Source organism: Amblyomma americanum, chromosome 10, assembly GCF_052857255.1.
Source record: "Amblyomma americanum isolate KBUSLIRL-KWMA chromosome 10, ASM5285725v1, whole genome shotgun sequence".
Taxonomy (NCBI): Eukaryota; Metazoa; Arthropoda; class Arachnida; order Ixodida; family Ixodidae; genus Amblyomma; species Amblyomma americanum.
In genome coordinates this window covers 6,667,268-6,738,680 of record NC_135506.1, presented here as the reverse complement: position 1 = coordinate 6,738,680, position 71,413 = coordinate 6,667,268, and the positions used below count along the sequence as shown (strand labels likewise).

Sequence of the window (71,413 nt, the reverse complement as noted above, 5' to 3'; positions counted from 1 at the left end):
AGACCGCAGCGTTCATTGGGTGACCAACCTCTCGTGACCAACCATTAACTGTCAGCTGCCACGGTGGCAGGGTGCAGGGCGCGCTGGCTATCCAGTGTGCGGAACGCACACAACGTTGCAGACGCCAAGCCGCGCCTAGCTGCCCGATACACCACAGCTTTCGCTCTCTAACCCATTAAGCATTTCACCCTAAAGAAGCCAAGCACCAGGCCAGGGGAAGCTTGTACCCATTGTATCACCGGTGGGCACCCGACAGCATTGGGGATCGAACCCCGCACCTTCCGCATGCGAGGCGGATGCTCAAACTGCTAGGCTACCATGCGGTATCGCGGCAGTGAAGCTATAAGCCATCGGCGTTCATTGTGATCGTTGACGTAGTAGTAGTAGTAGTGGTTTATTAAAATAATAATAAAAAGGAAGGATAATATTTTTGCTAGCCCCGGCATCTGCCATCGATACTCAAGCACCTTAGCTGGGGCAGCGGAAATAAAGAATAGCAGACAGAATGGAGAAATGAAATGAAAGAGGTGAGGGGACATGAAGAGAGTATAGAGGGAGAGGTAATATATACAAACTATTTACGCAATAAGAAATGTGTACAGGTTGAGCGTGTGATTGGTTCATGAACATTGGCGTTGGCATTGACAACGTTCTATAGACTGCGATGATTTTGAGGAAAGGGAGGGAGCATAACTGGCTGGGACAGTGGACGCCGCAATCGCGCTTTGAGGTACGTGGCGGTGGTGAGAGAGAGAGAGAGATGTGGGCTGCGTGCATTAGCGCTGACAACGTTGTGGCAGACACGCGGCACTTCAGCAATAGACCGCAGCGTTCATTGGGTGACCAACCTCTCGTGACCAACCATTAACTGTCAGCTGCCACGGTGGCAGGGTGCAGGGCGCGCTGGCTATCCAGTGTGCGGAACGCACACAACGTTGCAGACGCCAAGCCGCGCCTAGCTGGCCGATACACCACAGCTTTCGCTCTCTAACCAGGTTCAACTGTACTTAAACCGCAGCTAATTTTTTTCTGCTTCACTTAAGTAGGACAACATCTGTGCGCTTTGCAAGAAAAGAAATGCGAGGATTTTCATTCGCCAAGTCAGAACACATATGGATGAGCTGCAAGAGCGGCAATGACATAGTTAATCAGTGCACATGCGCGCGTTTTATAACATGGCATCAAAGCACAAGGGCGGCGTTATATTGGCTGCAAGAGCTGCAGAGTTTACGCCGTTTTTCGCGACGTGTTGGATACTCGCTGGGTTTGTAGTGTGTTCTTGCAAGATTTCTGCCAATATCCCTGAATAGATAAGTGTACAACAGTCGTATCTTGTGTTCAGCTTAAGTTAATGATAAGGCAGTGAGCTATGGAAAGGAAAATGATAGGTGGAGCGTTGAGAGACCGGAAGCGGTCAGAGTGGGTGAGGGAAAAAACTCAAATTAACGACATCCTAGTCGAAATCAAGAGGAAAAAATGGACTTGGGCAGGACATGTAATGCGAAGGCAAGATAACCGCTGGTCTTCAAGGTTAAAGGAGTGGATTCCGAGAGGAGGGAAGAGTATAGCCAGGGGGCGGCAGAAAGTTAGGGGGCCGGATGAGATTAAGAAGTTTGGCCGCAGTCGGAAAAAGACATGGAAACTGGAGAGACATCGGAGAGGTATTTGCCCTGCAGTGGGTGTAGTCAGGCTGATGATGATGATGACAATATGTCTCGGTTTTTTTTCTAGGGCGGTAATGCCTAGCCAAATCGTTGCGTTAGCCTTTTCCCGAAATTGTGCCCATTAGAAAACCGATGGGCACCCGGCGACACTTGTGATCGAACCTCGCACCGTGAGACGGATGCGAGGACGGACGGACGAAGTCAGGAGCGTCCCCTTTCAATGGGGTGGCGGCAATTTATAATTTCTTAAGCAATCTGTCAAACTTAACAGTGTCTATAAATTCGCCATTTTTCTCTCAATGCAATTTCTAATACTGAACTTGTCACATTGCACCACCGCCCTGCTTTTGAGTCACCAATCTTCCGATTACTTTTTGCTGACTTCTAGACAAGCGTAGCAGGTGTCGGCTGAAAGTTAGGTGGGCGGATGAGAGTAAGAAGTTTACGGGGATACGGTGGCCGTGGCTGGCACTGAACAGGTTTACAAGGGTAGAAACTTGGGCGAGTCGGCAATGGTGATCCATGGTATGTGAGTGTAGCGCAAAACGGGACAAGGGACAAAGAAAGACGCACACACCACAGGCGCTAACATCCGACTGACAGAAACCTAGGCGACCAAGGCGAACGTGATCCGTGAGGGGAAATAGACGCATGCGCTAGGAAAAAAAATAATGAAAACAAAGTGAACGAGGAACTACAGGCATGCACGACTCAGCGATTCTTTAAGGCCGCAGGTCTCTTTTGGACAGGGAGATAGACGGCTTGCTTACACATTATCTTCCAAGGCAGCGATACGAGCTGCTTCAATAGCACCACGTGTTAACTGATCCCGGTGTCTGTCAACGATCTAGCACTTGTCCAGAAATGGCAAACAACCACACTCCTTACAGTGCAAAACCAGATTACTGCCAGTAAAAGTTCTCAAGTTATTTTTGTGTTCGCGAAGTCTCTCATTCAAGCAACGACCAGACTGACAAACATACCGCTTACCACTTGAGAGTGGGAAGTCATAAACAATGCCTTCTGTACATTTCACGAATTTTTTCCAGTGGTTAATGGTGCACTGCAGCTTTTGGGGACGTTTATCGGCGGGCAAAGTTTTTTTGTATAGAGCACTTAGTTTTTCAGGGGCAGAAAAAACCACACAAACATTAACTTTTGTCCCAATTTTCTTGAGATTGTGGGACAGGCAATGAATGTAAGGAATAACGGAAATTTTGTTTCTCTTTCTTTCTTTCCTTCTTTCTTTCTTTCTTACTGAAAGCACGGACGGTAGTCGACCTTCCTGGATCTTCTCCAGTATGCCTTCAGCGACAGAAACACAAATATCAGCTCGGTAGCCTGCTTCATAGAACGTTGCGAGTTGTTCGTGAAAGCTCTCGTTGATGAGGTGGCGGCATGACTTTTCCAGAGCATTCTTCAAGCATAAAGTAATAGTTCCCCTTTTAACGAGTTTAGAATGGGCAGGTGTGTAGGGGAGTAGAGGATTGTTAGCGCGAGGTGAAGAGATCCAACACACGTGGTTGTCCAGGAATTTAAAACGAATATCAAGAAAGCGAATCTCGTTGTCAGTTGGCATTTCGTGGAAGCGGTGAAAAACGCTCTTGTTCATTAGCTAAAATACCGGATGCAACCTGTTCTAAACACGATGGCGTACAATCAACCAGAAAAGGGAAATCGCCAACAAAACGAAAGATTCTCACCACATGTAGGCCGGTAAGCCTCTCTTGGAGGCTCCTGTCAAGATGTGCCAGATACAGGTCACAAAGTACAGGGGCCAGACAAGACCCAATACATTTTCCCTCTTTCTGAATGTGAGCAGCGCCTTGCCAGTTTATGAAAGTAGAGCGGAGATAAAAGTGTAGCAATTATAAAAAACCGCTGACGGACAAACCGGATTCATTTGGAAATGACGTCGACACAGCGCCGAAATGACGGATGGAATCTTGGACTGTATACGGTGAGCAGGTCATGATGGGCCAAGGAGTAATAAAGATCTTTCACATCGATTAAGAAACCAAGAAGGCTCTTGTCAGAAAACGATTTCACAGCACTTAACACTTCCCCTGAACTACGTACTAGAAGTGGGTCATTTATCGTCAACATATTTAGTTTTTTTCTTTTAGAAACACAGCAATTGACTTCTGCCATGCGTCCTGTTCTGAAATGATTACCCTCAAAGATACTCCAGCCTTATGCGTTTTTGCGCTGAAAAACACTTCTAGGAAAAGACGCTTACTATGTTCGATGCTACTGGCTACTCTTTCGAGAGTTAGCTTGAGATAAAGTTTTTTTAGCTTGAGCCTTAAGTTTTGGAAGTGAAACATTTCTTCCACATTTAAACACTTCTGTTACGGCATGATTAACGATAACCCTATCGTTAACTCTATAGTTAACGATACGCAACAGCACACGCGCATAGGAAACAGCGTGCAGCTAAATACCACCCCCGATCTCACGATCACCAAAAACATCGCACAATGTCCGTGGACTAACACGCAGACCTCCCTAGGTGGCGACCACTACATCGTTCAAACAACCTTCGCACTGAAGTCAATCACCGCCTCTGTAAAACGAAAACTAGGAATCACAGACTGGGATAAATTCCGGAATCTCCGGAAGGAATCCCCTGCTGAGATAGAACACCTTTCAAACTGGGTAAATACGCTCGCAATGGACGTCGGAAGTGTCACATCCCAAGTCCCCAGCAATCGGGAAACGGGAATCGTGGACAGCAGACTTCTCCACATGTGGGAAGCACACTCCAGTATGCAAAAAAATGGCCCAAAAGCAAACACAACAGGCCTCTCAAACTAAGGATAGCGGCCTTAGTATAAAAAAGATTGAAACACATGCAGCACACCTAACCCGTCAACAATGGGGCCAGATTTGCAACCGCATGGAAGGAAATCTAGGACTGAAAGACACGTGGAAACTTCTACGTTGCCTCTTGGAACCAGAAAACACTAAATATTTCCAACAATGTAACGTACGTAACCCGCACCGTCCACAAATTAGATGTGGACGACAGCACCCTGAATAAAAACTTAATATACAGGTATATATAAATTACAGCTAGGACCCCACTCCCCCAATACCCAGGCACTCCGATATCCGAGCTCGACGAAGACATATCGACGTGGGAAGTGAGAGCAGCCATGCACAAACTGCGCATCACGTCGGCGCCGGGTGGAGATAAAATCACAAACAAAACAATATAGAACCTGCACGAAAATTCGATCCAAGCCGTAACCAAACTGTTCAACAAACACTGGAGGGAGGGCAGCCTCCCCCCGGAATAGACCCGTGCTAAGGTCACCTTTATTCCAAAGCCAGCAAAACCACTTCAACTGGCGAACCTCCGTCCCATTTCACTCACCTCATGCCTAGGAAAACTCTTCGAACACGTTATGCTCGGCCGTCTCCAAACCCATATTCCCGAACAGCACCTCTTCCCCCATTCGATGCTGGGATTAAGAAGCAACCTGTCCACGCAGAACGTGATGCTTCAAATCTCGAAAGAAATTCTACACCAGAGACACGGCAGGCGCACGAAAGCACTGCTAGCCCTAAACCTCACGAACGCGTTTGACAACGTCCAGCACGAAGCCATACTAAACGCCCTTTCTTACTTAGGTGAGGAACTAGAACACACGCTTACATAACCGCCTTTCTAACAGGACGGCAGAGATCAGGTTTTGGTCCGCGGAATCCTCACCCTTCCCCCTTAGGAAGCAGGGGCACACCCCAAGGCCCAGTTTTATCTCCAATACTCCTCAACATCGCCCTCATACCCATGGCCCGAAAATTGGAGCGCACCCACATCTATGTCCCATTTCTTCTACGCAGATGGCAACGCCCCGTGGACGACCATTGGAAATGTCGGCGAAATGGAGGAAACCCTCCAAGCGGGAGCGGACCCGGTAGCCGAGTGCGCGGCCTGTATAGGTCTCACATGCTCGCCGACCAAATCCGAAATGCTGCTGCTCCGCCCGACCGCGGACCGTCACAAAAAGGGAAACCCCTCTATACAAGTGAAGGTCGACGGCCGCCCAGTACCGGAGGTACAGAAGCTCCGCATTCTGGGAGTCTTCACCCGAAGCAACGACCTCAGTACAGAGACGATCACACATCAAACCATCAGGCTAATCGAGAGAATAGCAAACAAGCATCGAGGCATGCGAGAACACGACCTCAGGAGGTTAGTGCAAGCATTCGTGATTAGCAGAATGGTATACTCACTCCCCTATCCTCACCTCACAAAGGCAGGAGCGGAAAGAGTAAACGCGCTATTAAGACAGGCCTACAAATCGGCCCTAAATCTCCCACAATGGACATCAAACAACAGACTCCTTCGCATGGGGGTCCACAAAACTCTACAAGAACTGACTGAAGTCCACCGCGCAGCACAGTTGGACAGACTATCCTCCACAAACACGGGCAGACACATTCTAGCCGCATTAAAGATTCAACCAACGGATCCCCTCCGGACAACACCCACAACGTTGCTAAACAAATCAAGGAAAAGCTAATCGTCCACCCACTACCCAAGAACGTACACCCAACCCGCAATCGGGAAAGTCGCGAAGCACGTGCCAAAGCCCTGTATAAAAAAACACGCGGACAACGAAGACGCAATCTACGTAGACGCGGCAGAATATCCATGCAACCCAGCCTACGACCTAAGCGTGGTGTCACACGACCTCAAACACAAGGCTTCGGGCTCGATAAGGCCATCCACCTCCCTCGAAGTGGAAGAGGCGGTCATAGCACTGGACATAGCATCTTCCACTACCACACTCATATTGAGCAACCCTAAACCCGCAGTCAGAAATTTTTCAAAGGGATAGATCCGTTCTGCCACCTACAAAATCCTCCAATCAAGCCCCAACGACCCCAGACCAATTCAACTATATAGCTTGGGTGCCAGCCCACGCAGGCATCCCCGGAAACGAGGAGGCACACTCTATTGCTCGAGCGTACGTCAACCGAGCAGGCCAAACAGTCGAGAGGGATTGCGCGAGGGGCAGACTAATCACCTACAATGAAATCACGCTACACTATAGAGAGGAAAGGCTCACATATCCGCCGCCACACCACACCCTCACGAAAGAACATCAGACTATATGGAGGCAAATCGAGACCATAACGTTTTCTTCACCGGCCTATCTGGAACTAATACACCCGGGTGAATACAAGGCCGAATGCTCTATTTGTGGGGCTCCGCGAGAGCAAACTTCGAACACATACTAATCATATGCCGAGAACTCTAGCCACCATCTCGCTGGAACCTCACAGACCTAGAAGGTCGGGAGATCGCAGTATTCTAGCTCAGAGCCGGCCTCTCAGAAGAGGTTGGTGGAATGGGCGGAGAAGGTCGCCAGAAGTCATATACTGGTGGCCGCGAACCGGGATTAAGAGCCAAGCCAACAAAACCTCCCCTAACGCCTTCTCTTACTTGGTTCGTCAATAACATTTTTACCTACCTACCTACCTACTTACCTACCTCCGGATCAGTAGTAGAGCGCCCTAACCACTGAGCCACCGAGGCGGGTAACGGCAGCTCCCATAATACAAAATACTGCAACGGCATAGCGGGCAGCGATAGCGAGAAAGGACTGGGGAGAGCTTACAAACCATAGTATACAAAATACAAAAGCTGAACGAGTTTGCGCCGCTCGCGCGCGAAATTCCGGGCACTGTCTGAAGTATAACCGCGTGCGAGCGAGCACTGCCGTATTTACACAGCATAACAATACACTGCATATACAAAGCTGTGTGGACGTAGCGCCCTGTCGCTAGGGGCCCTAACTGTCGCTAAATAATTGCGCGCGCAGCACGGTGCACAAGCGGCCGAGGTGGGGCGCCCGGCCGCATGCCGTCCGAAGTTGCACACGAAGTAGCACGGCACACGGAGCGTTGGCGACACGCGCGCTTAAAGCAAGCGGGAAGTCAAGCTCGCCTACTCGATGAATGCACAGAGGCTTACCGTTGTTGTCACGGGTGCGCTCACAACTGCGCGGCCACAGGAGCGCCTTGAGACTGTCCGGGATGATGACTAACGCGCTTTCTCGCAACGCGGCTATGCGAAAGCGACACAGTGCAGAAGCACATGCTCCGACCATGGCTCCGACAACCAACATGGCGCAGGCGCACAAGGCTGGTAACGGACGAAACTTCCATCGCAAATTTGGCGCGAAAGCTCAGGCACGTGACTTGAAACTGCCGCGCATGCTAGCAACGTGAACTGTTTTGGAGCCGCGGGGCCACAGTGGGAAGTGACGACGCGCCTAACCGCGCCTCAGTCGCAGTAGCAACGCTGCGCATGCGCAGAGAAGGTAAGATTAAGTGATTAAAAACCTCTCCCTGATACACGTAAACGTACGAAAAAAAAAGTTCCCGGTTTGCCGCTTTAAATCTCCGGGTACACATGGCTTCGAACGGCGGGGTTAGCGAGTGAGTGCAGCAAATGCGGCGGAAAAGCCACGTAGACCACATCTTCTGGGACTGTCCTATGCCGATCGCCCACCAATATCGCTTCAGAGGCTCGCGCACGCGGGCCCGACCGAGGGGGACCTTGCTGCTCAGCTCCGACCTTGAAACACCCGAGTACAGGTCGTGACAAGAGCCCCAGAGGTCGCCGCCAGTCTCCACCGACGGCCACCTAGCAATTTGTATTGGAAAACGTTTACTGCCGGCACTGAACCGTAGTGGGCACTAGATGGCTAGATGGCACTATACGGCTGAACACTTGATACATTTCTGTAAAGGGCTTGTGGGGTTGGTTACGAACCCGCGTCGAAGTGTTAATTGAGTGGCACTTCGCCCACATATCGCGCGCGTTCGGGCCAGAGCAGGCCGAGGGCATAGCCAGCGTTCGCCGCGCGCCTGTGCTCTCGCTGCGAAGGAAGGAAGGCACAGTTATTTGAGAGCACAAGTGTTTATTACACAGGAAGCTGCATTACACAACACTGCACTAATCCCCAGACCTCAGTACAACCCATAGCCCAGCCACAGCACCCGAAAGCGGGCCCGCGGAGCCGCGCGCGCAAAGCAAAGCCTACATACGCACGAGGCGGCACAGCCAAGGGCGATCGCATGCCGCACGGCCAACCAATGGGTTAGATCGCGCGCGACACAACACGAGGGAGGATGGCGGAGCACATTTTGACGACGCAGGTCGCGCGTCGGTGGCTCATCACGCGTCGTCACCGGCAATGGCCGGCGATGACGGAGAATCAGCCAAATCAGGCCCTCCGGGACCCGGAGCGCGTGAGCGCAGCACAGGCGGGCGACGGGACTCCGGAGGCTTGGGCCTGGACTCAAGCGTACATACTAGGTGCGTAAGGTTACACCACCCGCGCTCTTGGTCCCCCGGCAAAGGCCGGGGACCCCGGGAGGCGAAATCTACGCACCTTACTGCTGCACGAGTCGGTGGCGGACTCCCCGTTCAATTCCCGCTCGGGGCCTCTCGCCGAAACAACGCCCCCCAACTGTCACTCGGAGTGCCCCAATGGGGACGCCAGGTCGAAGCGGGAAGAACGGAAGGGAGGGTGATTTACAGCGGTTCACGAAAGAGCTTCCCTTGGAAAGGAGGACAAGCAGCACGGCCGCCTGCATTCCGCTCGCGGACACCCCACAGGGGGTCTCTAACGAGCAAACGGCAGCAGCGGGCGCGCACTCCGACCGCTCAAGAGGCCCAATCCCCACAGGCTTCACCCTACGGTGGAAAGCAGCGGGGCTGATTTATCCAAGGTTTGGTTTGGTTTATGGGATTTAACGTCCCAAAGCGACTCAGGCTATGAGAGACGCCGTAGTGAAAGGCTCCGGAAATTTCGACCACCTGGGGTTCTTTAACGTGCACTGACGTCGCACAGTACACGGGCCTCTAGAATTTCGCCCCCATTGAAATTCGACCGCCGCGGCCGGAATCGAACCCGCGTCTTCCGGGCCAGCAGCCGAGCGCCATAATCACTGAGCCACCGCGGCGGCTGATTTATCCAAGGCATTGGGGTTTAAGCACAGTGAAGGGAAAGTAGATTTTAAGCGGGTAGAAGTAACGAAGCGAAGGTTATCTGATTGGTGGCTAAAATCAAGGCAAGAGTAGAATTTCACAAGTCATGGCTAGGTGACTTGAACCCCCGCCCGATTTAAAGGGTTCAGCCTTATCCATCCATCCCTCGAGCCCATGGCTCTCGGCGACCTTGTGAGCCCACTCAGTGTACTGGACTTGCGTCAACGGGTCTGAGCTGGCAAATACAGCCTCCCACCGCTCTTTAGCTCGTCGAGACTAGCACTGGTGTATCCAACGTAATACAATCCGACTTTCAAAAAATGCCGCTTAGCAAGATCAACTAATCTATTTGTTACCCAAGCCAATACTAAATGTTTGCCAATCCAATCCCAGTGTGTTGCTTGAAAAAAAAAATGAATACAACAGTACCCTGCATGCATTGCCAACGAGGGCAGAACAAGTAAGAAATCTGGGATGCACCTAAAATACTGCCGCAGGAAGCATTTGAAACAATTTATGCGCTCTAACATCTTGATGCAAGTGGCATATTTCGTCAAACAACGATGCTGCAATTATAATGGCGGCCAAACGTTACTGCTTGTCCATATTCTTTTCTTGCGTCAACATCAACTCAACTGCCTCAATTATTTTGGTTGTAGTTAGCTTCTTGCAGTGATTTTAGGAAGTTAACCAAGACATTCTAATCTACTTACCTTAGCTCGTTCCTCTTCCTTGCTGCCTTTTAGCAGGCGCCGCGTACGTGAATGTATGCACAGCATCCGACGCCAACCGCTGGCTGCTACTCGCGAAACAAAGGTCCTCTATAAGAAGCATGTTGTCTTGGTAGCAGTCCGACGTGAAATGTTCTTAGCACACAGGCGTTCACGAATTCGGGAACCAGTTAAGGCGCCGGATAGAACGAATCCATTAGTCGCGTACCTCTTTGCCGTTCGGAAATTTGTGGTAAATCACTGTCTTGTGGGATGCACGAATCACTCGACGAAAAACAACAGCGCAGCAGCTACCATCCATTGCTCCGAGCACCTCAATGCAGTAAGTGCGAGCTGAAACTACAAGGTGAAACCACGATGCTGCTCGCAAGCCGACCACTGTCCTTCTGCGCTTTGGCAAGCTGTTCCGAATAGCGCCGCCGTCGCCCAGCCCCACTTCGGGCTGTGTCAAGCATGAACACAAAGCTTAAGTTTGCAGACGAACCCACATCAATTTCTCGTAACTGTGCTGACATGCCACGCCGAGCACGGCCGCTGCATTGTCGCCGTCATCTGCTCCTCGCTACTTGCCAACCTGTGACATCGAGCACAGAGACCACAGTAAAGAAATTAGCAGTGGCTTAGCTCGGCTATGCCAGGATATACGCAGCGTGAGCTGCGCTGAGCGTCAATTGCCGCTAAGCAGTTTCGCTCTCCTTCTCCATGGCTATACCACACTGGCAAACGCCCCGCTTATGTATCCCCCCACTGATACCTCTGCGCATGCGCACAAAATGAGAGGCGCCATCAAGTGGCTCCGCTGCAGCGTCAGACTTGGCTACAGCGCAACGGAGGCGCTGGGCACGCGCCGGCGCCAGTGCGTCTGCAGCGGCATCATCTGGAATGACCAGACCAGAGAGGCGGTGGCGGCTTTGGCGCGCCAGCTGTGCGCCGGGACGTCACTGCTCCTCGCGCATGCGCAGCACGGCTCTCCAGGAGCCACGCCAAACTGCTCAACCTCGGCTAGTATAGCTCACGCTACGAAACTCCTGCTGGGCAGGGCAAGTCTCGAGGGGCTATCTTTAAAATTCATCATCCTATGCCCACTGCAGGAGAAAGGCCTCTCCAATATCTTTAACCCTGTCCTTTGCCAGCTGTGGTATGAACTTTGTGACCAGTGCAGATAACACACTCCCCACCAGAACAAGACTTGGCCACCCTGGTGTAGTACTTGGCCACAACCTCCTCTATGAACAAACGAATTACCTTTAAATTACTCGGAGAGAAAACTAAAGCATTCTAAGCTGTGCCGTTTGGCACACAGTATCTTGACATCGAGAATTACTTGATACAAATTTCACTGACATCTGTGCATCGAAAAACTGCCAGAGTTGCCCTCCAAGATTAAAAAGTAAAATCCATGCTTGCACAATAGACGGATACAAGTCAGCAGTGAAGCTCCGCACACATTTAGGACCGCTGCACAAATTCCTCCACGACAAAAATGTAGGCCATTGCGATAACTTCTCGCGTCATCCAAACATAAGCTAATCACGAGAAAAATGTTATACCTGGCTTGCTTAATAAAGTCAAACATTAAAATGATTTTGTTTACTGTTCTCACTGGCTAGCGGAGTAATACAGTATGCCACGGACCATGGCCGTGTTAACTGCAGACTTTTTAGGTTGTATCCTACTATAGATAGTTTGCATTATATACTGAAACATTTCACAACTATTTCTTCAATAACAAACATGTCACAACTATTTCTTCAATAACAAACATGTCACAACTATTTCTTCAATAACATTGAAACTGACAAGTGAAAAGTGCTGTGCATGTCCTCGTTCACCGTCCCTTGGTCTTTTCATGCGCTGCAGGTTGGAGATATTTCCTCAAATTCTTAACCAACGGTATGTGAAACATCATACGTGGGCCACACACACGTGTGCATGCGCGCGCGCACACACACACACACACACACACACACACACACACACACACACACACACAAGCAGGTGAACGCCAAGCAATCGTGTTCAGCTGTATTCAGATCAATACGCAACAGAAGAAAAGTTGAACGCATTGAATTTTATTGAACACAATTCAAAGAAAAGCTACACAAGCGTGGCCACTCGTGAAGACACGTACAATATTATATATGTCGAGCAGGCCCGTGCACTGGAACATTTACAAACTTGCAGATAAAAGGCTATAAGGATTTACTTTGCGAAAAAGTGTGAAATGTGAAAATGAGAAAATTGATGCTTTTTCCAAGCAGATAATATTCAACCCAGCGTTCCGCACGGGATGCCACAGCTAGAGAGCAGCTTACACACGCAGGGACAAACGCTGCATTTCACAAGGGAACGCCAGTTACCACAGGGCCTGTCAAACCGTCTGTAAAGAACTGCTCACAACATCCACCTGACAGAAACTTGTTCGTTTTTCTTTTAAGATGTTGGATACAGGACACAATCGCACAGCGTAACACACTTTAAACAACACTGACTCAAGTGTTTAACGAAAACCTTGAGACAAACTTTGGTTCGATGAGCCGTACCTGAAACCACCATGGCAGCCTGCGGAAAGTTTGGTCGAGTCGAGAAAAGGACCCTAAACGTAGTACTTTACCTTATATTAACGAATTGTTCTAGAGGAATTCCAAAGCTCTGTGACGGACAACCCTTATTATAGCTGCCCAGAACGATATGGAGGGGCCATCCTTGTCTCCCGATTACTACATGTCTAGAGAAGTTATGCTTTACAACAGTCAAATGTGCCTCCTGGAAAAGTCGAATAACTCGTGCATGAAGCTACTCTAAGCTAACGCTTGCACACAGCCATTTGCTTTTACATAGTACCTGCCCTGTAAATAAATCTTGCAAAAAAAAATCGAAGCCCAGCAAGGGTTCGTTTTGATCACGTTTCATTTCTCACAGATTAGACGAGATGGTAAGCACAGTCAACCCATTAAAGTAACAAACTCAGTGCCTCCTCCACAAAATGCAAGTGGGACTGAGAAGCAAGTTTGGTCCAGTCTGCGCAAAGTGGTCAGCACTTAAGGCAACGAGGCAGGCTACATGATGTATGGCACAGGCTTTGACAAGAAGGATACGGTGAACTTCGGCAGACCAGCACAGAGCTACAAGCACGAAAAGTGCAGTTATACAAAGGTCACACAAAATATCTTGCAGGTCTTTATTTTTAACATGCAGCATGCCTCACTTTCACATACCAGCTCTGTGCAGATATATATATATACTCCTGGAACATATCCAGAGACATTTCTGAGCAGATAACCCCCATGCCTTTGGCTGACAACACATCTGGTTTGGGCCTCGCAACTACAAAAACTGCCATTTTGACTGACAAGTGCTTAGTACAGGCACCTCCTGACAAGATCGGAACTATAAGCCATCAAAAGCCGCATTCATAACGAACACGCGTCGCCATGTACTTGGCAAGTTGTGTACGCATTTCACGCAATCCGCGTGCTTAAGAAAGAAGGAATGAAAACACTGCACAATAAGTTCACAAAATATGTCCGAAGTATAAGACTATATATGCTAGGCTGCATAAATGAAGTGAAAAAATAAGGCAGTGACACTCGCACAAGGCCATTCCTGGAGCCCCAGAATGCGCAGAGACATTTAAAAACTCTTATAGGCACAACCTCATAAGAAAAACCGAGAGGTTAAGAGGCGCAAGAAGTAGAACATGGTGGCCTGCACTGAGGCAAAAAACAAACGAAGTATGTGCTCACACGAGGTAGTAGTAAAATGAGGAGAGCTTATATTTTTTTCCAAGAACATCTACAAAATAGCGAACTTATTAAACCAGCAAACAAGTAAAGAGAAGATGAAAAACTGGGCAGGAATGACGGCAGCCTGCAAGCAGTTTAGCCCGATGCGGCTGTTTCTTCACTGTTCTGCAGGGAGGCATCCTCCAGCGTCTGGCTCTTGTTCTGGCGCACTTCTTCAGCATGCTTCTCCTGGAGAAAGTAAAACATCTAAGCAGGTAAATACGTATCCACCAGATTTCAGCATGGGTGACATGCAAAAGAACTGGCTGCCAGAGATTCTGTGACACCTAGTTGTGATGCTGAGTATGCCAATCCCTGTGCCATCGAGTGGCACCCTCAATGCACAGGGGTGCGAATGCCACTGCGCACTGAAAGCGCCACAAATATGTGGTGCTGCAAGCAGTACCATGCCCCTTTGCTCGTTTTATTATTTTATCACAATACTCACAGTGCCAGTGGGAATTAGAGGGGAGGGAGAAGAAAAAACTAATATATAACACAGCAAACGCAACATACCACGCACATCGTCAATACCATCAACACATCACGTACGTATGAAACAAAAATTGTGCCCGAACACACACACAAAAATTTACTATTTTATTTCAGTAGGCCTACTCATTTAGAAAATACCTCATTTGAGGGAATCGTTGCGACATTGGATGGAAGCTTGGTCCATCACGTATAGTTTGGGGAAAAAATGACACTTTAAATGATCTAGTTTTACAGGATATTCCTCTAACCTTATTTGCATGGTCCAGCCATAGTGAAATATAATCAAGCTTGTAAAAATGCCTGTGGGGGCCTATACCTGCGCGAGAGTGAAATATGTTATTAAAAAGTTCCAGTCTAAAATATTCCCCATGTTTCTGAAGTGGTTCCCCACCAAACCTTTCTTTGGCTCTTGAAAGACTAAAATTCCTGGTGTAATGAGAAAAAAAAAATAGAATCGCTGTTTTGAATTCTTTCTAAACTGTTTACGTCAAATGCCAACCACGGATCCCACACAGCACAAGCATAATTCAGAACAGATTGCACATTTGATTTGTACCATGACAACTTTGCCTGAAGTGGCAACTTTCTTGCATTTTGCGCAAGGAACCTAGAACTGAGCACGCTTTACTTGTGATATGACCAATGTGTGGGCGCCAAGACAGAGCAGAGGCGAAATATATACCAAGATGATTGTGCTCCTGAACTGATAGTACCTTAGCAGAGTTACTTTAAAAAGATTTTTTCGCACATCCCGTGTATGGGCCACACCCTGATAATGAGGCCCTCAGATCAGGAAGAAAAAAAAATTGCAGCCCTTACACGCGTTTATACGGTAATCGGAGATGCCAGCAACCTAACCCTTTAACCCCAACACACCACTCAACAAAACAGCGCAGTTCAGCGCAGTCAACCAATCAAGAGCACAGAGCAAGAAGGGTTGTGTCACAGGACAAGCACATGCGTGCATTTTGGCAGTCTGCAAGCCATACCATAGGGGTGCTTGTGCTAGTAGCCCTAGCTACCAGCACAGATATAAGGAATCCCCGATCCCGATTTCGCTGCAAATGTGCGACGCGACCACCCCTTGGAGCTGCAAGGCAGCACCGCAGAGCGATGCCGATGCTAATATCTGTGCTGGTAGCCCTAGCTACCAGCACAGATATTAGCATCGGCATCGCTCTGCGGTGCTGCCTTGCAGCTCCAAGGGGTGGTCGCGTCGCACATTTGCAGCGAAATCGGGATCGGGGATTCCCGTGTAGCACCCCAATTTTTCAAATTACCCAGGCTGGTGCAGGCCGCCACTTTAAATTATCCGGTCAAATTTTCATTAGAAATTACAGGACCGCAGAAATTCATCGAAATATCCAGGATTTTGAATTAGAGGTTTTACTGTATATGCGTTTCGATAGCAAAATGTAGCGGGTGCGATTACCATATAGACGCGTCAAATTTCCTGCCCACCGCACGCTTGCCATACTCGAGAGCAAGCTCCCAGCCATGTAGCTACTAAGGTGCTTGCCCATCATGCTTTTCTTAAAACCGCAACGCTCGGCGGCAGCACGAGAAAGCCACAACTACGGTCAACCAACACGCTGCCACAGCTCCCGTGCCTTTGACAATCGTTAGGTTGGGGCAATCTAAAAAGACTGAAAAATAATAAGCTTTGACAGCTGGAGCTGATGATACTGATGCCGATAGCGGGAGCTCGCGGCAGATGAAAAAGTTGAAGATGATGAGCCGCGGCTTCGCTATCTGTGGCCGACACCTGGAAGTTCCTGTGCGCATCGTCACCTCTGCGATTAAGCGCACCGTTGCTCGCAGTTAGAGCTGATCGCAGAGGCCACGACACGTGCATGTCGAAGGCTATTCCCGCATTGGTCGCGGAAAGCTTGGGTGTGACCCTTACACGAATATTTTTTTTTTAATATTTCCTTCGGAAAAACGGTATGTGGCCCGTACACGAGTGCGACACACACAAGCATTACAGGAATATGTGCAGTGCTTCTGGAGTACCACGAAAATCACGCCATGACGCTCATTTCGAAACAGCAATAGACAAGTGGCAGAATATTACAGTAGAATCTCGACCACATGATTATGGTTGATCCGAATTTTGGGATGATACAAATTTCGAAAGTGTCTCGGACGGTCTACAATGTATGAAATGCGTTACGATTTGGGGTTACACGAACAAATTTTCAAGCCGGCCCGGATGATACGAACGCGCGACCAGCCACCCGCGCACGCTGCCACCGCTGGCCTTCTCTACCCCCGCCTCCCTTTCACAGGTTCGAAGGGCACGAGCTACAACGCATTGCTTGTAGCAACCCAACGAGTCAAGGTGAGTCACGTGCCTGACAGGGCTACGTTGCCCACTTGCTAACAGCTCATTGGCCTACCGAAAAAGTTCTCGCAGCTGCTGGGAGCTGGCCAGGAGGATGCTGCCGCTGCCTGCGCCTGTCCAACGTGGTCTGCCCAAATGTGACAAAGACGTAAACTGTGCAAGCGTTCACTCTTGACATGTTGCAGAAGCGCGAGACACTTTCTTTTAAGGAGAAGCTTGATATGCTCAAGAAGGTTGGTGAAAACCCAGCGAAGAAAAGTGTAGACTTGGCAAAAGAGTTAGGGCTGGCACCGTCGACACACTGCACCATTGTTGGGCAGCGAGATGTTATTTTGAAGAACGCTCAGAACATCGGTGTCAACATCAAGCAGGCAAAGACTGCTTTGCATGTTAAGCTAGAAGAGGTCCTGCGGACATGGTTTCGGGAAGTCACAGCGGCTGGCATCAACATGGACGGCAAGGTACTGCAAAAAAAGCTGACAACATCGCGCTTTCTCTTGGAATCGAAGGTATCCAGGTTTCTGAAGGATGGCTGCACCGATTTAAAGAGAGGCACGGACTTGTGTCGTCTCTGGTGAAGGAAAGAAAGTGGACGAGTTAGCTGTCGACTACTGGCTGAACACGCTGCCAGCTCCAATTGCGGAGTACGCGCCTCGCGACATATTTAATGCCGATGAGGCGGGCCTCTTCTTCAATCTGCAACCGGAGAGGACATTGTGCATGAAAGGACAGGCATACCAGGGCGGCCAGAAAAGCAAGGAACGAGTGACAGTGCTTTTTTGCGGCAACGCTGACTGCTTGGAGAAGCTGCAGCTTACAGTCATAGGGAAGTCCAAGCAGCAGAGGCGTTTCCAATCGGCAGGACGTTTGCCTGTTTTGTACAGAGGGAACCGAAAGGCCTGAATGATTGCATTCATTTCGTGAGTTGCTCGCAAACCTGGACCGTAAAATGGAATAAAAAATCGAAGGATATTGCTTTTCGTCGACCAGTGTTCTGCCCACCCAAAACAAATGACTTTCAACAACATCACAGTTTCCTGCAAGCAAACACTACCAGCCATCTGCAGCCACTAGACGCTGCAATAATTCACAACGTTAAGCATCACTTCAAAAAACTTTTAGTGAGGCGCCTTTTGTCGAAAATTGAGCACAAAGATGTGCATTTGAGGATAAGTCTGTTAGAGGCAGTGCACTTCTTAGCCATGCTTTGGGACAATGTGATTGCAGGCACAATCTCGAATTGTTTTCGAAAATGTGGATTCAACACTGGACCTGATCTGGCTCCAACAGGAGATAATCAAAAGCCCCATGAGGATTTCACGATTGAAGGCTGGGACAGTCTCACAACTCAAGTTTTCAGCTCACGACTTCTTAACCGTGGATGACGATGCTGCTACATGCAGGTTAAGAGCCATCAAAGAGGTAATCAATGAAGCAGACGGAGATGAACTCGAGGAGCCTGACAGTGATAGTGAAGATTCCAATGCATCAGACCAACAGCCATCACTGGCAGAAACCTTTCACACTCTGGATGTCATGCGCCGCACCGTCGGTGCCGGCAATGTGAGCGATGAAAGTGCTGCACGGTTTTACGCGTTTCAGTCAGGGCTGGTCAGTGACATCGAGGGCAGGAAAGTGCAGAAATGCATTAGACTTTTTTAGACGGAAGCAGTTGAGCATAATAGTTTTTGTGCATTTTCGTGTTGAAGTTGGCTTGTTTTGTATCATACAAATTCGGGATGATACGAATATTTCGCGAGCTCCCGAGGAATTTGTATCATCGAGATTTTACTGTAGAAAAAAAAAAAGGCGGGTTATTTCTGAACTATCCAGTCCAATCCGTCAATATTTCGGCCAGATTTCACGGTAACGAAATTCCACTATTGTGATAAGGAATGTCTTGCAAGGCGCTGCGTCGCGAACAGCTAGCGGTACAGACCAGATCCAGAACAGCGGCAGCGTTCAGTCCACAGCACGCACGAGAGCCTTGAGCATTCAGGCAGGGCCTCTATCACTCAACAACTCTTTGGGAGCACCGTGGCGAAGAATGACAAGATGGAGGATGAAGGAAGCAATGTCATGGGTCAGTAGCAGATGGTAAAGGTGATGTTTCGGTGTAGCGTGTAAGATGATCGATGACAACAATGAACAATCGATTGCCAGTTGATGTGCTGGGAAGAGGGCCACACAGGCTCAATTCCAACACGCTCGAAGGGCTGCGCTGGGCAAGGCAGCGGCTGCAGAGGAGTGGCGGGTCAGCAAGGTGGGCTTTTTCGGCGCTGGCACTCTAAGCAGGGCTGGACGAAGTGTCAAACATAACACTACATCCCACGCCAGTAGTATCATGTCGCAGACGGGTGAAGGTCTTCAATAAGCCAGCATGGGCACACTGGATATCATCGTCGGCAAATGACGGAGTGCAGATGGGTCGGAATGACAAGCAGCAACTTTCGACCATCCGGTAGGTAGTTCCGGCGGTAAAGAGGCTAGTATCTGATGGCGAAATGGTGGGACTGGTGACGGAGAGCACGGGAAGGAGGTTGTGACGATTGACCAGACAAGAAATCCAAGAGGCAAGCGGTCCATGGGTCTCTGCGTTGCTCAGAAACCATATCCGCAGGCTCAAACAACACACAATCTCGGTGATACGAACCCGGCTGAAACGAATTCATAAAATTCCCCCGCCGAAATGCATTGTGTACAATGGGCCAAAATTCGGATGTTCCGAACACTTTTCCGTATCACACTGGGTGATATGAACTTCGGTACCGCAACCGTCGAGCCGCCACCGGCGCAGCGTGCGACAGTGCCGGTTTGGGATCCCGCGGCAGCAGGGAGGCTGACGAGGCAAGCGAAGCTTTCTCTCTCTCTCTCTAGTTTTTGAAGGCGGCCTCTTTGCCATTTTGTTTTTAATTTGTTGTTGCCCGAGGCTAGCGCCGCTGCTTATTGGTCCATTCGCCCTGCGAACCAGCCAACCCAACCGGCCGGGCAAGATTTGTCCTCTCCACATTTATCGCGGGCCTGCACGCCTGTTCCACCGGTCTTTCCGCTACAGTCAGCGCGCAGATCGTCACCCCAGTAGCAGCTCCCGCTTCTTTGTTCCCTCGTGCGCGAAGACTGCGGAAGTGCAGCGTGTTGTTTGCGTGTGTCGTTTCACGAGCATTGATTGCGTCAGCCCGAAAGGTACTGCAAACAGTACAATGTCGCGAAAGCGGAAGGCGCTGTCCTCGAAGGACAAACTGGATATTTTAAGAAAGGTGGATGAAGAGCCCAAGAAAAGGCGCACTGACATGGCCAAGGAATTAGGCCTGCCAATTTCTACGCTGTCTATGATCGTCGGTCAGTGCGACCAAATTATGCAGAATGTGCAGCACTTTGGCGTAAACTCCAAAGAAGCGAAAACTGCTAACCATGTAAAGTTAGAAGTTCTCCTAACATGGTTTAAAGAGGTCACCGCGGCCGGCGTCAATGTTGACGGAAAAGCTCTGCGTGAGAAGGCTGCGGACATCGCACTCACGCTTGGAATTGAAGAAAATTTTCAGGCCTCTGGTGGCTGGATTCACCGATTTAAGGCACGGCATGACCTCTCCTACAAAACAGTTTGCGGCGAAGAGAAAAAGGTTGACGACTCCATCGTTGAAGATTGGATGGCAACCACGCTGCAGTCTTTCATCGGGGGATTGACGCTCGTGATGTTTTTAACATTGACGAGGCAGGGCTATTTTACAATCTTCAGCCCAAAAAGAGTCTGCTTCACGGGCGAAGGATGCCAGGGAGGACAAAAAGTAAGCAGCGTGTGACTGTTTTGCTTTGCTGCAATGCTGACAGGTCAGAAAAAATGAAACAGACCGTCATTGGAAAATACGAAAAGCCCCGATGCTTCAAGGCAGCCGGTCGTTTGCCCTGCACATATAGAGCCAATAAAAAGGCGTGGATGACGTCGGCTCTGTTCGTGGAGTTCGTCACATACTTGGACCATAGGATGTCATGCAAGAACAGAAGGATTGTTTTGCTGCTGGACCAGTGTGCGACGCATCCAAAGCACATGACGCTACAGAGCATCAAAGTGGCATCAAAGCATCGCCAATTGTTTCGTAAAGTGTGGGATTTTTAAATACACAGTGGCCACCACCTCGCAAGTGCCAGATCCAATTCCGGTTGATGTCTGGAACCAGCTTGGCGTTGACTGCAGTGCCAACGATCTCGTCACCTGTGGTCTGGGCACAGGGGAAGACATCATGGAGGATGTATCGTCGCAGCCTGGAATTTCGACCAGTGATGAAGAAGAAGACGAGTGCCAAAATGGTGATGACCAACCACCGTCGGCAGCCAAAACTATGCACACTGTCGATATTCTGCGGCATGATGTGACATCAGAGACTGTGCGTGAGAGCACTACAGCCCAGTCGTTCAGCTTCAAAAATTCTCTGCTGGCCGACCTTGCAGAGAAGACGACTCAGAAGGATATACGGGACTTCTTTCCACGTAAATAAGTGTTTTTTTTTTGGGCGTGTCTCATAGTTTCGGGACAGATTTCGCTCGTTTTTTGGTGATACGAAATTTCAGGTGATAACAATATTTTCACTCCCCTTGAGATTCGTATCACGAGATTCTACTGTACAAGGCACTGCCTCAGACGGCAGAGAGGAACGTGAGAGGGCATCAGCATTTGCATGTTTATGGCCGGAACGACAGACAACGCGAATGTCACTCTAGGAGTCGCAGAGCCCAACGCGCCAGGCGACCAGAGGAATCTTTCAAAGAGGACAGCCAGCAGAGGGAGAGGTGATCGGTGACAATGCCAAAAGGGCGCCCGTACAAGTAGAGGCGAAATTTGATGGATCACCCAAAGGATGTCTAAACACTCCTTCTTGGTGACAGAATAGTTGACTTCAGCTTTTGTTAAGTGTCTGGCTCGTGTAAGCAACAACGTATTCGTCAAAGCCAGGCTTGCGCTGAGCGAGTACTGCACAGAGGCTGACGTCGCTGGCATCTGTGTGTATTTCCGTGGGAGAACGAGGGTCAAAATGATGCAGGATTGGCGGAGTCGTCAGAAGGTGATGGAGTGTCACAAAGGCTTCATCACAGGCTGGTGACCAGGCTGAAAGGTCATGGACGGAAAAGAGCTTCATCAGGAAATCGATGATAGTGGCGAAATTGCGGACGAATCTGCAGAACTAGAAGCAGAGGTCGACGAAGCTGTGGAGTTCTTTCACAGAAGTGGGCTTTGGAAATTCTGCCACAGCTCGCAACTTTTCCTGGTCCGGGAGAATGACATCCTTTGACACGACATGTCTGAGAATGGTGAGCTGCCGAGCTCTGAAGCAGCACTTTTTTAAATTGAGTTGGAGGCCAGCATCGGCCAGGCATTGAAGAACAGCCTCAAGGCTTTGGAGGAGAGACGAAAAATCCGAGCAAAAGATCACAACGTTGTCCAGGTAACAAGGCATGTGTGCCATTTGAGGCCTCCGATTAGGTTGTGCATCATACGCTCAAATGTGGCAAGTGCATTGCAGAGGCCGAATGGCGTGACATTAAATTCATAGAGCCCGTCCGGTGTGACGAATGCGGCCTTTGGCCAATCGGTCTCTGCCACCGGCGCCTGCCAGTAACCAGAGCGCAAGTTCAATGAAGAAAAGAACTCAGCACCCTGCAGGCAGTCGAGGGCGTCGATACGAAGGAGAGGGTAAATGTCCTTGCGTGTAATCTTGTTCAGATGATGGTAGTCTACGCAGAACCGGATGGAACAGTCATTTTTCTTGAATCAGGACCACCAGAGATGCCCACGGGCTGAGCGACAGCTGAATCAAGTGGCGCTGAAGCATGTCGGTCACCTGTTCATCAATGATGTGGCGCTCTGCGTCTGACATGCGGTGCGGACATTGGCGCAAAGGGGCATGGGTACCAGTGTCAATACAGTGAGTAACGGTGGTTGCACGGCCCAAGAAAGGTTGCTGGTATTCAAACGAAGCTTCAGAACGGTGCAGGATGGCAACAAGTTGTCCTCGTTGGGTATGTGTCAGGGTGGTGCCGACGGAATGGTGAAAAATATAGAGAAGATGGTCTGGCGACAGGAACAGGTCTAACAGCGCTGACATGAGGCCGGCCATGCTATCGACGAGGGGGTATGCTGCGGCAGCGGGATCAAGTAAGGCAACACTACCAAGCAACTGGCCACAGAGTAAAGTGGTAAACCAGGACAACGGGCTGGACATATAAATAGCGCTTGAGCCACAAATAATTGTCAGCACGACATCAGGCAGCAAAACGGATTTCTGGTCAGCGCATCGTAAAAAGGGTGTATAAATTACAGTGACATCGGAGAGAGCAGCACAAGAAAGTGGCACCAGCCCTGAAGAGAAAGGCAGAACGTCTGTGTCCTCTGAGAAGACCATAGTAGCGGCAGCAGCGCCGGGTACGTCCAAGGGAGCGTCACTGAAGAGCAATAACTCAAGCTCAGCGTGTGCACAGTGAATAACGGCGTGATGCGTGGAAAGGAAGTCCGAACCAAGGATGAAGTCGTGAGATGAGACGATGAACTCTATTGTGTATGGAACGTTCTCGATAAGCCGGCAGGTGGTGCAGGCAGCTAATGGCCAAATGTCCTGAGCACTGGCGGTGCAAAGAGAAACAGCAGGAAGAGGCGTCGGCACTTTTTTTTGAGTCGGAGACAGAGGGTGTGACTGAGAACAGAAACGGCTACGCCAGTGTCAACAAGTGCTTCAACGGCGACACCCTCAACGAACATGGTAATATTGGCAGGCACGGAAACAGGCCTTGAGTGAGTCACTGGCTGCACGGTTCTTGCCTCTGGAACTGAGACAGTTTTCGCACGTGGACGTCGGGTTGGCGGCAGAGCATTGGAGAACGGGAATGACAGAGGAGACTGCGAGCGGAGATGGGAACTATGAGAAGAGGAATCCATAGGCATATGACGCAGGCGAGGAGGACAGCAGAAGGTCGTATGTCGGCTCATGCCTATAATCATATAAACGGTGGTCAACACTGCGATACAAACGAGCCACATGACCAGCGACACCACAGGCATAGCAAATAGGGTGATAGTCTTGCATGCACCAAGGGTTCAGTGGCTGCAGCTGTGATCGTGAACCGAACAATAAGGTGGGGCCGCAGGTCACTGGGGTTCAAACAATTGGCTAGGTGGCCTATAAACAGGGGCAGTGGGCAGCAGGTGAGGGCCGTGACCGCAACACAGCATCGGCGTACGTTAGAGGAGCCGCGATCAGGGGCGGCAGAGGGGGAGGTGGCAGGACCTCAGCGGCCTGCTTCGCGATGACACGCTGGCGGTTGGGAGTGAGCGACTGCGCAGGCGTAGGCGGGCAGGTAGACAAGCACAGCTGGCGGAAGACTTCCTCACGCACAAACTGCTGGATGCGCTGGAGGAGCGACTGGTGGTCCACAGCACCGTCCCCAGGGACAGCCAAGTTGGAAAGTGTGACCTCTTGAAAGCCGACATGCCGGATGGAAAGGCGCTGTTTGCACAGCTCATCAAAGCTTTGGCAGTAGCTTATGATATCGGAGACAGTCTGGGGATCCTTGGCGACGAGCACCTGGAAGGCATCATCGTCTGTGCCTTTCATAATATGTCTGATCTCGTCGGCCTCATTCACAGAAGGGTTTGATACGCTTGCAGAGGTCGACGACATCTTCTATATAACTGGTGAAGTTTTCAGCAGTTTATTGGGCCTGACTTCGCAAGCGTTGCTCAGCGCGAAGCTTTCGCACTGCAGGACGGCCAGACTTCTGTCAGACTGGTTTTTAGAGTCTCCCAGCTTGAGATGTCAGCCTCGTGGTTTCGAAACCAGAGATTGGCTACGTCGCTCAAATAAAAGATAACGTTGGTGAGCTTGACCCTGTCGTCCTACTTATTGTATGCATTTAGGAGTTCATAGGCGGCCAACCAATCCTCCACATCCATGTCATCTGTGCTGCTGAAGATGGCTGCGTCACGCTGCCGCACTGCACCGGAACAGAAGACAGCCAAAGGAAATGGTGATACAGTTTGGGTGAGAGTCTCTGGCATCGCAGAAGCGGTAGGCAATGCTCGGCTGCAAAGCTCCAAGGTGAGGGGATCGTTGGTACCTCCACCACTTATAATAAGGATAAGGCGCTGCGTCGCGAACAACAAGCGGTACAGCACGGATCCAGACCAGTGGCAGCGGTCAGTCCAGAGCATGCACGAGGGTCAGAGTGTTCAGAGCTTTTCATTGTGTTCTTCCTTAAGCGCCAGCCGCTGAAGATTCAGGAGTCAAAGGCCTGCCTTACAGTATACTGCTCTGGGTAAGAACAGCCCAAACAAACCATTCTGCAATACGCTGCTCAGCCGCTGCACAAAATAGTTGAGAGGCCAATGACCCAAGACTGAAATGTACCATTAAATAACAAGAAAAACAGTGTCACAGGGAGGTGAAGATAGCTTGAAAAAGAAAAGGGAACTGTGTACTGAAGCGCACCACAGCTGAAAATGCAGCAAAGGAAGGCTGATGGCTGCAATCTTATCCTTCGGTAACAATTGCATGTTACTGCTGGCACACTGGTATTCTGGCAGTAGAATACAGCATGCAGCAGATTGTTTTAGATGCCAAAAGTTTGGACAGTGATTGATGAAGCAGCTTCACAGAGCTGTCTGTAGCAGCCCAGTTACAGTTCAGTAACAGCCATCTGTTCACTAACCTTTTCCTGAAGCTTTGTCTGCAGCTCACGGTAGATGGCAGCCCGGTTCTCCTGGGCAGTGTCCAGCTTCTTCTGGATTTTCTCCCGCTTCTCGTCCACAAGATCCTCCAGCTGCTTCCGCACATCTGCAATGTGCTTGTCCTGCAGGCAACGAATGGCACACATTCGCTTATGAGGAGCCGCAGGTGTAGTTCATTCAATACAACTGCAGCACAAGAAGATGCTGCAAGGGCTATTACAGAAAAGTCTAGCAAACTGTCGAACATTCAAGATCAAAAGTAGCACAAGGGAAAAAAAAAATTGTGAATTGTTGGGTTAACATCCCAAACCAACATACGGCCTATGACAGTAACCATAGTGGAGGGCTCTTTACTGAATTAGACCACCTGGGGTTCTTTAATGTGCGCCGACATCACGGAGCACATGGGCATTTTTGTATTTCGCCTGAATCGAAAAATAAGCCTAAAGTATTTGAGATCAACCGCCGAAAACCAAAGCTACTGAGCCCCCTTGATGGGCAGCACAAGGAAAAATGACGGCAGATGAAACAAAAGGTCAGTAAAAACTGCTCAAGCATCTCCATTTTTGAACAGAAAAGATCCTGTTTGCTATCCAAGAAAAATGCACCTTGACCCCTTCAGGAGCTGCATCCCCATTTGTGGACGTGACCTGAACACCGTATTTCATCCACAAGGCATGATGTTCACAAATGTGGATTCAATATGCACTGAAATCTGGGAAAGCACGTGCAGACGCACATCAATCCAGGCAGGCGAAATTAATGCAGAGAACCATTTCCAAAGTGAACACCTCCACACTGAAGAGGAGACGCGGGTTTCAGCAATTTTTTTTTTATTTCTTTCTGCATTGACATCAAAAATTTTTTTCGTCTTCTAGAAACAAATTTTATGCCTATTTTCACAATATTTCACTGTTATATCTCTTATGTCTCCACAAAATTGTTTTCTAAATATATTCTTCCTCTGAATCTTGCAAAAAAACTGCAGTGTCAAGAAAATGTGGCACAAACCTAGTTCAATATTCAGTGCATTCCTACTGGTGTGCAACAGATCAAGGCGTTCTTGGAATTTTTTTCACAAAGCACAAATTTAAAGTTCACAAATCTGAAAAACAAACAAAACAAATGTCTTGAGTTGCACTATTGTTCTAGCAGAGCAACGAAACAGAAGGGGTCAAATTACATAACACAGCCAAGAAGAAATCTGCTCAGAAAGGAGAATATCTAGGCACAGAACCATAACTGAGAAAAAGGGCCATCGTTCACGAGTTTCCCCGCAATGCACGGCCGCCGCAGTGCACTGAACACTTTTTTTAGAGTACTTCCCAGTAAATTTCAACATTGAAACTTTGGGACAGCATAGAAAAATGTGGGAAACAAGAGGATACAACAATTTTCGAAAAATCACTTTATTGGCCATTTCTGGGGGGCACTTCAAAGCCGCGCCCCCTTAACAGTAGCTCTGCTATGGCTCTAGCAAGTGCGTTTTCCCATTTGTTTCTTTTACAAGCATGAGCACTAGCGCTGAACATGTGCCAATGTGTTTACGTAACTTAAAACAACAAAAATGAGTAAAAAAAGTACTTTAGTAAAACGAGCTTTTGGGCAAGTTGGTTACTTTGCTTCCACATAACTGCAGCACAAAAAAGGGGAGAAACACATACGACACGGACAAAAGGGAGCATGAAAGAAATTTAGAGAGAGATGAAGATGTTAATTTAGTTAAACATTGCAAGTCTTGTCAGGATTGCTCGCCGCATTTTGAACGTGCAAGGATTCTAGGCAAAAGCAAAGATCAAACTGCACGTGAACTACTGGAAGCTTACCATATAAAGAAAAAGGGCGTTTTTTGCATAAGCGATACTTCTGTTCATCTGTATAAAGCGGAATGTGACCTTTTCTCTGCCAGGCGATAAGATGGGTTTCACGGTGTGATAAAGTTTTGTTTTGAATTTTTTGGATTTGGTTTTTTGGTTTTTGTGATCGAGGTAAGTGTACTTGCTGCGCGCGTATCCGCGGCGGAACCTTTATATTTCCCATTCCTGGCGAAATAAAATCAGTTGTGAGTGCAGCTTTTGTCCGTGTCATATGTGTTTCTCCCCTTTTTTGTGCTCGTAATTTTTTACGCTGCAGTTATGTGGAAGTAAAAAAAGTACAACCAAGAGCCTGAAAGCAGTGCTGAGTTGCAATGTGGATATACAAAGCTGCGTAATTTATCGGCAGAGAAGGTGGAAATTTTTGCTGTGCAATCCAGGCCTGGTCCTTAAAAAAAAAAAAATCTAAACTTAGTTCCAATGAACAATCACTAGCACCTGAAAGGGCTTTAACCTGCACAGTGACATGCAGTTTCACGCTGACTACCAAACCCAGGAAAGAACAGTGACTCACGTGATTCCTCAGACGTTCCTGCAGGGCTGCAATCTGCGCCTCGCGTGCCTCATTGGCATTCTCAATCTTCTTCTGGATGTTGGCCAGCATCTCCTGGGTCTGCGCGTCCAGCGACTTGCGAACCTCTTCCACCCGGCTCACCTGCAAAACGGAGGCACAAAAGTGACAACCCAGCCATCAACATATCCAGAATAAAGTCACTAGCATCAAGCCAGTGCCACCCTGCTAACACAAGGCAACCAATACTAAGATACAACTAAAAACAAAACTGGAAGTTGGCAATAATGGTCATGGTGCCCTGTATACTCCAATGACCAACCACATCAGCACGTCCGATTGCTCTAAACAAATCAGAGGAATCAAAATTCTTTAGCTCATAATGTCATCTTGTGATTAGCTTTTAGTTTAGGTGAAAAAAGCTTTAACAGCAGACTTATTTCGTCGCAGAAAAATTCTGTGCAGTGGTCCTGAATAAGTTACTGCCACATGCACATGTGTAATGTGCAGTTGAATCTCGCAACAACAAAATTCACAGGGCCTGCGAAAAATTTTGTTACGCGAAACATTGTTATCACGACATCGGTGGAATACACCGATAGATTGATCTGGATAGTTCATAAACAATGTTTATTTCTAAAATTTTGTCAGCATTAATCTTTCATTGTATCTGTGAAATTTTGTATCATTCACTGATCTTTCATTACATAGCTTCACGCAGTACCCTGAAACACACATTGATGTAGTTCTACTACATCAGCATTGAACTACACTAGCCACCTGAAAAAAAAAAAAAAAAAAAAAACTAGCCAGAACAAGACTATTTTCTGCTTAGCGCAGACGATACTACACCCTTAACACGCCACAAACTAACTACGGACCACAGATGCTTAGATATGATCTTCCCGCACTACTAAACCGTTTCTTTGATGCAGGCATTTACATAAATAAATGCAGCAATGCTGGCCTCCGGGCGGTCTTTCACTAAATAATTCTTTTTTTTGCTGGGTTGGTTGGTTTTTGTTATGCATTTCTATACGGTCGAATTATGCAGTCTCGTTGAGTGCTTAGTGTAACCCGTCAGCACGCCAATATGTCTTCATTCATGCATGTTGAAAATTGTTCTCTTTTATGCGTTGTCAATGTGTTCACTGCAGTGAAATTAAGTGCTCTAATAAAATGTTTAAATAATGCTTTCAATGCATGCTTTGAATTTTGTATGTTACTTGTCCTGTATGTTATATCGCATGCTTAGTTTGTGTTTCCGCTGTTCATTCATAGATTGTGAATTATGCCTTAGGTTTATGTATGCCTTTCTTGTTTACATGGCGCCACTGTTGCTGGATGTTGTGGGTCTCGGGAGCTTGTCAAGCTACGCCTTTTCTTCCCGTGGCCCACTGCTCTCTGTAGCAAGAAATAAATGAACTGAAACTGAAATGAAAACACAGCTCATAAGAAAGCAGAACAGCACAAGAAGCTACCAGAGCACAATAGTGCTAGGCGCACAAGAATGAAAAAGCAATGGGTTCTGCTCAGGGCACAGCTCACATGTTCACGCTGCCTCTCCTGGATGGACTTGATGTGGGCCTCGCGGTTCTCCTTGAAGGCCTCGATCTTCTTCTCATAGTTCTGCCGGGCAGTCTCCTGGAACTCCTCGGCGAGACCCTCTTTCTTCTGGTTCACCTCGGCCAGCCGACTCATCTTCTCGTTCAGCTGGTTCAGCTTCATGGCCTCCAGGGACAGGCGCCTCTCCTCAGCCTCCTTGAGCTTCTTCTCGATGTCCTCGGCCGAGATGCTCTTGGGGGGGCTGGTGCTGGGCTTGCGCAGGGGCGAGTCCATGCAGGGGTCAGCCAGCACCAACTCGTACTTGAGCCCACCCTTGCTCTGCTCCGTGCAGCGCACCTCCGTCGCTGCGTAACGATGCAAGCAGGCGGCAGTTGAACAAGAGCTGCTCACTCGGGTAAATTTCTTGGCACCCATGAAAGAACAGTGCCATTGAAATAGAGAGGCTAATGATGCAGCAATGTCTACACATACAAGAGGCCACTGTGTGCGTGTTTCCCTATCTCATGCTGCCACATGTGATGACGAGCTGTCATCAGGCGGCACCCGAGACACGCGGGTGACAAAGTCTGAGGAGTCCTATGCATTTTTTGTATGTTTTTGAACTGGAAGGCAATGCACATGCCAAAATCTACTAGATAAACTGTCAATGTTATAGCAACAAGCATAACTTGACCAGACCACATGCTGAACTCTGCCCACAGTGGATACTTTCATGTCTGCTTGCATCTCTTAAAAAAAAATCCCAGAATGCCTAGTTCCTTCATTGTTGGCAATGTCATAGTACCAGAAGCTGTTGATGCCTTCGATCCCTCCAGCCAATGGGCGAATTTATAACCACCAGCAAATTTTTGTCCCCACAAGGCTTTTATTTCTACCACATTAAAGAAAATTCTTGAAAAGAACACAAGGTGTCCCAGAATGTGCCAAGTCCTGCCCCTTCAAATTTATTATTGACCAAGCATGTAAAGCACAGGGTTTTTGCACTTCAAAAGCACACGAGAAAAAATTTTTCCCGCATGTTTCACAAGCAATAACAAAGGGAACTGCAACACCTCTGACATCACGATGCGATGAGTGCAATGCAGCTGGCTAGCAGATTCGAAAATAGCCCAAAAAGTGTAATTGAAAGATATGAAACATTTATTTGCAACAGCCGTCTTATTTTACATGTAGTGGATGCTTATGGCCAGAATTATTTGGGTGGCACCTCCACCAGTTTCAAACTGCCACGTTTACACTGTAGTTAAATTCCCTAACACACCTTTTGACAATCTGCAACCAATACAGAGAGCATATTGCTTCTAGGACCGCTTTAGTGTGTACAAGCATGCTTGCGCAACGAAACTGCGTTCTGCAGCGTTCGTTGGCCCGTTCCAAACAATGCCGCTGTCGCAACGCCCACACAGCTGCCAGAAACGATGCGGCGTGAAAGAAAGGAGTGCCGTCTCTTCGGGACCCGGAAGCGGCGGCGTCCGGCGTCACACAGCAGCGGGCCCGAGTCCGAACACCACCGCCGTGGTGCGAGTGCTGGTCCGTCCAGGGAGGAGAGGCGAGGGTGACGAAAGGGAGGGAGGGTGCCCCGGAGCGTCCGCCGCCATCGATCCAAGTCGACGACCGACCGGCCCGTGGTTCCTGTGACTCATCCCGGCGCCGTCGGGACGTCGCTGGCAGCCAGACGCCGGCGCCAGCGGAATAGCAGGGAAGGCAGCGCGGTAGCGGTGGTCGCGGCGCCGACACGACACGCGTACGCGCCGACGCGTGCGCGCACGGCTTGCTCTGCACCCCCCCCCCCCCCCTCCCTGTTTTTGGCATCTTTTAATGGAGGGGGCCACACGCAGTTAGCAACCAGCCCTGACTTGACGGGGCTGCGTCACGCGCGTATCGACTCCTCCCAAGTGACGCGCGCAATGACCACTAGGCCCAGCACAGCTGTTCCAAGAGTTCGCTGGTTAGGTTAGGCTAGTAACGCCGGTGGTTAGGATAGGGCTCCGAGTGAACAACAGACGCCCGGCACGAGCGCTAGACCAGGTACTGCATTCCAACGCGCTAACACCATGGGATAAGAATAAAAGGGGGGGGGGGGGGGGTGCCCAACTCTCGCAGAAACCGTCGAATTTCATATCGGCTCCGCGGTTGAACGTCCAATACTTGATTTGGGGCAGCGCATCGCACACTCCTTAACTCGCGGCTACGGGCCTGGACTACCGTCTCGAGTCGGGTTTAACTAAAACTGCTCGGACGACGTCTACCCAGCTGCTTTCGTCCCGAACAGTGAATATCATTCGCTGATGACCGGCGCGACTAGCCGAGGGGGAGCGGGTGAATGCGGCTACTCTGAACAGAGAAAAGGCCGCAAAGACAGCCTAGAAACACGAAGGCCGAGAACCGGAAGGTACAGAATTCTCGACGATGACGAAGCCCAATAACGGCGGAAAAAGCTTCCGCGGAATATCGCCACTGGTTCGCGGTGTCGCAAACATCGCCAGAAACCAGCGAGTCTCTTCCAGCTGTGTTTCCATCCAGTGCGTGACTCATGAGACGACAGTCTTTCTTTCCCGGCCGGGGTGACCTCAGACGACGCAGACGACCACCAAACAGCAGCTTTTCATCACGAGCGCAGCACGCCGGGGTGTGGGGTCAATGCCGTACGCGTCACGGGCGCGCGCTACCCGTGCCTCCCAATTACCCCCCCACAATGCCCTTTCCACGACACGCGCAGAGAAAAGCGCGGAGCGGCAAATTCGGGGACGGCATTGTTTCTCAGCTTTGGCCAGGCGTTTGGCCAAGGACACACGCTATGAGCAACGCCGCAGCAAGAAGTACACGCTGCAGCGCGTGAATTATGACGTCACGCTCTCATGACAACACTCAATGGGCACAGGCGGACACTGTTGGGAGACAAGGCAGCGTGGAGTAGCACATTTGCCGGAACACCGCAGTGGAACCGCGGCAATTTAGTGTTGCAAAGACGTGTTAGCGTACACATACCGGTTCACCGGGCGCCTCCTGCGCATGCGCACACGCAGTAGCCCTGCCACAGGCCTAGTGCGCACTAACACGTCACCGCTGCGCTAAAACAACTAATGCAGACAGGCGATACAAACGCGTAGTACCCTGCTCCGCTAGAGCCACACGGCAGAAAGTAACACAGGGAGGCAGCTTCGCCCACAAATCGACGCCAGAGGCGAGATTCCCTGGTCAAGCCCTGCGTCCAAGACCGTCCACAGGCGAGGGAGGGAGGGCGGCGGTGTCCCGCATACTCACCCATGAGCATGCCCGACCGGCGAGGAGGCCGAGTCCTCACCAGCGGCTTCAGAATCATCGGCTGACTCTTGTTACGGTCTGCGCGCACAATCCGAGCAGCAGAGAGGAGAAAGGAGGGAAGAAGGGCACAACAGACAAGCACATACATTGTCAAGTACAACGCACACACGGGGAGAAAGTGGAGGCTCCGAAGTAACCTCACTACGTTGTAACTCCGACAAACGAGAGGTCGAAGCGCACCAAATGAGAATAATCACAGGACAAAAGCTAGTAATACGAATTAGGCTACACAAGACGAAAGGCTGGGCCAGCTGAACTGTGTTACGCTTACACTGTAACTACGCTTCTGCTCAATGCAACGCAATCCAAGAGGCCGAACTTGGCGCCTGGTCTGAACGGTTAAACCCGAACCCAAGCGGGTCAAAGTACGGTCATCGTACTTCAGGGAAGCATGATGTACGAGCTAACTGCGAATAGACTCGACATGTGCTTGCAGCTTCATGGCTGCTGTTTGTACAGCTATTTTCTTTACACACAACTTCCCGGGTGAACAAATTCGACAACACACTGTTGACGTTCAGCGTTACGTCCCGAAATGACGCATCACTACCGGACTCCGTTTTGATGCTTGGCTGTGCTTCACGCTTTAATGTTCACACTGGCCACTCAAAAAGTAAAAAAAGTGCTCAAACCCAGAATATATCCCCCAATCCACTTTCACGCCCTGCGTACTAAAATATCTCGGAACTTACGAGGTGCGGCGAATTGAATGTGTTCCGTCTCATTAATCGCAATCACTCGTAGCCCATAAGTGTGTAAACAAAGCGCAATTCTCGGTTTAAATGTGCACGTCCGCAATCTTTTGCGAGGCCGGAGACCTGGCTAGACTCCTTATAACGAGGTCCTTTCCACCACTGCACACCGCAGAGGATTTTCGGCTGCAAATGCTCCAACCTTAGAACGCACGCAAACAAAAAGAACGCCAAATGCGGCGGCGATCTTGCCACACTGCTTGGTCGCAAACGCAGGAAAGACATTAGTCTGCAAGTGCCGCCAAGCGTGACGGGTACACCAAGGTCAGCGCCTGCCTTCCAAAGAGGTGTTGGCTTTTTTTTTCTCTCTATCTTCAAAGTAATCACCAAATTTCGTAGCGCGAAGGCTGCACTCACATTATAGAACCCACAGACGTGGAGAAAAGGAATACAAAATCTCAAGCACGCGCGAACGGAAGATTGCGTTAAAATAGGTTGCGCCCGTGAGGTGCGCACACACGAAACTTCCGCTCGCACTTTTCCCAAACGCTACGGGATACCCCCCCCCCCCCCCCCCCCATTCTTTTTTTGCAGGGCGTTACCAAACAAGCGCCACAGGAATAATTTCCAGAACACAAGCACAAATCGAAAGAGGCGGCAAAAATCTCGCCGGCTCCGTAACTTCCAAGGTCACCATGCAAAGGCGAGCTGTGGAAAGCAAATGGGATAGTGACAACGGAAAGAAGAAAAAAAAAGCGAGCACAGCGCCCATAATAACAACGCAAAGGTACGGAGGCAGGCACATGCGTGAAGACTGGCCAAAGAAGGTGAAGAGAGAGAGGGGGGAATCAATACATTCGATTGTCCGCCGAGCCCCGGCGGCGGACCCTCGTCACGAGAGCGGTCCGAGACGCACAATGCACACACAAAAAATATGGCGAACTCGCACACCACCCAGTGACCAAGTGGACGTATTGTGTAATTCCATCCCGGCGTGCGTCACAGCCAGCCACGATCCATAATATCGCCACACATAAAGGGCCGCCGTCGAGCAGACAGCCGCAATGGCGAAGCCCGTGCCATGGCGCTCAATTCAACCCGCAACAGACGAATCCGTACCACCGAGAAACTATTCGTTCAGCCGCCGATCTGACTGCGCATTCATTCATGCGACTGCTACGCAGCAACAGCCGCATGCATTATATTCGGACACAACTAAAAAACGAAGCGACAAATGCGCCTCAAAGGAGGCCCCTCCAGCCAATGGCGTCGATCGATTTTTCATGACGTCGCGGTTAGTACATGACTGATCCCGTGTAACGACAGCGTGAAAGGAGATTAACCTGTGTCACTAGGGATTAGCCACGGATTAACCGCGTCGTCATGGCAGTCTGTATGTCGACGCCACTGACTGGAGGGCCTCCTTTAAAAGGCATTTGCCGCTTTGTTCTGGAGTTGTACCCCAGTACAGCAGCGCTACGGCGAAGCTACAAGGACCGGCGAAAAACCTATCCAAGTTGACAACGCTGCCCAGCGCGACGAAGGGACTGCTGGCGATTAGCCAGAGATCATAGAGCGACCACTTAGAGCAGCGAACGCGACGACTTAATCCCGACCATAGTTCAGATTGCGAACAAGTTTGTCGACTCGACACTCGATTCTCACACACCGGCTCTGCCTTGCACAAAGCTGCACAGGAAGGGGGGGGGGGGGGTCTTTTTTTCCTTCCGTAAGAAATATGTATGCGGCACTCATGCCTTCCCTCATGTCTGGGACAAAGTACTGGGTTTTCGCCCACGAGAACACCGGCTACCCGCATGAGGCGCTCCTCGGATGCGAGCGAGCTGCTGAACAGAAGCACGACGACTTCATAAAGCTAAGCGACCACACTGGGCTTCGGGCTTAATCAATGAAAACCGTCATGCAGTGAGAAAACATAAAGGAGAACGTCTTTCACACATGCCCCGACCCCACGCTTAACGCTCCCCAACGACACGCGGTCATCGCCCGTCTCGCCGCATGACTCATCCGCCGTCTGTAACTGACGCGGTCAGCCGCGCATCCATCGGTGGTTCACTGTCCGAACTCAACCCAGCGAGCAGGAATCTCCCTCCGACACCCCGCTCAAACTGCCACCCAAGACCGATCAGACGAGGGAGACCGTATTCGCAACGGCGGCCCACTCGTCGCGTCCAAACGCCGGCGCAATAACCGCCGCGGGGGGACGATGGGGGGGTGGGGCGTTGTTCGGGTTGGTCCTTCGCGCGCCCACTGAACGGAGTGTCCTCCTCGGACGCCTTCGCGAAAAATCGGTCGCACGTAGGCGGTCCGATCTCGCGACACACTGAAAACGTCTCGGTGCAGAACACACGCACACCTGTCGGAAGCGAGGCTGGAAAAACCGGCCACCGAGGCACGACTCCTTCAAAGATAGCGCGTGGGCGACCATCGAGGGTGCAGTGCAGGCGGAGAGAAAAAGACATCCAAGCAAGTGAGAAGCCAAGGCACGATTAGTGCGCAATCCTTTGTGAAAAAAAGGCGCAGAAAGCAGGTCGTTCACATCCAAACTGCCCCGCCTTGGCCGGCTACTGCACCAGCCAAGGACCCTCCTAAACGTAACGACCCACTGAATTCACGGGAAAATGAACGCCAGGGTGTGCGCACCGAGGCAGCGACACGCAAATAACAGGCGCCAAGAGGGAGCAGAGTTAGCGCATTTGCGCGAATTTAGGCTTTCTCTTTTTTTTTTTGTAATCGCAAAAAGAGGGGGGAATAGGGTGCTTGGAACTAAACGGCAGGCAGACAAGACGGCGAGCACCGTATTTCACAGAACGAAGTCGACGCAAGGGTGACGAATGTGCCGACTGACGGAAGGGCGACTATAGTTAGAGTCAAAAGCCAAGATTAGACAGGCAACGTGTAACGTAATGGGAACAACAGGATCTAAGCGAGGCTACGCAGGGAATACTAAAAATAATCCCATAATAACTGCGGTCGGCACGGATGAGAAGGTAGGTGTGCAAGTTTCAAATCTTCATTTCAATGAAACCTACTGTTAAATTATATTACATTCAAAATGCAAGCTTAATTAGAGGCGAGCAAATCAAAATTCTGGCCGCGCTTTTTCATTCAGCGAGGTCCCCTTACAGTCCCTAACGAGGCAACCCTAAATCGGTCGACGCGCGATTGACATTCCGTTTTTAGAAAGTGATCTCGCCTTATTGAAATCGAAACTATAGATCAACAGACACGGAACGCCGACATCCCACACGAGGGGCACAATAAAAAAAAAATTAAGACTGGAGAGAATGTCAGCCTGTCTTTCAAACATCACAGCGCAATGTGCAACTTTTTGAAAGAGCCTAAAAGATTAAAATGTGTTAGCGCATTGGATAAACCGACGCTCCGATGTAATTGCACTGCTACCGTCCAAAGCAAAAAAAAAAAATATGGTGAGTACACTAAAGCTCGGCCTTAAAGGAGCTCTGAAACACCGTCTGAGCAGAGAACATCAACTCGCGCAATCACTACATTGTGATGTCATGAACACCTGAGCCAAATAACACTTCTACACACAGCAGAGAACCGAAATCGCGCACCGAAGTTGAAGCCCTGTCCGGCGACTTTTTCATGTTCGTACCCGCCTGCGTATGTCAGTCAAGAAATGGGTATTGGTTACACTAAACCACGCCGTGAGGGAAAGGAGGGGCTGGAAAAGAGAAAGGCGTGCCGTCGTGGAGGGCTCCGGAATAATTTCGACCACCTGGGGATCTTTAACGTGCACTGACATCGCACAGCACAAGGGCGCCTTTTGCGTCTCGCGCGGCCGGGTTCGAACCCGGGAACTCCGGCTCAGTAGCCGAACGCGCTAACCACCTGACCTTTCAGCGTGCAAAAAAAAAATAATGCAGAGAGGAGAGGGCGCGCCTGACTGCAGATAGCTCAGCTTCTACAAAGCGCTGTCAAAAATTTCTGCTCGAAGATATTCGTCAAACCACGTCCGCTAACATCCCGGGCATACGACAGCTTCGTTGAAAGCACCTTTCAAAGCCTCTTGAAGGGGCTGACGCGACAGCGTTAATGCCCATATGTGCATAATTGCTCACTCTGTACTTTACTGTCATAGATCACTCTTGGCGCAGTGGTGGAGCGGTTAAGCGATGGCAGCAGTCACCAGGCTCCCCATCAGCACTGGACCGGATCATGCATTTACTGCGCCTCATAACGTTGCACCGCAAAATTGTGAGCAGGTAGCAGTGAAAGCGACTCCCTTCAAGCGCCAGGCTTGCGATATTATCTTGGCTCCAGCATTACGCCCACACACAAAAAAAAAGCCGCCTAAAAAACAACTGCGAGTTTGTCTAATCAGCGGGACTCCAATTGACAATGGTACAATCGAAGGCATTCCGCAACGGTCGCACTCGGCAAGCGTCCTCAAAAACCACGTTGCAGCAACATTTGCGTTTACCGATGTCCGTGAAAATTCTCGCGACCCGGGAGAAACAAAGCTAACGAAGGGGCAGCGAAAATGACGCGACTAAACGAAAATAAACAAGACCACCAGCGTCGGCCTTGCGCTCTTGGGCAAGGGTGTGCGCCGTGTCCGGGGGTCCCGGAAGGTGTTCATCAATGTTTCAAGGTCTCGCGCGTGAGGCCGCGGCGCATGAAGTCGTCAACAATTCAGGACTTAGCGCACGTGCGCAGAGACACGTTTATGACACACCGGCGACAGCTAGAAGAGGAACGGGAGACATCAGTATGTGCGATATCCAAATACTCGTTAGTCCATAAGGGGATGTTCGCTTTTATTTTTTCTGCGCCATCGCCCGATACAGGTATTTTACTACTCCTTAACCTTAGCCACATTGTCTGATTAAGCGCAAACGGAAAAAACCTCGCGCCGACATATATACGCCAGCACGCATACTAAACCCTGGATCACATCACGCGGTGGGTTTCGCCATATATATCGGTTCCCCACAACCCCAAAGTAAACGGGTTTGGAAGGGAGGGGAATCACAAAACGCAAGGTGGAAAAGCAGCTAAAAACAAAACAGCAGCATGCGAGGTGAAGCCAAGACCAAGACGGTGCCACGCCCAAGCGCGATCTCCCCTTCCAGATGGCAACGCCAATCCCGGCATGCGCCCGAGATTCCTTTTTTTAGGGAGTAAGGCCGAGGCACAGCGCCATGCGAACATAAGAACGGAGACATGGCACAATTAATAAGCAAAGCCGAGGCAGATCAAGGCCGCTCGATAGACGCGCCGCCGCCGCAAAGGAGAAGCCCTGCTGACGGCACAAGAATGACTCACCGAGCGTCGGGGCGCTCCTGCACGTGTTGCAGAAGCAGCGAAGGAGGGCCTCCTTCACCAGCTCGCTCACAATGGTCGTCGGGGAGCCGAAGATCACCATCGCGAGGCTCCGGGGTCGTCGGTTGAAAAGGTTAAAGTGTACGGGGGAGACCCAACCTCTACGCGACGCGTTCCAGAAAAAGACACCGGCCTGGCGAAAAGCCCCCTCGGCACTCGGGAGAAAAAATAACCACGACTTGGCCCCGCAGGAGAGGTTTATCTGCAGTACTTGTCGCGATCTACGCTGGTTGTGTACACACACGGAAACAAGTCCAAGCTAACCTGCTTCGCCGTCGCGCTGTGCAAAGAATGCTGAAGCTGGGGTGCCGAAAAGGTTCCAACTGCGTCGGACGGAGTTTTTCCACAAAGCGAGCGTAGTGCCGGTTGAGCACAGAGATTGAATAAGTGGCGACCGTTTTTTTCTTTCCTCTCCCGGACTGCAGTTGCACCGCGTCTGCTGCGCCGAGCCTTCAACCGCGCCCTTGCCTCGCTGCTGACTGTGCCCCGCCGCTGCGCGCGCCTTCCCTCCGGCTATCCCCTAATCGACGTCGGCAACGACCGCAGAACTACGCTGCTTTCCCCAAAAGGGATGCTGCCGGCGCGACGCTCGCTTCGCGGGGAAAGAAGGGAGCTGGTCAGGGGTGGGGAAAACGCGGGGGCGACAGACCGGATTGGGGACAACGGGAAGCGCAGCAGCGCAGGCGCCGCCTCGCGGCAGCCACGCACGACGCCACAGGTGGCGCTCCTAGCGGCAACGGCGCTCGCGCTACTTTTGAATTCCGACAAAGTTCGGGAGCTACGTCACAAAGCCTTCGTTTCAAGCCAGAGGGCATATTCTGCAGCATTCATTTCTCAGTTTTGATCCTTTTGGTTCCTTTCCATATGTCAAGCAGTCTTTGGTACTGCAGCCGGCAACTGACAAAGACAGTCTACATGCCAGCCATGACATCGCAAGTAGCAACTATGGTAAAAAAGGCAAAATATCTTGCGAAGTAGCAATACATCTCCAGGACCTTTTGAGAGGATTCATATCCCGTTATTATTCGCCGTCAAGTGAACATTCCTGAGCAAGGAATAGGCGCGGCAGCATTAATGCGAAAGCGTTAAAGGTCCCGAACGGCAGTAAGCCCGGCGTCGGCGTGACTAGCAAATGCCTACTGGCAGAGAAGGTAGTGACGTAAAAAAAACCGTTTCGAGGAAAAAAAATAAAGGTGTAAAACGAAGTCGTATCGTTGTCCGTTCGGTCGAAAGCTCGGCCCGCTAGCCATACACAGCTGAGGAACGCTCGTTCAGTGGAATAAATGGACGCCTTGTACGAGCACCTCACAGGGCGCAGTACGGGAATTGCATTACAGGAACACTTACTGGGGGTCGCTAACAGCGTCACCAGTTACGGACGATGCTTAAGCAGCATGTGATGACAATCAGCGTGACGATGACTGCGAAGGGGTGCTCCAAGCGACCTTAAGGACCCTTTCGCTGTCGCGTCAGACTTCTATAAGGCGAACTTAAGTGTCACCCAAGTTTGTTTTTTGAACGAATGGAGAGGGACGAAAACAATCGGATTGGCAGGTCCTAATCATCCCCGAAGAAGACGTTCACGAAAATCATTGCGGATCTTTCCTCACCTCTCCGAAAAATGGTAGTGATCACGGTACCGCGAGCACATCCCGCGGCAGCGTCCCCTCCAAATCTCGGACCAACACGATCCGCCAGGGTGCAGTATCAAAAGCGAGCACCCACCCGGCCATTATAATGCAGGTATGGTTTGAGGTGCAACGCAGACATCGACCTAGAGAAACTCCCCCACAAAGCCAGGAGGATAAACTATTTTCATCGACCAAGGTAACAGTTGGTGTGGGGTTCAAGCCCCATCAAGTGGCCATGAGCCCGTGGCTAAAACGCAGTAAGGACCTACGCTGTCCTCTAAGCTCAATCCTCAATGCTACGGCCGATCGCACTGCCGGGACAACACATAGGAGCGAAGGAAGCCGCATGCTGACAAAAACACCATCAAACACTGTTTTGAAGCAAAAAAAAAAAAACAGCGGCGCGCGTGCTCCATGCCCAGCGTACAGTGAACACCTATCTGCTGGCTTGACCTTCGAAAAGCGCGAGGCCTACGGAAATTCGCTGAAGGTTACAAATTACAAATAAAAAGGAAATATAATGGGAGAACGGGGCACAAAGGAGCAGTGTCCTCAGCAGCCACGGAAACACGTCTCGGCAACGCGACCCAACTTTCGCACCGAATTACAGCACATGTCACGCGCCGAACTGAGAAACGTGCTAGCACAGCGCAGCGCAATTAGGGACCAACAAAAAAAAATGGGGGAGAAAGGGGGAAGATCCCCACATAATAAGAAAAGGTCCCAAGCACAGTGCCTCTGCAAATTCCGAACGCTTTCTCCTAGACACTCTCCAGTTCACTCTGGTCTCCCGCGCTGGACAAACACGCGCGCGCATCTATTACAAGCGGGCCCCGCTAACCCTACCACTAACAACACGACTATGCGGCACACCACCGAAGCACACAAAAGATAACAGCGCCGCCGCCAGCAGCTGCGCGATATGAAGAGGCTCGCAGCAATAACAACCCCAGCTTGGACACGCGATCGCCGTGCGTGCCTCCGCTTCTGCCTTCCCCCAATGGTTCCATTCACCCCGGCGAGAGGTAGTGGGGGGCGTTGTTGGCGGACGGGGATATAGTGAGGCCCATTGTAAGGGAATGGGGTGGGGGGGGGGGGGGGGGTCCGAACGCTAAAGAGGCGCTTTCCGAGGCTGCGGTTATAACCCGGCTGGCGGGCCTAATTAACCTAACGACAACGCCATCGGCGGGCGGAGGCGCACACGGCGCCACCGTCCATCTCTCGGCGGATTTCGTAACCGCTCCACGGATACCTCGGCGCGGTCGGTCAACGCGCTCACGTCACGTGACGTGCATCGACGCGAACTTGTACGGCTGCCGACACCGCGCGCCCACAGGCAAATTGCGTGCAGCACGGGCCGCGCTGACCTTTCAGCGGCTCTGCCGTTACGCTGCAAAGAGCGCGGTTGCGGGTTCGAACCGGCGACCGCATTCTGATGGAGCTGTAAACAGATGCATTCAGCGCAACCGCGCCAGCGAACGAATACACAGGGAAGAAGAACCAGACGGAACAAGAAGATTCGCCTCGCATGTTTTCGTTTGCTAAAGTGGTTGCACATATACATTCCACTACGAGTCGCGACCTAGTCCGCTTGTCTGTTAATCCATGGGACCGAAAGGCAGAAAAAAGGTGCACAGAGACTTCTATGGATTCTGAAGAGCCTGAGGTGCAGAGCAACCCCCTCCCCGTCTTTGCAACACCTTCACCTTTGCAAACGGGGTGGAAAAATGGGCCAGTTGGTACGGATCCACGTTATTGAAGAACCACAAAGACTAGGACAGTTTTTTCGTGGTCATACCGAAGGGCCTGTCTTTTGAGAAGGCCGAACAAGCAATTGAGCAATGCTTCCCCCGGCTGCCCGTTAAACCCTCTGCTGTGGAAAAGAAGGCACTCAAGTTACTCAGAGACCTCAATCTTGGGCGTATGGTGTCTGCCTTTAATGGGGCATGGGAAGGGCAGCTCAGTGTTCTTTTCCGCAAAGACGCACAAACCATGTGCCCCCTTCTGGGTTATTGTTTCAGAATGCAATACTTGGCATGATGTAGTGTCAGGCTTCCTACAAAGGCACCTGTAGTAGCTGAACATAGCAGACCCTTTTCTTATTCCCAGTATTAAGAGCACTCGTTCGGTCTTTCTACGTCTCCGTCCTCATCCTTGTGGTGCCTCATTAACATGGGCCTTCACCTTTGGCACGTAAAAATCTGCTGCCATTATTAGCTAGTTCATACAGCGTGACGGGGGCTGTTGACAGTGCTAGAGGAAATGGCAGAGCAGTCCTTGAAACACCTAGCGGCGCCAAAAATATAAAAGATCACCACGGACCAAGCAACACAAACAGGGTGGATGCTTGAAAAGTTTTTTTTTTTTTACGTCAGCGAAGTAGCCCAAACCAAACTTTTGCTCCAAGATATCTGTCATCACAAAATCAGAGATAGGGATATAAATTATAATAAGAGCTACAAACCTTCACGACAGCAAGGCACAAACACTGTATAGAGTGATCGAACAAACAGATTCCAGTAAAGTTAACCCAGTACCGTAACACATAATGCATGCACTCAAATGCTACCTTCAATTGAGTAAAACTAACGAAAAACTTTCCAACATTCTTAGCACCGATTACTCAATTGACACCAACAGAAAAAAACGGACTGCGCACACAACGCGCACAACAAACCGACGGAGAGGCAGTTTCATTCAAAGCATTTTCTGTCTAATACCCTCCAGAATAGAGCAGCCCCAACAGCAGTTTTACAACACCGTTGCAGAGAACAAGAGTTATCCAGATAAACCAAGCCATGTTTTTACAGCAGGGGATGTAACAAGTGTCATCACCAAGCACATGAGAGCACCAAAGTCAACCACAGAGAATACAATGTGACATACACTCAAGCTAAAACAAGCAATGCGTAAACACGGCCATACATAAGACAAAGTGTACATGTTCCTACAGATGGTGGGAGAGACTTGGCTTCTTATTTATAACCTGAAGATTGCAGGCATACACCCTGGAAAAGCTAATTTTTGCATGTACAAGCTGCTAATCAATCTAATGTTACAGTAATTCATACAGCACCAAGGTCGATTCATGGCCATGAGAACTGCATTCTAACTCTAGTGCAAATTAAAAAAAAAACTCTTCAGAGACACCTGCAAATGCTTTAATAAGACAATGTGCTATTCACTCATATTTTCTTAACTGTACATGACTATGCCCTCAACACAATAAGCTTGCATTTAAAATGTCACTAAACAAAAAAAATGCTAAAAAACTTGAGCACTGCTATCTGTTCCTGCATGTGGAGCCGATGAAGTATCTAACTTATCAGGTGTTTCACCAAAGATTCTCTGCAATTTTTAAACAAACTTTTCATGTAAGAAGAGCACTTTTTACCACATAGCACTGTCAGCAGTGTAGCACATCAAAATACTGCCAAGACATGCAAACTAGCAGGCCGGTTAACCAATACGAAACAGTCAAATTAGTCTCCTTATTGAGAGGCGAGAAGCCCACCACAAGTAATAAGCATATCAGTTTTCAGAATTCTGAAAATGCAGCTACCCTCAGCGCTGCAGCCCAACAAACTCTGCCTACATCGTGCCAAAATACAAGTTCTTTCGAAAAAGTTCGCAGGCAAAGCAACCCCTCCAGTCTGACCAGAAGTCTTATTGTAGTCCGCATGTCAAGCACTACCCACATAGACGACATCTTGACCCACAGCTCTGTTGCGTTTAAGCATCCACTGTGATGTTGAATGTTTTCTGGGTGTATAGAGGGAGGAAGGCCTTGTTTAGACGCAGCAGTTCGGTGCAAGAGACTAATTTATGAGATAACTTAAACAAAAAAAGAAGTCCTATTTTGTGGTTCGTCTCTAATGCACCTTGCATTACCATATTGCTCATTAAAATGAGGACAAACAATCTAAATTTTTATATACTAAACAAAAACTAATGCTAACAGTAAATTTTCGTTAGCTGCAAGAACTGACCAAGAAAACCCCGATTATGGAACTTTTTGCAGCATCACCCGATCTGTACCAGAATTTGAGCTCGAAAGATATCACCAGATTTTTACCTGCCATGGAACTGCGGAAGAATAAAACCCATAAACAAAGGGCCCTAATAATGCATTAGCCACCACGTCCTCTTCCAATAAATCATATTTTATAAGAATGTGGAACCATCCTGAAGACCGAGAAGATTTATGAAGACTGATGACTCCAATATATTTCTACCGCCTCTTTTTGTTGAAACTTTTAAAAGAATAGAAAAACCAATTTAAAAAATAAAAAAGCAACCATAAATGGGCCTGAAACAACATGTGATGTCACAAATTATTAACAACTGACTTCACCGGCTGAACCAGGATATGCAAGCAATGGCTCCATTAAAGTGAGTGAAATGGTTACAAATAGTCAACATTGTCTCATTCAACCAGCATCAATGGATATGCAGCTCCTGCTACAAATACACCACAGGTAAATGTACTGTTGACTGTCAAGGGCAGACTTAACAGTGGTGGTGGCTTACCCATATCAAATACATATTTTGCGAATTCACAATACTACACTCACAATACTACAGCTCGCAAAAGGTTGCCCACACCTTCAGTATAATTTCCAGGATGGCTGCCTGGGTGAAGCAATAACTATTGCCCGCACACCACCAAAACTACGAAAAATAAAATTTGTGTCAGTGTACTACATTAATAAAAGCTGGGAAATGTGGTAGATATAAAATTCACTTTGAGCCATTTTTTTACTACATTAAGTCCAATTACTTTGAAGAAATAAGACACTAAACTGTAATACAGCAAAGGCTGGGGCTGAGTGTTGGTGCTGAAGTCGGGTACAAGTCTGCAGTGAAGCTCCGCCCACATTCAAGACGGCCGCACAGAATTCCTTCACGACAAAAGCTGTCCGATGTTAAAACTTTTTTTGTTACGTTAACAAAGAGCTATTCACAAGAAAAAAATTACAAGGTCTTATTTAATATAGTGAAACTTTAAAAGCTGATTTCATTTACTATTGTGATTGGCCAGCAGAGTAATACAGTGCTGTGGACCGTGATCCAGTGTTAGCAACTGCCGTTTCTTTAAGTTGTATCCTACTATACAGTAAGCAATTTTGGTGAAATCAGGAGTCACCTTCCTCAAACAACAATGTGGTGATCAATCACATAGCACGACAAAGCAACTCTCACAGTCTATATCAATCACTGTGAAAATGCCAGTATAAATAAAACCACAGCAATACTTAAAAACAACTCCCTCTCAAACAGCCTAATGCACCTGAGAACATATTACTGAGAAAAATGGTGGGAACTATTAAAAAATAAAGAAGCACAACTTTTGCCGGCTCCCACCCCGGGAACCACGCACGCTGAAACAGTTGCTACACAGCAGCAGCAGCAGCAAAGACAGCTGGCAGATGTCGCGCATCTGCTCAACCATTGTACAATGGTGAGAGCGAACTGGCAACACAAACATGTCACATGCCTCTGACTCAGCGCCGCGCAGTTATTGCAGGAAGCGAAACGCTCCAGAGTCTAGACAAAAGGTGTGTTCGGAGAAAGCTTAGGAGGCTGCCGTGGAATGCATCATCGCAAAAAAGATAGCGATCTCGCTAAGCACTCCAGTTGCATCGCAGATGTCAGAGGTGTTTCAACGGTTCGTTGCAAGAATCACTGCGATAAAAAGGGGGGGGGGGGGGGGGGGGGGGGGGGAAACACGCTCAGCTCACGTTCAGAGGCGCCGTCCCCGCCAGCACTCTTGATATCTGAAGCAAACAAAAGACAGCACACACGGTCGTTAGAACAATGTACCCGATATTAACAGATATTGCGGGATGCTCTGCGAACAGCCGCGGAAGCACTCTGTAAACGACGATGACTCATGCGAATGACCTTGCAGCATCTCGGAAAAAAGCTCGCGAAAAGTGAAAACGCGCGAACACGCTCCGTCCCTGCAGCTAGCTCAGTGGCACATGAGCGCGGCTAGCGTCAGCTTGGAACGGTAAAGATGTAACGGTTGCAAAAAAAAAAAAAATGCGTGCCAACACGACAGCATTACATGAAACCTTCCTTTCAACAAAACGAACTGCTTTAGCTTCTGCACGGCTTCTGTTAAAGAAACCGAACTGCGCAACGGTTTCTGAGCGTTGAACAACGGAACGCGCAGGCATATCTCTCCGCTGAGCAGCCCGACACAACACCCGGGGTCGACTTCGCTTGCAAAGCGATGCTGGCATGAAACGAAACAGTGCAAGCATCCCGTCCTCAAAACAAAGGCTTCAGAGTGTGAGGTTCTCAGGCGACCATTTATCGGGCGTCGCTCCCTCGTTAGTTGAAGGCGTTCTATGTTTCAGCACATCATTAAGCTTTAGGAAAGAAGAAACAAATGTCACTACCACTTTGGCATGTTCAGCAATACTGCCGCCGGAATCCTTCTCGGAAACCGCGCAGACAAATACGGTTCCCACTGACCACACAGGCACAGCTGTTGAAGTAATAATGCACCCTGCTGCAAACAAAGCAAACTGTAAGTAGGCCTAGGAATTCTGCTCAAAAGAGCCCGCTACAATGCAGTGCGAGGATGACACCACTGGCCGGAGCACTAAAACGCATAACACTTACCTGTGTTCTCCATAGCTAGAGTTTACGTTGAGCACCAACGAATTATTCAAGAGGAGCACAAAAAAACTAGACCCCTTGACACTGACAGCGTTTTTATACAAGCCGCCTCGCAGCTCGGTACAAGCGTCTTTGACAGGTAATGGGATTGGACGAAGCGCGGGAAAGAGCTGCGCCCTCTCATGGCGAAATATCTAGTTTCGGTTTCGATGTAACGGTCGCAGATGAACTGAAAAGTGCGGCTTATAAGCGAAAAGTACGATAAAGATAAATGCAAAGAAGGCAAATATACAATGAGAAAAATTGCGAAATTTGGTGCCTATATTACGTGTCTTTGATGGCAATTTTTTGCGCATAAATTAGCTGGATCTACCTGAGGGAATTGTTTGGACTGCGCTTCGACGGATTATCAATCCGTATGAGCCCTTCGTCGCTGGTATGTTTGTCCACGGCCGGTCTCGAGGGGAGCGCACGCTTTTAACGCGACAACGTTAAGGAGCCGTCGGCGGCTTTGGCCGTGAGCGAAAAATGGCGCATCTCGGTGGACACCTGAATCGCGCCGTAAGGGAAGGGATTTTCCTTCCCTTACGGCGCGGTATGGGTGTCCAGCGAGAATTGTGAGACAGGCGTCATTTCCTTTCCTTAAGACCAATTTTCATTTCATTTGCCTTCCCTTACGGCCCGGTTCGGGTGTCCATCGACGTATGTGAGACAGGCGTCCTTTCCTTAAATTGTCCAACGGGCCACGCGTCGCACCGAACGGGCGATGGCGTTCCGTGCGCCCCTCGGCAACGCTGCAACACGCTGTCGCGTCTCACTCTTAAAGACGAAGCTTAAGCGTCCTCCAAATTTTGTCTTCTTAGGGCGCTCGGCTACTGATCCGGAGTTCCCGGGTTCGAACCTGACCGCGGCGGCGGCGTTTTTATGTAGGCAAAACGCTAAGGCGTCCGCGTGCTGTGCGATGTCAATGCACGTTAACGATCCCCAGGTGGCCGAAATTATTCGGGAGCCCTCCACTACGGCACCTCTTTCTTTCTTTCTTTCTTCTTTCACTCCCTCCTTTATCCCTTCCCTTACGGCGCGGTTCGAGTGTCCGCCGATATATGAGACAGATACTGCGCCATTTACTTTCCCCAAAAAACCAGTTATTACGGCCTTCGCAATAGGGTCTGTTTCCGCCTCCCGCCGCACCTCGGTGGAGTCGCCACTGCCCCACCGCTCCGCAGCTGCGGCCGCCGTTCACTCCGAAGGAGAACGCACGCTCACTCCCATTTCGGCCCGCGTCAGTGGTAACTGTCAAGCCTTTATATTTTGCCCCCTACGCTTTACGCAAAGACCGCGTAGTCAGCCCCTTTCCCATGGGCGAAATCTGAAACAACGGATTAACGTTTGCGCGCTCTCTCCTTGAGCCCGACTGGGTATGGTCGAACGTATGCTTCGAGCATAGACGTCAACACGTTCTGCCCTTATATTTGGCTAAAAAGCAATGCTTTCAGCTTCTATAGTTCGTCTTCCCGTAGGTTCTTTATGAACGTATAGAATGATATGCAGCATGTAATACTTGGAAGGCAGGTTTCAAAGAGTAAAGGTTCTGCAGAGCAAATATAGCTCCTGAAATTTCAAGCGCAGCTGCTTTAAGTTTGCATAACAGCGGCATTAGCAAGAATTCATGGTGCTACCCAGGAAAACGCGTCATGCCATTCGCAAAAGGAACGGTTATAGACGGAACCCAATCATGGCTGCAGGAGCAGAGCACGTTGCAAGCAGGCGACGTCCAAGATTTCCTCTTGGAAAGGCATTTTGAAGTTTGGCGACCACCCGTCCCACCCCATGACAACGCAAAAATTAAGTCACTTGTTTACAGTAACTGCAAGCATGAACTAACTGCCAGCAATGCAAAATTAGTTAGGAACTGCGCTCTGTCTCAATAAAATCAGCATTTACGAGCGAGCAGACTTATCTGAGAGGCGATGACTACCAGCTTTGCACCATTCTCCTGCATATCTGTTGCCTCGTCATCGCTTTCGATAAACCTCCCGTGAGCATGAACTTTCCTCACGTCATTCAGGAAACAAAGTAGCACCACAAAAAGTTTTCCGCAACTTAACGAAGCTCCACTAAACCTCACAGCAATGCGCGTTACGCCTGGCTTAGCTTACAATGTAAGGAACTAAAAATGAACATTTGCAATGCTTACATGTTTGTAAATGTCCCTGAATTCAAGAAAATAGAGGGCATTGGGCATTCAAGTGCATAATCTGAGGTCTTTTACAATGATATTTAAACCAAACATTTTAGGCAGTTTCAGGACACGTCGCAGGTTGGATATATGTGGACAACAAAAAATGGCGCTATTTATGGTAGCTGAAGTCACTCATTAGACATACGTACTTTCTGAAATTGCAATACTCAGTACGCGTCAATATCTGTTGCAGCATACGCAGCTTAATTGTACTAGTTGCTTTTGTTACGTTCTGTTAACGTTAGTCAGGCCAGAAATGGCGACAAAGAAGCTTGCGTCCAACTCGAAAATTGTTAATTGGGCTAACTCGAGTCCTCAAACAGAAAGCATGCAGTTCGGCGGCGCAGCGATAAAACAAGTGCTCGGCCAACGAAGGTCAGAATGACGGTCGCTCTCGGCCTTGCAAAATTTAAAGGCGACAAGGAACTTGAAACACGCCTAATGCGCTTACGACAATTTTGAACATGAAGAGAGACTTGCACGCAGCTACAGTCATTCCAGAGAAATCTGGTGACCTCTCGTTTGACAACAAAAGCGGAAAGGCCGCGGGCCATTGGCTTCGAGCGCAGAACAATGCACTACAATGCTTCTTACTTGCTCGCACAGTAGTAATTAGCATTCTTTTGAGATATGAATACAGGCCTCTCGTTTAAGGAAGTTGTGATGTATACAAGGGTGAAAATAAGTTCATTCAGGACGTGCGAAAAGCGATATCGTCGTAATAAAGTACCTTCTACACCTCCCAGCAATCAATTTATTTGACAGTTCAACGACTCAAGTATCGTCTCAAGCCACCGGCTACGGCGCTATCGGATTTACGGCTCAAGCGTCGCAGAGAATTTTTCGCGATATAGTATTTTTTTATGGGACGAGCACAAAACATTCGTTATCTGAGTCTTCGTTAACTTGTCATTTAATCAGGGACCATGATATATACGAGAGGAAGTGATCAGAGTATTTCCTTCCAGATTTAAAACCCCAAATGCTCGACATAGTTCTGAGGAATGGGAGAAGTGACTCCTTATTTTAAATGTTCTCATCGAGCAAAGTTTGTGATGAAGAATCTGTGCACAAGTGGACTGTGTTGAAGATACTCAGCGCAAGCATCTTCATTTTGTTTTCTTTAATTTCGGTGCTGCGCTCAGCATGTCCCAGCGGGCTACAGCGCCAAACCAGGCAAAAGCCACCCGCCGCCGCAGATGCAGGCAGGGAGCGATCGGTGGGGTTGTCGCGCCTCTAGCGGCAGCGGGCGGCGTAACTCCCGGAGAAAAACTCGCATTGCTTCCGCGACGAATGCGAAGGCTGTACCAAAGAGCGCGCGCGTCCCCATCAAGAGCGGCCGTGGTTTGTCATGCGACAAAAGAACCGCGCGAAAGCAAGTTGTGCTTGGGCTACATGTCTACGTTTCGAATAGGGTGTGAGCTTGACCTTAGAAATATTAATGTTACAGTGAAGCGCCTTTAGACGCTGTGGTCTCCGCAAAGCTCATCTATTGTTTAAATTCTCTCCCCGGTTCGGTTTATATGTTGGCTTCCTAGGAGTTCGAATTCGATTATCGCCATTATAGTGTGCGATATTACTCAAGGCTTTGCTGTATTTTTCCATTTACAGCACACCGCATACTCGGGTGGTTTTCAGTGAGAAGTCCTTAAAAAATAAAACACCAGCTCTAAACCGCAGATAAGTCGAATTCGGTGTATTCATAAACACGAAATGTCAGTTTATTCCGCTAAGTTGCTTTCGCCCAAGTTTCCAATTGCACTTTGAAAATAGAAGGACGTTTAACGGGAGCGTTCGCTACGTGGGATGTAGAAATGGCTGAGGAGGACGTGCCATATATTTCAGCGGAGGTCAACAAAGAGACAACGTTAGTGACGCAACTCGCTGGTGTGCCGCATACAGGAGGTCACGGAGGCAAATGAGAGCGTGCCCAAGGAGCACACTCTGGGTCGCTACAGCGCCAGCATGTTGGGCCACTTGCTGCAAACGTCGCCTGTGTAAATGCAAAGAGGTGCAATTGTTCTTTTTCGCGGTGTGAGGGAGTAATTTAAACGTTCCTTTTCACGTACGCGTGTAAGCTACCAGGCAACATTTAGGCTTACTTTAATCGTTAATTGCAAGCTATTGTCGGGCTATGCTATTTCGATTTTGCTAGAAAGAAAGAGAAAGTTCCTCAAGACTTCAGCGATTCTCCTTCGGCTACACCTACAGGAATTCTGCTTTTTACATTCGTCAATTTGCAATAAAGACGTTTTTATATTTATATTCAAATTTTGACGATGCGACGATGGTGCCGCGTGCCATCATAAAGCCGGAAGGTCAGTCGGGGCAGTGGCAACAACCAAAATAAATATCAAAACAATCTTAAAGAGCTGATCCAGGAGTTAGGGAAGTGGGGAAGCTATCCCTTATATTTTTTTCGTGTTTCAAGGCAGAGCCAGTGCCCTGCCCGTTTTGCGGGCAACGCTACATACAACATCAACTTTTATTAATTTGAATTTTAAGGAAACCGAAAGTTTGTTCGAACAGTACGAATTTAGCATTTAATTTTAATGAACTCCAAGTTGACGGGGTCAAAGCGTTCATTCGAATTCAGGGAGCACGAATTAAACGAGTTAGCGTCCCATATAGTGTACACAATTAAAAAAAGGAGTGAGGAAGGCTCTATTATAAAGCTTGCTACGCACATCCCGGCCCAATAAATTTCGCCTTTATCCGTAGCGTGAACTTAACGTCAATCTACGCGGTATATTCCATATGCTAACTTGCTTTTTTTTTAATCATGTGCACAATGTGAACAAGGGAGGGAAAACCTCATGGCGCATGCCAACGTTTCGACAAGTGGACTTGACTGCCTGACGGCAGGGCAACTATCGACTTGCTGCTGACGGCATGCACGAGACAATGTAAGTCAGTGCCTCGGCGGTGTGCTAAGGTTCTTGTACAGCTATAGTATTTTGAGCGGACGAATCTCATATGTCGTGTTGTTTTACGAAGCGTTCCTAAAAGCTCACACATGCGCAACCTAGTGTGCCGAGATTTACGATTTTCAAACGTGGTAGAGTGATTTAACAGAACCTTTTCATTTTCGAGCAAGTTCAAATGTTCTCCGAAAGGTTATGCTCAGTCTCGCGAGTATAAAGTTAACAGTGCTCTGCAAGGTCTCCAACGCAGCAGGGTGACGGTGACCTGGCGCTGATGGCTCACCCGAGCGCTCGGTTAGAAACGGCGCTAAAGCAGGAAGGACGCTTGCAAAAGAGGCATCACGCGGCGCTGACTAACAGAACCGGACGAGCCACGAGTGCCAGGCGGTATTCTTTCTTTTACTTTTTTTTTGCTTTCTGTGCCACATGGGTATGCGAGATCGTTGTATCTTTTTTTTTCTGCATACATTGATTCCTTTTTACTCTCTTCTTCCTTCTGTTTCTTGCTGCGTGGTTTTTGATGCCACAAAAAAAGTGCTCCCTTACTTCGTTAGTTGCAAGGGAGCATTTGTATTTTTACTTGCTCCTTTTTTAGTTACTTTTACTTAAAAAGCGTTACTTTTGTAAATCATGTACCATTTCATGGTGCCTTTAAAGCGTTAAGGGCACGACGCGATAGCGTTAATGCCCATTTATGCGGAATTGGCAATTCTCCACTTTATGTTCTTAGATACCTGGGAGTCCTCATACCACTCCTGGCGCTGTGGTGAAGCGGTTAAGCGAACCGCCACCGCCCTGTGATGGCAGGTGCTGCCACCAGTGGGGCTTGTGAGACCCAGGTAGCTCTTCCCGAGAAACCTCTGGCACCTGTCACGATGGGCAGTTTGCTCACAATCCGATGGGCAGGTTGCGATGACGCCACAAGGTCATGTGAACTAGATGGCACACCTGGGTTGCATCTCTGGGAATTTTTTAGCGAATTGTTCGCTCACGACACCGACACTAATGGCGATGCACACTTTTCAGCGACACGGGCTCCTTAACGGTACCGCATTAAGAAAAAAATTGTAATTTAAGGTCGTAGTATTTATGGCAAACTTCATTTTGAGCTGTGTTCCTCTGAGACTTCACAAAGCGACCGGCTACTCTTTGTATATCCGAGGTATAATGAGCGCCATTTTGGAACGACAGATATCTGCTCCACTGTCGCCCTGTCGTGATGTCACCTTGCACGATGCTCTGAGGTGAGGGACTACTGAGCCGAAACAATTCAACGTGCCGAGTTTCGAAACATGCATGAATTACGCACTGGTAGAGGAAAAAAAAATAGCTCACAGGATGATTGGGAAACGCGAGATTCAGTGGCAGCTGTTTGCATTGGTGAGTATAACTGTTTATTCGTTATCGGTCTTACCTGGGACAGTGTGCGTGGCGTTCCTGATCACTTAACGTGGCGCGTTGCATTGACGTCACTCTTGACGCAACTGCACACTGACCAATCAGCGTATCTCGCTCTTACGCCGACAACGTCAACACCGCAGCCATCAACAGCTCTCGCTGCAAAGTTTCATAAACGTTCCAGGTCCGGGTCGCAGGGGAGCATCAGCTGCAAGTGTAATTGGACAGGTGTGATTGGATGGAATCAGATGACGTCACCAAAAAATGGGAGAAGAGAGCTGCTAGAAATGGTGGACTTTACGGCGTCTGAGTAACCGTGTCACTAAAACACACGCACACACAACTAGGACAGAGCAACATAGAAAAACGTAGGTGGCACTAAAGCTCTGCTCGGCGGCGTCTGTGCTGCTTCGCTCCATCTTCGCCGCCCGCACTGTGTCGTCTTGTAGCCACGGGTATTTGTCAGGGCACGGCTTGCAGCCTACAAGGAACTTGGTCTGGACGTTCGACGCGTCCGGAAAGGGGCAAGTGTGGATCTCCGGGCAGCGTCGGAAGTAGGTGGCCCTCGAGCACTTGGCCTGCGCGTATTCGCCCAGAGGTTTCGGATTCCGCATGAACCGCACCACTTCTTCGACGGTGACCACGAACACGTCGTCCTTGGTGAGGAGCCAGTCAACGAAGGAGAGATAGCCCCGCCTTCGCTCCGGATCCGACAGCCAGGTTGAGTGAATGAAGACGGGGAAGGGAGCCCGGTTTGTGTGGTAGTAGCCTTCGAAGTTTGACCTGCGGGGGAACCATGGATGGTGAATGCAGAGCAACGTAAGGCATATGACAGGTGGCCACCTAACCTAACCTAACCTAACCTAACCTAACCTAACCTAACCAAGATGACAGGTGGCCCACCTAGGTCCGGCCGCTCCGGCTACGCGGCTTCAAACGGTCGCCGACGCCGGACGATTTTTTTTCGACATGGCAAAACAAACGGTCTCGCGTTAAAACAAAAACAAAAGTTGTGTGTGTCGTTTTTCCTTCACTACCCTCATCCTCAAGCGCTGCTTATCCGACGATGTCTGAAAACCAGCTATAGCCCAGCAACTTGCCCTTCTCAAAGCAAACACGACCAAGCTCCGCGGTGGACTGTGCAGCAGTTAGTCCCATGTTGCTAATCTTTGGGTTAGAGTTAACAACACTTCTCTTCGGCACAGTAGGAGCAGCAGCTAACCTGAGGTAGTCGGCCGTGTCTTCCGCCGTGCTTGGCATCGGTGCGCAGGCGTCGGGCATGGCGCATGCGCTCTGCTGGACCCGCGAGCCGTCGTCACGTCGCGCGGTCATGTAGAAGGTGTTCAGGGGCACCAGCCACATGCCACGGTGGCGTCCGCCGGGGCACGACTCGACGCCGCAGTCAGTCTGCAGGCCGTAGTCCAGCGTGTACGGGAAGAACGGCAGCTTGCTCGGCTTGCGGGTGTAGCTGGGAAGACGTCGAAGGCCATTTTGTGAAAATGACGGTCGTCAGCATTTGCATTGAAAAAAAACGGCCGGGTGTACGTTTATCCTGATGGAGAAGCATTCAGCTGGGGTGGTGCAGAATGTCAGCTTGAAGTGTTCAGTAACTCTGGGTATGGGTGTACATTCATGGTTACGTTCATGGCGTCACACTATAGCATTATGGCGCCACGGGTGAATGCCTCTTGGCATCACAAGTGACGTCGCTGTGTTCAGACCAATCAGAGGTTGGCATTTTGACTAATCAGCGTGGTGTGTTGTCAAGCCATGCGTGACGTCACTTCATTCTTACAATCAGCATGGCGCGTTTTCACGACGTCGTTCGTGAATATGTCACTCCGTTCTGTTTTGCCACAGTGGGCGGAGCTTCACAGCAGACTTCGATCGGTTGTACACAACTGAAGGAAGACATGAGCTCACGCCCAGCGTCGGCGCAGTTAATAGAGAGTTATAGCATAGCACGATCCGCGATGCGCCACCGTGGTGCGCTTCCGCAAGGCGCCACTGCGCATGCACAGAACGCCCTGAGGGTAAGGAGCCTTACCTGAGGGCGCCAGATGGCGCCACGTGCACGTCTGCTGCGTGCGCCCCTGCCGCGTCTGGTCCAATCAGCGCGTACGCAATGGGGCCCCGCGGAAGCGGACCACGGTCGCTGTGCTAAATTAACTTGAGACTACTTGAACCTCAAGTAGTCTCTATAGGTGAACTTGGGCGATATACATGTAGCACATAGAACGGTTTTCTGTTGAAGTAACATTTTTTTTCGTTCTGTTTTTAAAATGAAGCAAAACCAACTTGAGCTTTCTGTCCTAAGAGGAAGTAACCTGGCTTCTCAAGATGGATGTTCGATCACCTATGGCGACAGAACACGAAAGCACACGTAGCCCCCGTCCGAGCAGCATGATTAAGCATTTTGTTATCGTGGGTCATGACAGCATCTAAGGGACCAGATGTCGTGCTCTTTGCGCATGCGCACAGTTTTTCTGGTTAACGCCTGTTTGTCTTTCGCGGCTCGTGGGTCATGCGATCGCGTTTTCCCTCTCGCAGTAATCCTGCGATATTAGCTAGAACGATCGGCATCAGTTCACGTGTATACACTTCACTCACTCAAGGACGACTGATGAGTCGTAAAGAAAGCCGTGCTTTCGCATCATGGTGTACCCGTCTCCGAGTCCGATCTCGAGGTACGGTGCGCGGGCTCCCACCATGTCTCGCTCGGGGATGAGTGCGTAGTCCCTCATAAGGTGGCGCTCGCCTACAAACTCCGCCTCCCAACCGGACATGTCCAGTGCGCGCCAGTAGATCAGGCTGTTATGATGCCTGCAGGAATATTAAAAGGCTGTTTCGGAAGCAGAAGTAACGGTACCATCAAATGGCGGCACGCGATGCTGTGGCTGCAGCACACCACACCTGAAGACTTACCTTAAAATTTACTGCACCGAATAGATTATTATGAAATTTCAATATTAACGGAGGCAACCTGACAGACACTAGCTGCAGAAACGCCATGGCATTCAGTGCCACGAGGGCGGATTGAAGGGTGTCAACACCCCCACCCCCCTTCCTATCGAGAATTTTTCTGTTGAAAAATTAACCGCACTGACCCTACCTTAGCGAATTAATTTTAAAATATTGGTAGGCTTTTAACAGGGTTAGAACGAGTAGACGTGCGAAACCATGTGATTAGTGTGGTCGGCTCACGGTTTTGCTTCGTGTTTAGTTTAACACGAGGCGTGGCCGGCTGCGGCGCTAGCATTGTGCTCTCGTGCAGTGGCCAGCGAAGCTGATCTGTTCGCGTCGCCGCGGGTTAGAAACCCAGTCGCGACAATATTTTATTTCTCCAGGTTGGCCAAGGTCACCCTGAAGGTCAATCTTCACATAAGATTCCTTGTTGGAACCACGTTAAGTAAGGTCACCGTCAAGGTCAAGCTTTACACAAGACTTGTTTGGAACTGTTTTAAGTGGTGCTTTCGCTCCAAAATGTGTGCTGTGGTAACATCCCCTCTAGTCCCTCCCACACGCATGCTCCTAGAGTTGCTGATAAGTGTCTTCGAATGCAGCCGAACACAGAATCCTCACTCACGTGATGGAGTGCAGCGCTATCTCGTTTCCCGCGCTGTGCAGTTCGTGCACGAATGAGTAGTCCGTGTATCCGGCCGACACGAAGAAGGTGGCGGCCACGTTGCAGCCGTTGGCCCTGTTGCGCCGCCTGCCGGGGGCCAGCAGCTCTCGGTAGAAGTCCATGTTCTGCTCGTTGACGGCGTCGTCGAACGTGAGCATGACGAACTGCGGCATCGCGGCGGCGCTCAGGTTGCCCGGAGGGTGGTTACTCATGCAGAGGCAGTTATCTTCCAGGCGGCAAATGGCAGGGTCGCACTCGACACACCGCCCCACGTCGGAGGCGCAGAGGATAAAGACCGCCAAGAACAGGCAGCAGACTGCTTTCGTCATCGCTCAGCCGGCTGCTCGATTCTGATGCAGCTTTTTTTATTTCAAAGCAAGAGTCTATTGCGATAGTGTTTCTTTTGGAGACGTTACTTGAAGACTACGGCGATGATCTAAAATGAGGAAAAATTAAATGTAGGAAACTGCATACGGATTTAGGAGACCAGTGTACGAGAGCGAAGGTATAATAAATAAAGCAAGTTATGGAATTGAACAAATTAATGATGTATTTTTGTGCACAACGCTGCGTCGTGGACTACGAGGTGTGCCGTTGTGGCGGGATGAGAAATCATATCAGCCCGGAATATAATTAACGTGCAATTTCTATGCACTAGTATTTTCGCATTTCCACTTCGACGAAATTACGCCGCCGCAATCGGGATCGAACCCGCCACCTTGGGCTCAGCGGCCAAGCGACATGGCCACTCCAGCGCTACAGGTAATTATAGCGATTTATGGGTGCGGCAGGTTTTGAGCGCGTCTGAATTAATATAAGCCCCTCCTAGCCAAAATACAGTCTAACCTCCAGTAACAGTGGCATGTGAAACTTAGGTTGTTCAGTAACTTACTTAATTTGTTCACTTAAATGAACAGTAAAGCACTCAATACGCGTCGCCCCCACCCCCCGCCCCCTTCCCTCGAGAATTTGTCAAACATCCTGTATACGGAAGCCATTTGGGTGCCACGGCAGCAGGGTACGGAAATTAGTCTGTGCACGGACCAGCTGTTTCGGGCAAAAGGCGGCATTAATTGCCGGCAGTTTCTAGGGCGCATTTCAATTGTTTTTTTTTTTGAAAAGGGCTTGTCGGAAATACCTGCGCAGATGTCTAAACAACTCCCCTGGCCTGCGTCATCATCGCACCTGCTTCTGTCCTGGTGAGCTTCGTTGTACAGCAGGTGCGACAAGTAGCGAAATACAGCTTAAGAGAACTTCCTGTTGGGCTAGTTGGTAATCGGTCATTGTACTTTAAGGGCGCCAAAACCACACACACACACACACACACACACACACACACACACACACACACACACACACACACACACACACACACACACACACACACACACACACACACACACACACACACACACACACACACACACACACACACACACACACACACACACACACACACACACACACACACACACACGCACACACACACACACACACACACACACAGAGAGAGAGAGAGAGAAGAGAACAGGACATGGCGCTCTGTTCCGTTCTCTTCTCTAGTGTGTGTGTGTGGTTCTGGCGCCTTTAAAGTACAATGACAAGTAGCGAGGCGGCTCTAATCGGGTGAACAAAAGCGGTGGGAGAAGGCTCGACACGAAGCGAAAGTGAAAGACTTTGCCCATCATTCCACGCCCTCTGACGTCACGTTGTTTACACCAAGCAGGGACGTATCGAAGCATCGTCGATGCCCCCTCTTTGACCACTCACTTCTCGCTCGCCCGAGGGTGTAAAACTAATGGGAAGTAACCTGGGTGTAAAACTGTGCTCCAGGATGAACTGAGATGGTTTCGACTATTCACAAGCTGCAGCGTAACGGTTAAGTGTCACTCGTGATCGTTTATTCTTGAATTTAATTATTTACGTACCTTAAAAGCCTTTCCCGGTATTGCATGGGTGGGGGATTATGTAATCTCGGAAGGACATATTCGTGAATGGTTATAGAATAAAATGCATGTGTACAGCAGTTCGCGGCGGAAACGTTATTAACCTTATTTTAAAGGAAAAAATAATTCCAAAAGAATTGCTTATTACAAAGCGCCGTAAAAAATTCAGCAGACGCACTTAAGGCTGCTTGCGTGTCGGAATGCGAAAGCATTATTGCTCCTGGGTACATTGTTTATGCGTATACGCATAAACATAGTACCCATACTACGCATAGATGTTTTGTACGAGTTTATGTGTCTGCGTACGTATTGGTTGCGCACCAGACCGCAAACCTTCGCACTCTCTCGATGCACGGCAATGATGTTGGCCAAGTTTGCAGGTCGTGAGAGCAAGGCGTGGACGTTTGGTGTCGTATGACACCACCGTGAACGCTGTACGACGAGCGGTTGCATCACAAGTTTGATATGAAAGTCTAGGACGGCGTACAATTGAAAGTGCTTATGTCGTTGGTTCGAACCCTTGCCGCACGCTAGCCTCCAACTTCACTACAAACTAGCACATGCAAGCTATATGCGACAAGAAATCATATGACACCGCCCTGAACGCTGTATAACAAACTGTTGCTCACAATTTTGGCACGAATGTCGGGAAAACTGGCGCTACATGGAGATCGGTCAGTGGCGAGTATATGCAGACGAACGACATGTATAGGATTGTCTGAAGTAGCGGTGCTCGGCTTGCTGTGTGCGTCATACGGCCGCTTGATGACACCGCCCTATTTTTATGCCATCCCTGGGGTTTTCTGTGCCATCTGGGAGTACGCGCGCACGCACAACGAAGTGGGCAGTGGCGCGGGGCGGAACGCTCGCAATATAGGACCGCTGGTCGTTAAAGCACATCTCATTCTGTCCTCATCTCGTCCTGCATGGTTTGGTTTTATGGGGTTTAACGTCCCAAAGCGACTCATGCTATGGGGGACGCTGCAGTGGAGAGTTCCGGGTTATACCGACCACCTAGAGTTCTAACGTGCTCTGACACCGCACAGTACTCGGGCCTCTAGCATTTCACCTCCATTGAAATGCGAACTCCGTGGCCGAGATCGAACCTGCGTCTTTCGGGTCAGCAGCCGAGCGCCGTAACCACTGAGACACCACGGCGGCTCATCTTGTCGTACAGTTCTTTCGTTTGCCACAGCGTAACAATATTAAACGATATCACACACTTAAAAAAAAATAAAAGAAACAAGGTGCGGCCATTACCAACCTTGTCATCCCAGGTGTCACATGGGCATTTCGATGGCGGCGAAATGCAAAAACTTACAAGCAGAAAGCTTTTTTATATCTCCGAAAATGGATCCTGGCAGAAAACGATATAGCTGTATTTTAAAAAGAGAATATGGCCCCTCTGTGTATTAACAACACTTTCGTGCTAAGGAGTCCGACGAGGTCCCCGACATTTTAAACGCCTGTCCTGATAAGCGCCTCAGCAGTGTGTCGATTGGCATCAAATACAATATTATTTCCTCCCTCAAGATAAACTGCAGAGTGTGTAGAGGATTAGTGGATGGATGAACCTCGAGTGCTGGCTTTACAGCATTAATCCGGAATGCCTGCTAGTGGCTTTTCAGAACTTTGAACTTTCTATCTTAGTTACACCTCCGTTAAGTGGGAAGACAGCTTTTGTCTCCAAAAAGAAAGAATTTGCATCAATTCCTGCATTGCTCCCATTCTTAGCGATTTACGTTTAGCAAAATACAACCTATAGTCCTGCGGGACTGTCTCCGGGGAACCAACGTTTTTAAATTTATAGATGACTTTTTACTGACTCCTGACATCGGCTCAGGGTTTTACGAGCATTATTTTTTTTTAAACACTCACATTTCTCGTGCCTTAGTCCACTATCCCGGACGCACGAACCGCCGGAAGATGGAAAAATTCGTTTTTTTTTAATTTAAAGACTGTATTCACTGACAGCCGCGTGTGCTGGGCATATGAACGTCGCTATAATCACCGCTACTATGATTTCATTCGGCGCGTATTTCTAAATAGTCAACAGAGCCACTGTCAATGCCCTAACAAAATCCTGCAAGCACCTACTTGACCAGTTTCACTAAAAAATCTAGATTATCAGCCGCAGGATACCCGAAGCACTTCCAGGTACCTGTTGCCTAGTATAAAGATGAACATGGCTGTGACATGAACCCAAATAAGAAAAATAGAGCAGTCGTTCCCTTCATACATGCATTATACCACCACTTGGAGACATTGCGCAACGTTCACAGGTTCGAGTAGTCTTTCCCGTTCCGTGCAAGCTTTATATATGCTTAGCCTTCTTAGTAGTCCCATGACGACGCCGAGCAATGCATGCGAAACAAATTCGTAGGTTGTACTGAAGGACTGGTTTATGGGCTTCTATTATCCTGTAGACAAATATATGTGGGACAGCAGGGCGTTGTCTGAATGTAGATTAAGGGAGCACAAAAATGACATATGCTTAATTCCAGAGACCGGAACCTACCACTTCAGTGCTCAGAATTGCACAAAGAAAGGTTAAAAAAAAGAGTGCAGGCCATTGTACGATAAGGGCAGAATTTCTTCGAGAAGAAGAAAAGACTGTACCCCGAGGGGCATAACTGAACCACACAGAATCATCGCTCTAGGTGACCTCCTCGTCAGCACCCCTTCCCTTGAGTTATCGGGAGAGGAACTTGCTTATTCGCAAGGCATGCAAAATGCGATTCGCAATCCCTTTCTTGCTTGCGCATTGTGCCTGCTTTTCTATCCGTCGCGCATTAAGCCATGGATGTATGCGCATGCAAAATTTCACATTTAATCTATATAGTTTAAAGTCAGTTCCGTGAGTGTCCCTTTGTGATTTCGTCCGCATCCTTAATGCTGTTGTTAGCAGCATCAACAACGAACAGCCCGCACCCACATCCTTGCAAAAGACGCCCGTGTGCTGTACGATGTCGGTGCACGTTATAAAGATCCCCAGGTTGCCGAAATGAATCTGGAGCGCTCCTTTACGACGCCTCTCAACGAGTTTCGGGATGTCAAACCCCTATCCGTACGCGTGACGATACCATACGCCATACCATACAATGTTATGCCATCTTCATCATGAGCCTAAAAATGTCCACTACATGACAAAGGCCTCTATCATACCCATCCAATGGCCGTGTCCTTTACCAGCTGTGGCCACCTTATCCACGCAAACTTCTAGTGCGAAAGCACTAATAGCTGTGATCTCGGCGAAACCCGTCGGATCACGGGATCACGTGATCCCGGCGGGTTGCGTGGCTCAATTTGCAGCGGCTGTAAAAACAGCTGTGAAGACACTTGGCAATGGCTGGTCGTCTCCTCACCCACTCTGCTCTCTACCTGATCGCCACGGCTATAATTTTCATTTCCACAGCTCGCTGCACTGTCCTCTACTGGATTTCAAGTATTTTCCATGCCTTGCGATACCGAAACATTACTGAAAGAAGAGCATTCGCCGTAGCCCCAGGCGGAAAAATTCGCCTTAGCGGAACGACGCGATAGCGTTAATAATGGCTCCCTTCAGCGGCCTGGTGTCCTCTTTGCATATCTCTTCCCAGACACGGTCACTGTTGGACAAGACAACCTGGTTAGCCTTGGGGTGACGTGTCTGACTCTGTATCCAGGGTGCACGGGTTGACACATCTCACCGCAATTTTGTTTTCAGTGCACTTAATTCACACTCTCATGTGATGACACTTCTATATTCACAACCTTATATTATATATATTTAACTTTATACTCACAATTTATTTGATGTTCTAATCAGCTTCTAAATCCGCCGCTCCATGTGTGACGTCACTACCTTTTCGACCAATCCACATTTTCTCAACAAGCCGCCGGCGCCGCTGGATTCGCCGCTGAACGGGAGCCTTAACACTGTCGCATAAAAATGGCGACCCAACCCTTCTCCATCGCCACAAGTGAACTCGCTCCTCCAAGGCACACCTGGACCACATTATCGTCCGTGTCAGACTCTCAAGAGCGCTAATTAGGTGCCTCGCCCATGTGTCCTCACGTGTTTTGTCACGACACTTTGCGACGCAGTCTACAAAACGTCTCTCGGCCATACAGCAAACACTAAATGACGCGAAGAGGCGAATCCGCGCTCTTTCCAGACATACACGTGTCGTGCCGGTCCACCTACCTGCATCAGGAGATGGCAGTGGGGGCGAGCATCCGCTGCGGACCGTCGCGCGCGACGGAATGAACAGAAACAGGCTGCATAGTCGCACAGCTGGCGGATATCTTCTGGCGCACATTTACTTTTCCATCGTCAAAGCACACACTGACAACGAACGAGAGAGCGAACTGCCACGGCGTTTATGAACCCCATGACGGACAGGTCGATCCGCGTATGAGGCCATGCAATGCAAGAAACAGCAGCAGGCAACGAAGTACGCACACGATCCTGTATTAATTCAGTCCTGAATATTTCCACGCCCGACCTTGCCGAAGCTGCATGTACATACGCCACAGGCAGCTGCTTGATCCTAGATCTCCAGTGTAAATACATATCGTGTGCGAAACGAACAAGACACATACCAAGGACGCTGGGGTTAAAAAGAGGTTCCGGCTTTCCAGCAGGTGCATTGCCCACTGTATACAAAAAACGAATTAACCCGCGCGGTAAACTAACAACCGATCACGACCGTGCGTATATGTACGTGTGGCTACCATCTGGAGTGCAGATTGCTTCTTTAAAGCCTTATTCGCAGAAAAGAAAGAGGGAAACGGCCAGAGGACTTCTTCAATAGAGAATCCCCCCTCCCTTCACCCATAATCTGCCACTAGACAGTTGGCTATCCGCAATGCAATATTTATTTTTACAGATACAGTTGTATCTGCGACGCCTCCTCCGAAACCAACGAGGTGGCGTTCACGATCACGAGACCAGTCCCTGCACGCCCCTTTGTCGTCTTCGGGTGGGGTGCACGCCCACTCGTGATCACGTGACCACCACCTGCACGCACCCCGAGCCTTTGAGTACAACGCGGGCGCGCGATTTTCGAATTGCGCCAGAAATGGACAAAATTTGTTGAACCACAGTGCAACGAATCTTTAATTACAGTCACGTGCCTATCTGCAACAGTAAAAAAGTGAACGATTATTTAGTTAACCGGCTTACTAATAACACGATCCGCCTCTTTTCTGACGCCTGCCAAGACAAGTATTATTATGCCGCAAAAACCATCTTTTTATCGTAAAAAGGTTATTTTTTAAAATTAGTGGCGAAACACTTGGTATAGTAACGCTGCTATCCTTGAAATTTTGAACCAATCAGAGTGCTGATTAATGGACAGTGTATGTGAGAAGCCTCGCCGCTAGTATGATGAAACAACTGCAGAACTGCGGCAGCTCCCGCGGGTACGGCAGCCTCTAGACTTAATTCACACACCGCGACAACGAACGTGGGCAACAGGGAGACACTACAAAGCGCTGGCTTCAACTACGGTTATTGCCGCACGTTGCGCTGCCTTCAACAAAGTTTACTGATGCGCGCTGCGCATGCATACCGTACTTACTCGTGTAATTTGCTCACTTTTTTCTTTCAAATTAGGGCCTCAAAAAAAAAAAAAGGTGCGCAAATTACGCGAGAATTTTCTGAACACGTCCTAGAAAACTACAAAGGTCATAGTGCGCAATATACGATTATATACTGTATATCGCCACCTATACGTAGACCCCTATCTCGCACCGCTCGCTAGCCAACACTCCAAATATGCTTATTACCTCCCGCCTCGCTTCATGTTCCGTAGTTTCCTGCGGGATGGCATGACGGCACGTGCGCAGCTCAATTCAAACAAAAGCGCAACGATACAATGGCGAAGCCAGCCGTGGGAAACAAAGGAGATAACGGAGGATAAAACGCCGAGCTCGCGTGTGGCCCAGCTGACTAGGGGCAAACCGAACAGCAAACGGTTCGGTAGTTTCGTATTCGGGCGCGCGCGCAACAGTTCGTCCGGGAAAGCGACCGCCATGTGCCAGCGAAGCCACTAAACGGCGCGCAGTTCGCAGCTTGGCCATTCGCACCTTCCGCAACCGCACATGGCGACGCGGCCACGCCGATATTCCCAAGCCTGATCTGCGCGCATCGGCGTACATCCTGGCGGTCTGGCGCAGCAAAGAGTGCAAAATATGCGGGTAAAAGTGTTTTTTTCCCCCAAAAATTCGGGTAAAATTTGAGGGTGCGAAAATTATGGTGGGTGCACATTACGCGAGTAAATGCAGTATATGTTGCGGGGCTCTACGGCCCCCTTTTAGCCATTCAAACTGCCCGCGCTCTCTTCCAGTCGTGTAGCTGCGTGCGCATGCAGTGCAAGTGCACATGACCACACAGCTGCTCGCGAGATGCGACAAGTGATCGCTGCGATGGTGAAGAGCAGGGAAAGGAGCTAGGCGCTAGACGATTCCGGAGGGAGCGCTGCTGGGGGCGATTGTGCTTCCGGCGGCGAGCACCGTACGAGGATGAAGACAGAAGACGGAATAGCTGTTTGGCGAGAGTGGCTGCTGCGCGAGCAGCCATGGTTTCATGTGCCGCTTGGGGCCCTTACCTGTGCCACTTTGTCCCATTTGCGTCTCAGTGCGTTTGTGTTCCGCCGCGCTCAGGAGTTAGCGCTAGTTTTGCAGTAGCCATAGCACTGCGCTCTCGAGAGCCTTGACTCCATGCTCTGCTTTGCCACTACGTTCTATTTCGTGCCCCTTGGGAAACGTTGCTTTGGTCCGGAATAAACCGGCTTTTTTTTGCTCACTGTGCGCATGTCACCGGTCAGGCGAGACCACGGCTCGCGGACCCCGTTCCTGGGAAGGCGAGGCCTTTAATATATACATATGTATGCTCAGCGAGCGATAATAAACTTAGCTGAAGTCGTGACTGAAGAAAAAGGAACGCCGACCAAAAGGTTGTTGTTTAAAACGAAGACGTTTCGGCTTCCATACGGAAGCCTTGATCACTGGGCGGAAAGCACAAAGCTTAAGTACGTCGCAGTAATCGCCCCAAGCATCTTGCGTACGTAGGCGGGAGATTGCCTGCGTTGTGGTTAAGGGTTTTGTCTGTAGTTTGGATTATCAGGGATTCCAGATATCGACGTGACAGCCAATTTTTTTCTCTTGCGATGACTGACGCTTCTTCCCAAGCTATATTGTGCGTCGCGGCTTCCACGTGTTCCGCAAGTGCATTAGATGCAATCTTTTTGTTCCTGACGTCGTTCTTGTGGTCCCTCAATCGCCTTTCGAAATTCCCGCTCTCGCCGATATAGCAGTAGTCGCAGTCTGCGCAGGGAATCTTATAGATGACGCCAGGAAACTTCTCTTTCTTTATCTTGTCTTTGGCGGCCACCAGCTCATGCCTCAGCTTGCACGCAGGAACGTGAGCGACGTGCACACCGTAAGTGCGCAGAGCGCGAGCCAAAGACTCGCTCACGCCCAGCACATATGGGATAGCGGCTCGGGCTCGGCAAGGAGGACCAACTGGTTCTGATGGGTGTGAAGACCGTTGAAGAACAGAATCCACGAAGTGCTTGGGGTAGCCGCATTCACTCAATTCTCGGCGCACTTGGCGTAGGTCAGCAGCCCGATCTTCTGGCCTTGGGCAGATGTTTTTGGCACGTCGGACGAGGGAAGCCACGACGGAGCGTTTGTGGAAAACCGGGTGGACAGAATTAAAACGAAGATACCGGCCTGTGTGGGCTTCTTTTCTATAAACTTTGAAAGAAAGGCGGTTTCCACGGCGTTCCACCAAAACGTCCAGAAAAGGAAGACGGCGTGCAGCCTCCTCTACAGTGAATTGAATGGAATCTTCCATGCTATTGATGTGATCGGTGAAAGGACCTAACGCATTCTTTTTGATAATACAGAAACAATCGTCGACGTAACGCACAAAAACCTTTGGGCGCGGTTCGAAGGTAGCCAGTGCGCGAGCTTCTATTGCTTCCATGGTAAGGTTTGCGGTTGTCACCGATATAGATGCGCCCATAGCAGTGCCATGAACTTGTCTATAGACTGTACCCCGGAAAACAAAATAAGTGTTCTCAAGGCAGAACTACAACAGCTTCAGAAGATCCGATGCTTCGATAAGGGTTCTTTCACACAATCCGTCGTCATTCTGCAGCGCTGAGCGGCACACCTCCACAGCCAGATCCACGGGTACGCTGGTGAACAGCGATTTCACATCAAAGGACACCATGACCTCGTCGTCCTCCACCATGACATCACGAACTTTTTCAATAAAATCGAAAGAGTCACGTATGAAAGTCGAGCCCTTTCCAACGAGTGGCGCAAAAACCTTGTGTAAGTAGCCCGACAAGCGGTATAAGGGCGACCGTGTAAAGTCAACTATTGGTCGCATCGGGACGTTTGGCTTATGGATCTTCGGGAGACCATACAAGGCGGGAGCTGACCCATTGTGGCAGAGGAGCTTGAAATAAAGTGACTTGTGGTCCGGTGGAACAAATCGGAAGACGTCAGTCAAAATCTTCTACCCGAACAGACGAGTTTTCGTCAGACTTTAGATTTCATTAGCTGAAGTCAGCGCTTTGTGGTGCATCCCTGTTGTCTGCGTTCGTTGTCGGCAGTGCTAATGTAAGCACGAAGCACCAACTAGCCCAGTAATCAGTTTTGAGCCTTTACAGAGTATCTCCGTACACATTAATCTAGTTTCTCGATGCGAAATAAGTATTCGTTTCATTCAGCTCGCCCCTGCAAAAAGGTGACCCGAATAGAGCTTCCCCACGCGACAGCGGAGCTAAGCGGCGAAAGCAGCTTCGAGGACTTGCGAACATCGGTGCGGCGAGACCTCGAAGGCGCCATCGCTGTGACCAGGAGTACACGAGAAAGTATCATGTAAGAATTCTTGTTCTCCACTTAAGTGCACACGCTAAAAATTACTGTGCGCAAGAACTCCCCTCTCCCGAAGCGTCTGCGCTGTCCTTTGCTTCGGGGAGTTCTTTCAGTTGTGCATTCACCAACGTAGCGACTGTACGCTTGACCTCTTGCTTGGCGGCGTCCAGCGCGAGTAATTTTTCTTCCACTTTCGCGGCAGTCATTGATTTCTTGACTTCTGAAGTTTTCTGGGGAAATAAACAAAATTGTGAAGTCACTTACATGAAGTACCGGGAATCAAACGCTTCACGCGTGCAAGTACACACATTCTGGAATCAGACAGGCTGTCAGCCATAAATGTTCACTGTGAAGCAATCTCAGGGGAAAAATCGAGATGCCTGGAGACGAGCAAATCACTGCCGCTGCCTTCACCGAAGTGAAGTGCCTTTTAAAGCAAGATTTACGCCTTTTTTTTTGCACAAATACAGTGATTAGTTTATTTCCTTGCATAAAAAATGACTGTTCTAATAACATGAATCTGTTAGTTGGTGCACTGCACCATATTGCACATGGCATTTCAGATTAATATATTGCTCATGGCATATCACATTAATATACCAAGACATCTTTTCCTTCACTGATAACACAATACTGCTAAAAAAGTATACGCTGCCTTTCTAATATGAGTCACACAGTGCGTTTGTTACTGGCAATCTTGCACTCAATATAACTGGCAACACGTCTGAAGCGAACAAACTGAGGTTTCTGCCTTGTATTAAATCAAAGCACTTTCACACAGAGCATGAAACTAGCTCTAACGATCAGTGCACTTTGCTCTTTGCATCAACAGCTAACTGCATCTATTTCCAGCACCACTGCATGCGCTCCACTGCTTCGAGAACTGAGCTTAGCACACCTTGTGTGTTGTAGCTCATATTGAGCGTGACGGGAACAATCATATCTGATTTTACAAGTGCAGGGAAGCCCTAAATATGCTGTAGTTATTGTTCTGTCCTCTTTTATGCAAAAACTGCATGCTCGCTTCTCATTGCCTAGACAAAGTAAATTTTTTTTTCACAAATTTTACACAAAAAAACATTTTTACAGTACCTGTACACAGCATTCACTGTGGTCACCGACCTCCTGACCTCTTGTGAAATTTCCTGCAGAACACAATGAAAGATCCAGGTAAATTTCATGAAGATCACTGTGGTGAGTTAAGACACCACATGTTACTGATTTATACAGCAATGTTATTTAACAATAAGTGAAATTCTATGACGCAGCAAGCAGTTGAGGGTATGCCTCAATACAGGCACCTTTATGCCAAGGTGTTGGCACACATTACTGAACCTCGACAAGCCAAGGTAATTGTAGCAACATGAAGCAGAAAAACCTTGCGACACTGATTTTGGTTAACATTTCTCGCCATTTTTCCTGTATCTTTGTTACTGATTGAATTGAATAAACAGTTACCAGCAAATCTGTATGCTTTTCAGCTGAATATATTGTAGCAACACAAACATGCACTAGTGCAGATACAAAACAGTGATCTAACAGGGCTAGAACATGACAAAAGGTAGCTAGATGCAGCTAGCTTAAGTTGTGTCTAAATTAACAGCAAATAAAACACTCTAAACTGCCCATTTTCTGCAGTATTAAACTCCATGTAGAACAGCTGAAGATAAGGTAGCTAAAGTTGTTCGAAATTAAACATAGCCAAAAACAATGCTAAGGATTGAAAGAGACTGTTCCACATTCTCGGCCTCAACTTCAATACTTTGATGTGATGGAGAATTGCGAGAGTGCTGCAGCATCAACAAGCTTCAAGCAGAGCATATGGCACTGTGCATAAAGTCACTATAGGTATCAAAGTAGGTATCAAGATGCATCTTACCAAATGGCATTTCTAGGCTGCAGTAGTAGTAGCCACGTTCATCTTTTGGCTTGTACATGCTCAGCAACTGGAGGCTGTTAACTGTTTGGCTCCCAAATTTCTCTTCCACAAAGTCTGCATACCACACTTCTTTAAACTTCTTTATCTCCTGGAACATATATCCACAGAAAATCACATCAAGAATGACAGAGCAACTAATGCAAATTATGCCTTTATGGCAAGTGTTAAAAATAGAAAAAATAACTGGCCAAGTATTACACAAACCTGAACCATAAAGTAGCTTGCCTTTTGAAGAACTGAACAGATATCCTACACGGCTCGAACAAGCAGAGCAAAACGAGACACAGTGGAACCTTGCTAATTTGAACAGCCAGTTCATTAAAAGTGATGACTTGGTTCTATCAGCATCAGATGTATTTAAAAGACCCCTCTTCATTAAAACTCGGTGAAGTTCCAACGAATTTTCGGTTCCTTTCAGGTTTGAATTATCAAGAGCTGACTTTATAATGAGATCTTTCCTAGCTGCTGGCATGCACAGTATTACGCTCCTTTACAGCGGACCTCAATACCCTGTGGAGGAAGGAAAATTACAACATGCAATTTATAGATGGCACCACTGTGAATATCATAGCAAAGTTATACAGTCATGTGTGGTACGCAGTGCTCACAAATGGAGCACAAAAATAAGCATCTTCTTTATCCCTAACATCTCCCCTGTCACGCAACCACATGATCCCGCAGCAGGTGGTGGGGTTGGTGGGGAGGATGGTAGTCAGCATCCTGACTAACCTGTGCCACCACTGAAGACTTATGAACGCAAGTAGCCTTTCTAATCAAGAATAGGTCTCAGTGCACCTAAGTTTCATTTTGAGTATTGTAGTATACTATGTAAGACTTCAAGTACTTTTGTGCTTTATGTCTACTCCCCCTTTTCAACCTTCTCCCGTCCGGACCACACTGTACAGAAAAAAGTGTCGTACCGTTTTCTTTGTGCTTGTCCTCGAGAGTTTTGCTAAAGTAAGGTGTGAAGCAAATGGCTTGTTGCCCGACATATCCAGGTTCTTCTTTGTGAATTCTTCACTACAGATCTCTGCCACTGCCTTGAGCCGAGACACTGAGTCTTCACCTACTGTCTTCACGTACAGCACCTAAGGAAACATTAAAACCCTGTCAACACT

General features: G+C 49.1%; 3 protein-coding genes across 4 annotated transcripts in view; all 3 read right to left on the bottom strand.

The window, feature by feature from the left end:
• Positions 1 to 12,460: 12,460 nt before the first annotated feature.
• LOC144107556 (uncharacterized) lies at positions 12,461 to 47,498 on the bottom strand. 2 transcript variants are annotated; one of them, XM_077640625.1, is made up of 6 exons: positions 47,348 to 47,498; positions 46,456 to 46,491; positions 29,680 to 30,041; positions 28,135 to 28,275; positions 25,728 to 25,868; positions 12,461 to 14,383 (listed from the first exon to the last, which is right to left on the bottom strand). In XM_077640625.1, exons 1-6 carry the CDS (start codon positions 47,358 to 47,360, stop codon positions 14,291 to 14,293), a joined length of 786 nt encoding a protein of 261 aa, XP_077496751.1. In that variant the 5' UTR covers positions 47,361 to 47,498; the 3' UTR covers positions 12,461 to 14,290. The 2 variants fall into 2 exon arrangements, with proteins under 2 accessions (XP_077496751.1, XP_077496750.1); XM_077640624.1 differs by lacking the exons at positions 46,456 to 46,491; positions 47,348 to 47,498 and adding exons at positions 32,962 to 33,039; positions 39,027 to 39,716.
• A 6,397-nt stretch (positions 47,499 to 53,895) lies between these two features.
• On the bottom strand, positions 53,896 to 64,158 carry LOC144108882 (chitin deacetylase 7-like). Its single transcript, XM_077642114.1, has 5 exons — positions 63,666 to 64,158; positions 57,495 to 57,969; positions 56,519 to 56,731; positions 55,131 to 55,376; positions 53,896 to 54,691 (listed from the first exon to the last, which is right to left on the bottom strand). Exons 2-5 carry the CDS (start codon positions 57,860 to 57,862, stop codon positions 54,190 to 54,192), a joined length of 1,329 nt encoding a protein of 442 aa, XP_077498240.1. The 5' UTR covers positions 57,863 to 57,969; positions 63,666 to 64,158; the 3' UTR covers positions 53,896 to 54,189.
• Positions 64,159 to 68,352: 4,194 nt separating this feature from the next.
• Positions 68,353 to 71,413, bottom strand: part of LOC144106254 (uncharacterized) — a 9,019-nt gene continuing 5,958 nt past the window's right edge. The window contains exons 6-9 of the mRNA XM_077639013.1: positions 71,216 to 71,383; positions 70,236 to 70,383; positions 69,449 to 69,501; positions 68,353 to 68,586 (exon numbers count right to left, since the gene is read on the bottom strand). Of these exons, the coding sequence (XP_077495139.1) occupies positions 68,401 to 68,586; positions 69,449 to 69,501; positions 70,236 to 70,383; positions 71,216 to 71,383 (555 nt within the window). The 3' untranslated portion in view covers positions 68,353 to 68,400. The remainder of the gene's footprint in view (positions 68,587 to 69,448; positions 69,502 to 70,235; positions 70,384 to 71,215; positions 71,384 to 71,413) is intronic.

Bases quoted from the DNA above. Each gene is read 5' to 3' on its own strand.
- LOC144108882 (XM_077642114.1), bottom strand. From the start codon at position 57,862: ATGACGAAAGCAGTCTGCTGCCTGTTCTTGGCGGTCTTTATCCTCTGC. The intron at 56,732-57,494 runs GTGAGTGAGGAT...ATATTCCTGCAG, and splicing joins ATAGCGCTGCACTCCATCAC to GCATCATAACAGCCTGATCT. The intron at 55,377-56,518 runs GTGAGTGAAGTG...ACGTCTTCCCAG, and splicing joins GACTCATCAGTCGTCCTTGA to CTACACCCGCAAGCCGAGCA.
- LOC144107556 (XM_077640624.1), bottom strand. From the start codon at position 39,126: ATGGTGATCTTCGGCTCCCCGACGACCATTGTGAGCGAGCTGGTGAAG. The intron at 25,869-28,134 runs GTGAGTCACTGT...CGTTGCCTGCAG, and splicing joins AGGAACGTCTGAGGAATCAC to GACAAGCACATTGCAGATGT. The intron at 14,384-25,727 runs GTTAGTGAACAG...TACTTTCTCCAG, and splicing joins AGACAAAGCTTCAGGAAAAG to GAGAAGCATGCTGAAGAAGT.